A 72,089-nucleotide genomic window follows, 5' to 3' on the forward strand; every position below is an offset into this window, starting at 1 on the left:
AGGTCGGAAACAGAGGGTGGTGCTTGAGGAGATTTCACCCCTCCCATACCCAAGAATCTCCTGACCATCTCCTGATGGTTTCTGCTGACTCCACAGAGAAGAGGAGGCGTGTCCTGCCTATTAACTTATTCTGCCCAGCAACATATCTGTGAGTGTGTGAGAGAGTCAGTCAGTCAGTGTATCGGAGAGTGTGAGAGTGTCAGAGAACCTAGAGATTAGATTGCTGCTAAGAGCAGCTGCAGACTCTCAGTGTAGCATTGCTTTATGCTCAGAATACTTAGCTCTGTATATAGTTTTGTACCATAGTTGCAGTTATAGAATAAAAGGAAGATATTTTACAGAGCTGCTCTCCGAGTGGTTTATACTCTGCAAGACTCTGCAAAACTCTGCTGCGCAACGACTGAAGTATTGAGACAGTGAATCCGGTGCTCTCAGCTCTGAGCTGTGAGTCCACAGCACTGTGACCGTTTCCTGCGGGAAGGAGGTCTCTGGCGGTGCTACCCAGCTCGCCCAGCCCAGTCGGGGTTGAGGTACATGAGTCCAGTTGGCGCACTGGCTCTAGGGCGATGCTGACAGTGCTAGGGATGGAGTTGTCGCTGTGGCACTCCTTGGTGTGTGGAATTCCGCAGGGTGCAATCCTTTCCCCAATGCTTTTCAATATCTTTATGCACAGCCTTGCCCAATATGCTGATGACACCCAGCTTTATCTGTTGATGGACGGCTGCCCTGACTTGGCCCCAGACACACTGACCAGATGCTTGGAAGTTGTGGCTGGATGGCTGCGTGCGAGCCGGTTGAAGTTAAATCCTTCGAAGACAGAGGTCCTCTGGCTGGGTCAGGTTGAGATGGGGTTAGGAGGCCAAGTCCCATCTCTTTCAGGGGCTCAATTAGTGCCAGCATCTTCTGTCAAAAGCTTGGGTGTAACCTTCAACACCTCCCTTTCCATGGAGGCGCAGGCACAAGTTAAATCCTTCAAAGACAGAGGTCCTTTGGCTGGGTCGGGACGATATGGGATGGGGGGGCAACTCCCATCTCTTGCGGGGGCTCAGTTAGTGCCAGCACCGTCCGTTAAGAGTTTGGGTGTAATCTCTGACACTTCCTTTTCCATGGAGGCACAGATTGTAGCTATAACAAAGGCGGCAATTTTTCATCTGTGCCAAGCTAAGCTTTTGGCTCCTTACCTCTCTCGCCCTGACCTAGCCACTGTGATCCACGCAACGGTCACCTCCAGGTTTGATTATTGTAACTCGCTCTACCCGGGGCTGCCCTTGAAGCTGACCCATAAACTCCAGCGGGTGCAGAATGCCACGGTGAGGCTCCTTACGGGGTCCTTGCCGCAGGATCACATTAATCCAGTGCTTTACCAACTGCGCTGGCTCCCGGTGGAGTACAGGGTCAGGTTTAAGGTTTAAGGTGCTGGTTTTGACCTTTAAAGCCCTATGTGGCCTAGGACCCATGTACCTATGGGACCGCCTCGCTTGGTATGCCCCGCGGAGGACCTTAAGGTCCACAAATGGCAACACTTTGGAGGTCCCAGGTCGCAAGGTGGTTAGATTGGTCTCAGCTAGAGCCAGGGCCTTTTCAGTACTGGCCCCGACTTGGAGCACTCTGTCACAAGAGACTAGGGCCTTGCGGGACTTGACAACTTTCCGCAGGGCCTGCAAGACAGAGCTGTTCCGCCTGGCCTTTGGTTTGGACTCTGACCCTTATGTTTCCCTCCCCTTATGGTTTTGATCTATGGGCTACTTTTAAAATGAGGCTGCATTTTAAATTGTATTTTAACCCCATATTTTAAATTGGTCCCCCCCCCCCATTATGTTTTTATTGTAATTTTACTGGTGTTAGCCGCGCTGAGTCTGGCTCTGGCTGGGAAGGGTGGGGTACAAATAAAAATTATTATTATTATTATTATTATTATTATTATTATTATTATTCACACCAGATTCCTGTGAGTTTTCAGATCAAGATAAATTGTATTAAAATCAAAGAGAATTATCCTCAGATAAATGAGCTGACATTTGCAGTTTCAGCCAGTGTTCTGAAGCTGCTGCTCTAGGATTGATCATGTGAAGCTGAGTTCTTACACAAGCTCTTCAGGCAGTACTGGTGGAGATTCCACCGTAAATGTTACAGAAGTGGATAAGAAGCCATCATGGGAAACAATGCCACTGATGATGAAATCACCTGGCTGATAATACGCATGTAGTGGATGGTGTGGATCTTGGAGCTTGCATATCACTTTATGAGCCTGACGTATGTTGTAAGGAAACAGTGCCAGCAGCAAGACCACTAAAATCACCATCCTTAATACAAGAGCAAATCTTCATTCTACACAGAAGCTGCTATTTCCCCAGGAATATTATAATCAACATTTTCAAAACGAAAACTGTTTGAATGCTAGTTTAGTTTCCTCAGAGGCTGCAATCTGGGAGTACCCAAAATCAGAACCCAGGCCTCACCTCAATTACCCTGGTTAGATTTATTGCATCCTTTGCCCTTAGTTTTGCCAGTGGCCACGGAAAATCCACATGGATTTTTGAGAAGCAGCAGATTTAATTACAGTCCTCTTAATAATCTAACATGACCATAGTTATTCATTCAAAGCTGGGGACTCCCTGTGGAATTGCTGCAGAATATGAATTTGTCCTATATTCAGTACTGTCATTTTTTAATTCCCTTTGGTTAGGTAATAAGGAACCAGTGGTGTAGTGGTGAATTTTGAAGTTAGAAGCTCAGCATATGAAATCCTATAATGAAAGGAGATTCCAAAAAGTAGCAAGGTGTAGTTAGTATCTTGGAATTTGTTTAAGGAGACATGGTTTCACATACTTGTCCATCATGTGTCATGACTGCAGCCCTATGCATAGTAGCTACTTGAGAGTAAGCTCCCTTGAACTCCATGGAGCTCATCTCTGATTGCAAAGTTGTACAACACTTGCAAAACATATGAAGGAGAGAATACTGCTAAATGAAAGAAAAATCCAATCTCTGCTTTATTGTGTTCCCTGATCTTCGACTTCCACTATACTAATCACAAACAGCAGTAAAACTTGGAAGCTTAGTTATTGCAGCACAGGACCCCCACAAAGGACTATCGAGACAAAGCCCAGTGATGGTGGAAGCAGCAAACAGACCCAGCACTAGCACTTGTGCTAGAATACAAGCACTGGGTTGGTTAATGTTGGTTACAGCAACCTCCTGCTAGAAGTATACATAGTTGCTACTAGGCTGAGGTATGACTTAATGGTGTGGGTGGAAAGGAAATGCATGTTGGCCACCAGCGGCATGGGAGCCAGCGTGGTGTAGTGGTTAAGAGCGGTAGTCTCATAATCTGGTGAACCGGGTTCGTGTCTCCGCTCCTCCACATGCAGCTGCTGGGTGACCTTGGGCTAGTCACACTTCTCTGAAACCTCTCAGCCCCACTCACTTCACAGAGTGTTTGTTGTGGGGGAGGAAGGGAAAGGAGAATGTTAGCCGCTTTGAGACTCCTTAGGGTAATCATAAAGCGGGGCATCAAATCCAAACTCTTCTTCTTCTGTGAGAAAAGGACAGACTTTGCAGGCAGAAAACCAGGAAGAATGAGTTTCTGGTGGAGGAAGTCAAAGGTCAGGGAGAGGGGCAATGAAGGAAAGGAGCCCATAGAAAACATTGAGTCCTTGGCCTAGTGGTCAACCCATTTAAATGGATTCAGTCTGAATGCAGAGGGCGGGGAAAATCTGAGTCACTGAATCAGGCTGTAAATTGAATTGGAGATGGGGAGGGGGAAGCCTGTGCAGCCCTAAAATACATATTGGCTTTCAGTTCTATATCTGGTGAATCCCCCCCTCCCCCGATCAATCCAGTGACCTATATACATTATGAATATTGTGTTCTGATCCATGAGACAAGTTGGTGAACTAAAACATTTCAGTTGAGGCTCCCCCACTGTGGAATGCTCTGCCCACTGAGCTCCACCTGGTGCTTTGCTGAAACCTTTCTGATGCCAGGTAATTTTTAAAATAATTTATTAAATTTCTAATACGCCATTCAGCCAAAGATCACAGGACAGTTTACAATATAAAAACACAAAAATACTTACCAAAATAACAAACAAAAACAATACCCCACCACACACAGTTCAAAGTGTCATAGATTGTTTAATTAGCCAAAGGCTTGCAAAAAGAGGAATGATTTTGCCTGGCACCTAAAGGTATGTGAGGAAGGCGCCAGGAGTATTCCACAAATGGAGAGTTACTGCAGAAAAGGCCCATTCTCATGCTTGTCACCCTCCAGACCTACCCTTTCCCCTGGGTTTTTGATGGTCTGAGATTATGTCTTGCTGTTGTTATGCTGCCAAAGCTTCCTGTGGCTGGTACATGTGTGTTTCGCAAACCAAATGTTTTGCATGAATTCTGAATAATGCATTTATGTTTATGTTTTGTTTTTGTTTTAAAAATGCTTCAAGGTCACCTGGAGATCTTTGCATAACAGGGGACTAACAAGGAACAGCAGCAACAGTAGCAACTATTGTCACCTTAATGGAAGGGCATTGTGAGACATAATATTCTATAACAATAGTCTATAACAATATTCTATCAAAATGTCTGGGCTATCAGAATGAATAAGAAAGTGTGATGGACCAGAGCATGGTTTATTCATAATGCCTTTTCTAGACATCTCAAGGGGACCTGATTCAGACAATATATTTTTAAAAAACCATTGCTATGGGAACTGTATTATCTCACAGCATATAATTAAACTATGGAACTCGCTGCTGGGGGTAGCAATGATAGCCAGCAGCTTGGATGGTTTTAAAAGTGAATTAGAGAAATTCCTAGAGGATATGGCTAGGATTGTTTGATTTATGTTTTTAATGTATCATATACTTTGATGTTTTTCAAAAGCAGAGACATCACCTTGCCAACAAAGGTCCGTAAAGTAAAGCCATGGTTTTCCCAGTAGTGATGTATGGAAGTGAGAGCTGGACCATAAAGAAGGCTGATCGCCGAAGAATTGATGCTTTTGAATTATGGTGCTGGAGGAGACTCTTGAGAGTCCCATGGACTGCAAGAAGATCAAACCTCTCCATTTTTAAGGATGGGGTATAAATAAAATTTATTATTATTATTGTAGCTATGATGGCTATGCTCTGCCTCTGTGGTTGGAGGTGGTAATGCTTCTGCATACCAGTTGCTGTAAATCACTTGCAGATTTCCCACAGGCATCTGCTTGTTCACTTTGCATCCAGGTTGCTGCACCAGAAGGGTCACTAGCTTGATCCAACAGGCTTTATCTTTCATTCTGTTGTTCTGTAGTAGGGAATAGTTGACAGTCAAATCTGGCTCAAAGAACTAGAAAGGAAAACAGTCAACTAATATTTCACAAATGGCTTGAAAAGGATGAAGTTCATTCATTGTAGTCTTACAGATTCCATTATGCTGAAAGCTTTGAAGCAAGTTTTATAATTGCGAATTAAGACCAGATACAGATTTGCTTATAAGTAAATTTTGGTAAGAATTGCTCCGAGTCTCCAAACTAACATATACTACAAGAGAATAATGTGTGTGTACAATGTACTGTTATTATTGTATTCCTAAAAACAAATGCCAAAGCATTTTTCCAAATGAATTTTCAGCTAGGGATTTTTGGAAACTAGAAACATTTATAAGGGAGCTGCTGAACATGTGTGAAAATATTCTCCTCTACATGCAGAGAAAAACACAGATTATAGCAAAGGACAGGTTTATTATTTCTTTAGTTTTTCTTCCTTATTATTATTATTAGCTGTTCCATGTTGTTCAACTCAGGCCTCAGCAAAAGTATATAACATTTTGGGAGAAAGATGCAACCCAGCAACCCAAGGCTGGAGGCTAAGATAGAGAGGATCTCCACAGCTAGCATGTATTTTCCCTTGGTGCTCAGGCAACTGTTGAGTTGGTCTTTACCAATATTCTGTGGTACACAAACACATCTCCTGTATTGGGTACAAATTATAGCAAAGGACACTTATTAAATTCTTCAGGCTTTTCTTCTTATTAGTTGTTCCCTGTTGTTCAGTTCAGGCCTCAACACAATAATATAACATTTAGGAAAAAAGATGCAACCCATCAACCCAGCACTGGAGGCTAAGATAGAAAAGATCTCCACAGCAACCATGTATTTTCCCTTGGTGCTCAGATACGATGGAATAAAGGACAGCCAAACACTGCAAAAGACCAACATGCTAAAAGTGATAAACTTGGCTTCATTGAAACTGTCGGGTAATGTCCGGGCAAGGAAAGCAACAGTGAAACAGATAATTGCCAGAAAACCCATATAGCTAACAACACAGTAAAACATAGTCACAGACCCCTCATTACATTCTAGTATAATTTCTTCTGCCATTGAATGACTGTCAAAATCTGGAAATGGGGGAGAGGTTGCTAGCCATACAGTACAGATCCCTGCCTGAACAAAGCAGCAGGAAAAAACAATAGTGTTGGCCAGTCCCTTCCCCACAAAGGTTCTCACCCTAGATCCTGGTTTGGTGGCCATGAAAGCCAAAACCACTGTAATGGTTTTTGCCAATACACAAGAAACAGCCACTGAGAAGATGATGCCAAAAGTGGTTTGTCGGAGGAGACATGTTACCTTCTGAGGCTGGCCTATAAATAGCAATGCACAAAGGAAGCAGAGCAGGAGGGAGATGAGGAGAGTGTAGGTGATGTTCCTGTTGTTTGCAATGACAATAGGAGTGTCATGGTGCTTCATAAATGTACCCAGCCCCAGAGCTGTGATCAGAGAAAAGGAAAGAGAAAAACAGGCTAAACTGATGCCCAAAGGTTCTCCATAAGACAAGAAGCTTCTACTCTTGGGAATGCATGCATCTCGATTCTTGCTTGGATAGTCTTCATCTAAGCATTTATTACATTCAGCTGTATCTGGAAAAAGAAATATGAGGTCTTGATCCCAGTTACATGCCACAAATATCAACAACATGCTGAAATTGTTCCTCTCTCTCAAATCAAATGTCTCCTTTCAGTTCAGAGAATACATATTAGTGCTGGCACTATAGATTGTGGCACAGGTTGGTTTAACTTGTTTAGAACGGATGTAGACATAAAGCAGCATTTTTTCTAAAAAGATGTGGTAAACCTGCTGACAGGAAGCCATGTTAAATTTGGCTCACATCCCAGGTTTATGCAGGAACTGGGGTGGCTTGTAAGGTTATAGGCTATTCACCCTCACAGTTGTTGAATGTATAGTCTGGGTGCATGCTGCAGGTAGCAGAAGAGTTGACCAGTTCCCCTTCAATTACAAAAGAACCACAAGCCCTTTGTCATTCTTACTGGATAAATGTATCCAGAATACCCAAAGGCCAGTGTTCAGAAAAACACACACAAAACATGACATATTATGTCCAATTCTAAAGCTTCTTTCCAGCCCTTGCAAAAGATTTCATCCAAATTTAAATAGTAAAGAAAAGCAGTCATGAGGTATGCATAGCCTGACATGTTTGTTCCTGTGGATCACAGATCTTCTGTGCACCTTTAGCTCCCTATAGATATAGTTGTCAATACAAAGATCCCTTTTGAAATTAAGTGGAAAAGTTAGAAATTATTATTGTTATTATCACTATTCATTTATTCATCGCCTTCTACATACGTGTCTCAAGTAAAACAGTTTAAAACACCACAAAAACAAACAAGTTTAAAAAACCTGAAACAATTCAATACAGAACTGACACCCATGGCATTCAAAAACCTATAGAAACCCATTCATCCACCTGGGAAAACCTGACAGAACAACAAAATAAATGAATAAATAAAAAATCAATTGTTAACAGAAAATGCAGGTAGTACCTGTCAAATCTTGACCATAATGCTATTCCATGTAAGAGGGACAGCCACCATAAAAGCCCTACTTTGAGTTAGAGTGGTACAAGCATCTGATATCTTTGGAACTGCTACAAGGAGTTTTCCCACAGACCCCAGTGCCCTGTTAGGTATGTAAGGAATAAGGGGTTTTACAAGTAACCTTGGCCTGAGCTACATATGGCATCAGATGCTAGTACTGAAACCATGGTCAGGGCCACATTTAGGTTTGATGAGGCCCTAAGCTACTGGAGGTGATGGGGCCCTTTATATGTCCAAACCAATGATATTTTAGGGAGCAGGCTAGCAGGTGGGGCCCATTACTTACGTCATAGGAGCCTACACAACACAAAACACAGTTGCTGTATGTAGGTTTTATTTTATTTGTTTCTTATCTTATATTTTGGAAATGTATATCCAGTGTTTTTTTCTTTAATTTAAGAGAGTGGGGCCCTAAGCTATAGCTTGTTTAGCTTATACATAAATCCGGCACTGATCATGGTCCTGTAGTAGGTTGGCACCCAGCACAAACCATAGAATTGTACACTTGGAAGGAACCAAGATGGCCATCTAGTCCAAACCCCTGCAATGCAGGAATCTTTTGCGTAACATGAGGCTCGAACCCATGACTCTGAGATTAAGAGTCTCGTGCTCTAGCAACTGAGTGCTCTCTCTCTCTCTCTCTCTCTCTGTGTGTGTGTGTGTGTGTTTGTCTGTCTCATAAGTTGTGTGTCATTTACCTTCTCTAGCAACCTAGACATGGCTTAATACAAGCCTTATTTCTTTTATTTAGCAGTAACTATTGCATCTGGATCCAATCTCCTTGGTATATCTCTTACCCTTTTGATTTGAAATCTTCCCCTCTGGACATGGGATGCAGTAATAGCAGCAAGATGGCTCCCCCTCCTTCACTTTCTTCCTAAAACCGGGGTGGCAACTCTCAGTACAGACAGAAAGAGGCTGAGTCTAATCAGTAAAAAAAGAACAGAATAAGAATCTTAAAATTCATACACTTGGAATCCAGCATTTTATCCACTGAGAAAGGCAGGAACGTCTCAACCAAAGGCTAATTGTGCCAAGGGTAAAATTCTTTCTGGCACTGAAAACCAGCAGCCTCAGTTGAAGACTCTAAACCAAGGAAGAAACAGCTTGGAAATCTAGGCCATAAAGTGAGAGTGAGGCCAATAGTGATGCCAATCATACCTTTCAAAAGAACCCCTAGAACTGCAAAATAATTCTCAATATGCAGATTAAAATGTGGATTTAATTAAATATGTATTTTGAGAGAAAATAACAATTAAAACACCCATTTAAATATATAATTTGAAACTTTTTAAAATGGAACAAAAAATGAATCGGTGACATGAAGCACTAATAGAGAGATGCATTAATTCCTAGACCCAGTGTGCCCCATCTGTCCCAGCAGCTTGACTCCATTTCTCTCCCTCCCTTTTCCATTCTGTTCATCTTCACCACCTCTTCTACTGTTTCCATGTAAAGCTTTAGTTGTCTCTTCTACCTGTTTCTGTTTGCTATTGGCTTTTCCCTCTGGTCTTCTGTTGCCTCCACTATCCACACTTATTCTCACACCCTTTCCGGGTCAGCAATTAGGATGGAAATTTTTGGGTCCAGTTTGTTTCATAAGGCAAATACCAGTATTTCCACAGGTCTTTATATTTATTAAACGAACTTACGTAAATCTAGGCATCAGGACAGATGTTCAATGCTCATTCAAAACTGGATGACTTTCTAGATAAATGTCACCTGGAATCTACCTGGTTAAACCAGCCATGCCATGTTATCGCATCTTCATCAATGGTGAACACTCGGCCTGGCGGAGCCCGGGGATCTATTCTCCCAATTTCCACTTTGTGAAGGGATTGGTTGGGGAAAATAATGCAGTTGATGACATCCAAGCCAGATATTATCTCTCCGTTCTGGTTAAAGGAAACTGTGTCTCCTGCAGTGTTGTTAAATGACATACCTCTCAGAAAGTAGTGAAGCTAAATTGAAAACAAAAGGCAAAAATATAGAAAATAGTGCATAAGCATTTACAATCTACCCCCCCCCCAAGTTTTCAAATTTTATTTATACTTTTCAGTTATACATTTCACTGGTTTTATACATTTCACTAATTTTACAATCATTTTAACATTTCAAAACTTGACTTCTCCCCCCCTTTCTGCGGTTCCTTAAATTTATTTTTTAATACCCTCTGCATATCCAAATTAACTTACTTTGCTCATTTATTCATCTACTTTATATATATATGCTTATAAAACTGCAGGTTATTACAATAATCCTGCCAGTGTTCTTATCTGTTTACAATTTGTCTGTAAATATTCAATAAGCCATTTGCATTCTTTTATAAAAAGTTTGTTATCTTTATTTCTTATTCTTCTGGTAAGTTTCTCCATTTCTGTGTATTCCATAAGTTTTGCATCAATTCTTCCTTTGCTGGGACTTCTGCTTCTTTCCATTTTGGACCAAGTAACATTCTTGCTGCTGTTTCTTTTCTTTCTCTTTTTCTTTTCTTTATTAGATACAGTATTTACAGTACATATACATATACATATACATATACATATACATATACATATACATATACATATACATATACATATACATATACATATACATATATATATACATATAAAATATACAAAGAAAAAGAAAATAAAACATAAGAAAATGAAAAAAGTAAAAGTAAATCTCATAAACAAACATTTTTGAATATACTTCATCGTAGGGAGTACGAGCCACCCACACGAATAAGTTTCTATACATTTTAGGTAGTTCTGTTTCTATAATTCCCAAAAGAAAAGCTTCTGGGTTTTTTAAACAAAGGTTATTTTAAACGTTTTTTTCATTCCATTATATATCATTTCCCAGTAAGCTTTAACCTTACCACAAGACCACCACTTATGATAAAAAGAACTGTCTTTCTCTTTCCATTTCCAACACTTACTGGATTTAGATTTATATACTTTTGCCAATTTACATGGTGTTAGATACCATCAATAGAGTGACGCGGGTGGCGCTGTGGTCTAAACCACAGAGCCTAGGGCTTGCTGATCAGAAGGTCGCGGTTTGAGGCCCCGTGATGGGGTGAGTTCGAAAGCACGTCAAAGTGCAAGTAGATGTATAGGTACTACTCCAGCAGGAAGGTAAATGGTGTTTCCGTGCGCTGCTCTGGTTCACCAGAAGCCGCTTAGTCATGCTGGCCACATGACCCGGAATTGTCTGTGGACAAACGCCGGCTCCCTCGGCCAGTAAAGCGAGATTAGTGCTGCAACCCCACAGTTGTCTGAGTCTGGACTTAATGGTCAGGTGTCCCTTTACCTTTAGATACCATCAATATACACTGGTACCTAGGGTTACATATGCTTCAGGTTACATACGCTTCAGGTTACAGACTCTGCTAATCCAGAAATAGTACCTCAGGTTAAGAACTTTGCTTCAGGATGAGAACAGAAATTGTGCTCTGGGGGCACGGCGGCGGCAGGAGGCCCCATTAGCTAAAGTGGTGCTTCAGGTTAAGAATAGTTTCAGGTTAAGAACGGACCTCTGGAATGAATTAAGTACTTAACCCGAGGTACCACAGTATCATTTTCATATAATTTCCCCTTAAACCATAACATGCTGTAAATTTTATATTTACAAACTAAAGCCTAATGGGGAAGGGGAGACAATGAATGAGTTAATATATTAGTGGGTGTATGTTTTTGAGTGAGACAGGGAAAGAGAATCAATTGGTGTAGAAAAATGTGTGAATAAATGTCCGCATGCATATCTATATGGTCAGTGCATGTGTATATGTGAATGTGTGTTTGTGAGGTGGTGCAGTCCACTACTAGCTCCAACCATGCCCACCGTCATTTTTGCCCTAGCTACTGCTGGAATGAAATTCTAGGATATTTAGCCATGAGGAAACGAAGTCTTCAAACAGAAAAAAAGATTTGCCATCCCCATTCTAATGCTACCAGTAGAATAATGCTGTGGGCAATTTCAAATAATTTCAATTTCAAATAATAAAATGGAGGGGATATGTACTCATCCTTTGATGTACTCATCAAAATTATTTCATGAAATGTTACTACATAAATCAGCAATACTATCATTACATGCTGCAACAGAATGATATGATTATCCCTCTGTAAATAATTCATACATTGATTTCACAGACCTCAAAGAGGACATCAGAATGCCTGGCTGAATAGGGCTTAAATCTACTTTCTAGTTGCCTGGAAAAGAAGGAAGAGGAAAATGTCCGTAGAGGAAGAGTTGGAAAGAATGTAACGCCCACTTGAGGTGGTCTACTCCTTTACCTGCCAAAATTGTTGCTTCCAAAGCTTTTGCCTTCCTCTATTCATCCTTTGTGAATGTTTGAGTCTTGCTAAGGACATGGCATGTAAAGCATGGGCCAAGGCAAAGACAGCATTGTAGATGCTGTAGCTTTGACCTTGTACTGTCATTTCAAAGAGAGATGCAGGAAGGTTCTCTATCTTCTCAATTCCTGTGCAGATATCCCCCACCACCTCATCCAGAATGCGATGGGGAAATACACAGCCAAAGGCATGTTGCCAGAAATCCCAGATGAAATCATCATCTTCTACACTGAAAGGGTTTCTGCTCTCAACATATTGATGAAATCCTGGTAGATTATTGGAATGAATTCTGAAGGCTATAGCACCATTGAATATAGTTGCATCCCAATCCCGCTGAAAGGTCAATGAAATGAACTCCATTTGAGCTGTGGTTATCCATACTTTACTTTTTACATTATTTGACATTTGCTCTAATTTTGATAGATATGGAAACCATCTAAAAAATAGAAAGGAATAAGCTTCTCCATAGACTACCACTACATTGGCGTTGCTGCTCATCACTTTATCATGTATGTTTGCCCCCTGTTCCATCATGGCAAGACCATCAATGAGAAAACTATATTTGGGGACTCTTTCTATAAAGGCAAAACAGATGCCACTCTGGGAGAAGAGTGGGAGCACGTTTTGTACAAAACTTTCTCCACTTTCATTATCCATCACAGTGATCCCAATCCATGTCCACCTGAAATACAGAAGTAAAGAGAGAATTCCTGCAAACTGGTGGCCTTCCTGGGGTGCCATCTGATAGAAAGGAATCCGTGGGGTTTTATCATTCATCACTGGAGCGGGGCCATATATGAGCTAAAGAGAAATGGGTAGGAAAGATCATTATAACCGTAAGTGGTTCTGTGCAGCGGGATTTGTGGTGTGGGGTGTGGGACAGGTTGGGCACAAGCAGTTAGTGCCAGCCCCAACTTCAACCTAGGGAATTATGGTTGTCCTAACAGCCAGCCCTAGAGTCTAAGGCTGCTGTTGCTGAATGCCATGCTAGTTCTGAGTAAGGCCTCTCTCATCAGTGATTTGATTATTGAGGATCTGCCCTATATCTTCCTCTGTTGAAGACAGTTGCAAAGAATTCATTTAGTTTCTCTACAATTTCCTTATCCTACTTTAGCACACCTTTGACTCTCTAGTCATCCAAGCATCTGCCTGCTTCCCAAGATAATCTCCTGCTACTAATATATTAAAATAATTTATTATTGTTGGTCTTAAATGTAACAACAGGCTCTGGTGCATTGAATGGACAAGACCAATAGTGGGTCCAACAGTTGAGAAGGTGGTTTCCTCACATGGTGTAGAGGGAAGTGAGAGGCAGATGTAACCCATCAACCTGGGGAGGTAGCCCATCTAGGAGAAGGAAAACTCTGGTGCTCAACCTCCACTGCTTTGCTGGATATCTTCAGGATAAGGTTCTCTCATCAAACAGGTAGAACGTATCCATATTTAACTTTTGCCCCACACTTTCTAGGCAGAGGTCCACACTTTCCCAGTCTGTGTCCAAGCACGCCCCCCGCCCACTTGCTCAAGAAAAACTCAATATTTACAGCTGAATCAGAGCCAACAGCAAAGTGCTTTTTCCATGGATTCCATGGATTCCTAGTTTCTTTGAGTAAAGAGCAGGTTTTCATGGGGAAACAAGCTCTCAGACACAGACCTAGAAAGCTCAGACCTGTGCATAGAAATATGGAACAACGATAAGTGTAGATGAGCCCTTAATTATGTTTTGAACTATTTTGGTGTTACTTCGGTGAAAATTAACCTCCACTTTATGAATGGGTTTGCTTCCCAGTCTTCAAAATGGTCAGTCCATGGTTGGCACGAACAATTGGCTCACATGATACCCCATTCATTATTATTGGATGTCAGCAATATAGACAAAGAATTAACAACTTGGCACATTGGAAACAATGAATAAGATGTCCATTTGAACATGGCCTGCAATAATGAAAGACATGCTTTCTGTTTCCAGATCTTTGACTACCCATGTAAATGTAGTACTGATTTGCAGTTAAACTTTATGAATGTCATGTGGTTTTTCTCATTTGCAAATGAACTATGAATATATTTTTTTCTTAGTCTCAGTGTGCTTTGCAAAAGAAGCAAAGAAAGATAATGGTTGATCTGATTACTCCCAATGTATGTATTTCTGTCTCTAAACTATAAAATACAATCTGCAAGAAAGAATGAAAATAGTATGAATTTTTAATATTCCCCACAGAAAACCAGGCACAGATGTCCTACCTGTGGAATCTTATAAATATCCAAGATAGTTGCCACATGAAGGGAGATTTGTGCATCCAGACCACCGATGACAGCTGTCAGATTATTTTGGATGCTGCATATATAGTTGGGTAAAAATTTTTCCAGTGTGAATAAAAGTAGCATTGTGGCATAATATGTTTTCCTTGCATCAGCATAGCTGTCATAGATGTTGAAGCCCAAGGTGATATTTGGTAATAGCTGAGGGTTTTCATTGATTTCCTTTACTGCAAATGTCAAGGCCAGGATGAGCTGGTAACTCTTGGGCACCACTCTAGAATAAGAATAGTGTATTTTATCAGAAGAGTGTTCTACACCTGTTGCACAACCCAAAAGGTAATTCCAAAGCAATCCCTTTGAATCCATTGGTGCTCAATCCCATAAGCATTGGTATAACATTTTAAGATTGAGATTCTGTGCAGAATTACCTTTAAGCAAACCCAAAGAACACTATGGGATTTACTTTACTTTCTGCATCTGTATCTCATTATTATTAAAATATTTTGAAGGCAGTCTTTAGTTTAAGGTGGCCTATGCAAAGATAATGGAAACCAGAAGCACCAACCATGAAACACATCAAGCATTTTGTGAAGATGCTTTCACTGAAAATAAGCTGGAGAACAAAATGAAAATCAAAAAGAAATAATCTTTTTAATATCATGCGTTAGGAACACAAGAAAGTGATGGTGGTGGTGACGACATTTGTAAACTGAAGGATTATTGCTTTGTATATCAGGTGACATAAATAAAATAGGTTACATCTATTGTAATGGAAATAATGGAAATCATAAATCTCCTCTGAAATGATGAGAATGATGTTTCCAAAAAGTCAAAATTCAGGTTACATGACTTTTACAGAGAAAGGGCTGCCAGAATTATGAATTTGGATCCATGAAAATTCTTTGGCTGATGGTAGCACTGAGATGTAGTTCATTTCCCCAAATTGCCAATGAGCACTACCCTTAAAAAATCAGTTGTGGATTTTGGGGAAGGCTCAACTGGGCACACATACCCTCCAACCTTTTCCAGCAGAAAATCAGGATGCATGTTAGCTGGCTCGTTGGCTGGCTCACGCAGGAGAATGGCACCAAAAGATGTGTGAATCTGCTGGCTGCCTCTCCTGTCACAGCCCCTACCTGGAAGCTGCTTGCTCTCTTCCCTCCTCATTCTTTTCCTCCTCCTGCGCATCACACCGCCATGACAGCAGCAATGGCTTGGACAGTGGCAGAGAGGGGCAAGCAAGAGAATGCCATGTGTCTGCTGCCTCTGCTCCTGCAGGGAACTGCCTCTCCTACACACAAAAGTTCCATTTCATGAAGATCCCTCCCTCTGCTAAGTGCAAGTGCAAGTGGCAAGCGCCGGCTCATCTTTCTCCCATTATCGGTGGAGGGAAAACAGGATATTCTCTGATGAAATCAGAATTTGGGATTGCTTCTGTAATTCACTGAATGTCTCAGAAAATAGGGATACTTGACTGGCATGGGGTATATCCTTTGTTTCCAGATATTTGTGGATTCTACCCCAGCAGCTTCAGTTTAAAGAGACTCTTAGTGAGCAGGACAAGGAAAGGTCTCACTGAACTATTGCAGATATTAATATTGGATACATAAAAACTGAATCCTTTTCAAATAAAAATTGTCCAGAGCCATAAATACGATTTAAAGCTTTACTAACCAGGACTTCCTCAAAATGGGTACTAAACAGTCAATGATACATCCAGAAAGTTGAATAAAGCATATGGTTCATACAGGATACAAAAGATGCAACTAGAACAGTAAATCTCTTTGCTGGAACAAAGGTACATACAGATGAGATATATCTATAATATATATGTTGCAATACGGCATTACTCCTATAATTTTTGTGTTTTCAAAGCTAATTTACTGAGGAACTCGTTTTACTGGTTTACTGTAATCATCTCATTATTATGTACTATAAAATAATATGTTTAGTGATCCATTTTTTGTTAGTCTTGTCATGTTTTATTATTTAACAACAAAATAAATGAAATAAATCAAGTTCTTACGCAAACTCTTCAGGCAATGCTGGTGGGGGTTCTTCAGTGAATAGTGCTGAACTGGAAATGAAACCACCATAAGAAGCAATGTGTCCAATGATAAAATTTCCTGACTGATGATACACGTGAAGTGGACGGTGTAGGTACCAAACCCTGCATTTAACAATGTGAGCTATCAATGCCATGTGAGGAAACAGCACCAGCAGCAAGGCCACTAAAACAACCATCATAAGTAAAAGGGCAGATTTTCAATCTACACACAGATTCCCCCAGTTCCCCTCTCTTGCTCTAAACAGTGCTGGGTTTCTTTATAACATCCTTCACAGCCTCTCCTATTAGTTTTGCTTGTGGCTACTGAAATTCCACAAGAGGTTGGACAATCCAGTATAATTAACTGGTTTTGATAATTATAGATGAAGGTAATCACCTGTTCAAATCTGGGTATTTCTTGTGGAAATTGGTGAAGAAACATGTTTGCAACATCTGGAATGAAATGTTCTTTCCCACAGATATAGAGATCCATGGGGGGGGGCACACCAGGCATTGCTGTATTCTACAACTACAGACAAAATTAACATGTTTGATAATAAGGCTGGTCATCTCACCATTTGTTCTTGACAATGGTAATCTGTAGAATGAAAAGTTGCCCTAGGCTGCTCAAATCACAATCCATATACATGTACAGGTTTTCGCTTCCGTCATAGCAACCATCACAACTTTGGAAGATATGGCATTGGGCTGGATTCTTAGTCACAGGGCTACCCTGTCAGAGGGGTCCAGGAGCAGTGACTCTGGGAGTCCACTGGGGGACCGATGGGCCAGTACACCTCTCCCAGTGGTGGCCTGTGTGAGGTTGTGGCATCCAATCTGTGTTGGAGGTGACTCCCCAATGCAAGTTTGACCCCACCAGGTTCCTATCAAGTAACAAGGGAGCTACCTGATGCTGGATACATGCTCAATGCCTTAGTCAATATAAGAGAACCACAGCAAAAAAAAAAAAAGGGCCATAGGAATAATTACAGATGAAATTAGCATGTTTGATAATAAGGCTCAACAAAATGTCCTTGACAATCAGTAGAATGAAAAGTTGCCATAGACTGCTCAAATCACAATCCATACACCCTACAAGGAAACGGTTCTTTCAGTCCCACTTGTTATCAGTATAATAATAATAATAATAATAATAATAATAATAATAATAATTTATTATTTATACCCTGCCCATCTGGCTGGGCTGCCCATCTACTCTGGGCGGCTTCCATAGAAACCAAAAATACACTAAAATATCACACGTTAAAAACTTCCCTGAACAGGGCTGCCTTAAGATGTCTTCTGAATGTCAGGTAGTTGTTTATCGTTTTGACATCTGCTGGAAGGGCGTTTCACAGGGCGGGTGCCACTACCGAAAAGGCCCTCTTCCTGGTTCCCTGTAACCTCACTTCTCACAATGAGGGAACCGCCAGAAGGCCCTCAGCGTTGGACCTCAGCGTCCGGGCAGAATGATGGGGGTGGAGACGCTCCTTCAGGTATACTGGACCGAGGCCGTTTAGGGCTTTAAAGGTCATCACCAACACTTTGAATTGTGCTCGGAAACGTACTGGGAGCCAATGTAGGTCTTTCAAGACCGGTGTTATATGGTCTCGGCGGCCGCCCCCAGTCACCAGTCTAGCTGCCGCATTCTGGATTAGTTGTAGTTTCTGAGTCACCTTCAAAGGTAGCCCCAGATAGAGCGCATCACAGTAGTCCAAGCGGGAGATAACCAGAGCATGCACCACTCTGGTGAGACAGTCCACAGGCAAATAGGGTCTCAGCCTACGTACCAGATGGAGCTGGTAAACAGCTGCCCTGGACACAGATTTGACCTGTGCCTCCATGGACAGCTGTGAGTCCAAAATGACTCCCAGGCTGCGCACCTGGTCCTTCAGGGGCACAGTTACCCCATTCAGGACCAGGGAATCCTCCACACCTGCCCGCCTCCTGTCCCCCCAAAACAGTACTTCTGTCTTGTCAGGATTCAACCTCAATCTGTTAGCCGCCATCCATCCTCCAACAGCCTCCAGACACTCACACAGGACCTTCACCACCTTCACTGGTTCTGATTTAAAAGAGAGGTAGAGCTGGGTATCATCTGCATACTGATGAACACCCAGCCCAAACCTCCTGATGATCTCTCCCAGCGGCTGCATGTAAATGTTGAAAAGCATGGGGGAGAGGACAGAACCCTGAGGCACCCCACAAGTGAGATCCCAGGGGTCTGAACACTCATCCCCCACCACCACTTTCTGAACATGGCCCAGGAGGAAGGAGCGGAACCACTGTATGACAGTGCCCCCAGCTCCCAGCCCCTCAAGACTGTCCAGAAGGATGTTATGGTTGATGGTAATAAACGCCGCTGAGAGATCCAGCAGAACTAGGAAACAGCTCTCACCTTTGTCTCTAGCCCGCAGGAGATATCAACCAGTGCGACCAAGGCAGTTTCAGTCCCATGATGAGGCCTGAATCCTGACTGGAAGGGATGCAAATGGTCCGCTTCTTCCAGGCGTGCCTGGAGTTGTTCAGCAACCACTCGCTCAATCACCTTGCCCAAGAATGGAAGATTTGAGACTGGGCGATAGTTGGCCATCGTGGCCGCATCTAAAGATGTTTTTTTAAGAAGCGGTTTAATAACCGCCTCTTTCAGTGGGTCTGGGAAGGCTCCCTCATGGAGGGAAGCATTCACCACTCCACGAAGCCCATTGCCCAGCCCTTCCCAGCTAGCTTTTATAAGCCAGGATGGGCAAGGATCCAGGAGACAGGTGGTTGGTTTCACTCGTCCAAGCAGCCTGTCCACATACTCGGAGGTAACAGATTGGAACTGATCCCACTCAACTTGACTAGACAAAACTCTAGCACTCTCCCGCCCTGGCCCTGCTCCCACGGTGGAGTCTACTTCTTCCCGAATCTGAGCGATTTTATCTGCAAAAAACTTTGCAAAATCATTGCAGGAGAACATGTGGTCCGTACTGGGCCCCGATGTGGCAGGTGGTTCCGCTAAATTGTGAACCACCTGAAAAAGTCTCCTGCTGCTGTTTTCTGCAGATGCAATAGAGGCGGTGAAGAAATTCTTCTTCGCCTTCGCTATCTCCACTTGGTAGGCTCGGCGTTGAGCTCTAACCTGTGTCTGGTCAGATTCGGAATGAGTTATTCGTCACCGGCACTCTAGCCGTCTCAACGATTGTTTCATTGCCCTCAGATCCATGGAAAACCATGGGGCTGTCCGGGCTCCATGCAATCGGAGAGGGCGCTTCGGTTAACTCCACATTCCAGCGGGCCACCAGGGAATCAGCCGAAAGTCCATCAACATGGGATAAAGCATCCCCTACCACTCTCTGGAAGCCATTTGGATCCATTAAGTGGTGGGGGCAGACCATCGAAATTGGTCCCACCTCCCTGCAGAGGGGATGGGTCGCAGAGAAGTCCAGTTGCACCAGGAAGTGGTCTGACCATGGCACTTCTTTCGTTTCGCTTTTACTTAGTGTCAGATCACCAACATCCATAGAGGTAAACACCAGGTCCAAGGCATGTCCGCGGCTATGGGTTGGGCCAGACTTATTCAGGGACAGCCCCATGGAGGCCATGCTTTCCACGAAGTCCCGAGCGGCCCCTTGTAAGGTCGTGTCGGCATGGATGTTAAAATCCCCTAGGACGACCAAACTAGGTGTCTCCGGGAGAACATCCGCCACGACCTGAAGCAGCTCGGGCAGGGAATACTTAGTGCAGCGGGGAGGTCGGTACACCAAAAGGAATCCTGTCCTGCCCCTATTGCCCAACTTCCAGAACATGCACTCGGAAAACTGGGTCTTCCCAATAGGACGCCTGGTGCAAGCTAATGACTTCCTAAAAGTCACTGCAACCCCCCTCCCCGCCCACATGACCTGGGTTGCTGTGCGTAAGAGAAACCTGGTGGACAAGCAGCGGCAAGGACAGGCCCATCTGCTTCATCCAACCAAGTCTCTGTTACACATGCCAGGTCAAGTCCTCCAACCATGATCAAGTCATGGATGGCAGTGGTCTTATGAATCATTGACCTGGCATTGCACAGCAGCACCTTCAGGTCATGTGGGTATCCCTTCCTGATTCTAGTATCCATCCGGTCAGGAACAGACCTGGAGGCAGGAATAGTCCTCAGACAACGACTAAACCTGCCTTCTCTGTAATGACATCGTCTAGTCTTAGCGTAACTCCTCCTCCTACCCGTGATCACTGAGATCGGTTGTCCCAGTGCATCCCCCTCCCCGTGGAACATGCCCCAGCCATTTTGTGGGCTGGGGCCCACTCCCCGGCAGCCCTGACCGATCCCCTTAAAAACAAAATAACACCTTAAACAAACAAACAAACAAACAAACAAGCAAACAAAACCAATAAAACAATACAAACAAAAAACTGTAAAAACTACAAAAACATCAAAATCAAAAAAATTCCCCAAGCCCAACCAAACATCCATCCCACCCCACCCCCCACATACAAAAAATTCAAAAGAAATTTTTAAAAACATTTTAAAAACACTCTGTGCCCCTCCAGCAGTAACAGCAACTGTCCTAGTGAGGCCTGTCAGGCCCCGCCCTGGGCCAGGTGGTAAGTGGCAGGAGCAGGACCCTCAGGCACTCACACAGGGGAGTCTTCCTGGGCAGCAGGCAGCAAGCAGTCCTTGTGAGGCTTCAGGCCCCGCCCTGAGCCAGGTGGTAAGTGGCAGGAGCAGGACCCTCAGGCACTCACACAGGGGAGTCCTGGGCAGCAGGCAGCAAGCAATCCTTGTGAGGCTTCAGGCCCCGCCCTGGGCCAGGTGGTAAGTGGCAATAGCAGGGCCCTCAGGCACTCACACAGGGGAGTCCTCCTGGGCAGATAGCTGTGATTCTTTAATTTTTATACTCAGGGTATATTGTACTTCCTGCCACAATCAGAATTCCTCAACGCGGCCCATTTTTGCTCCTGCCCATTTCCTTAAAAGCTTATAAAACCTCTATTAATAATAATAATAATAATAATAATAATAATAATAATAATAATAATAAAAAATTTTATTTATATGCTGCCCTCCCCAGCCAAAGCCGGGCTCAGAGTGGCTAACAACAGTAAAATAATACAGCAATCTAAAATCAATTCATTATAAAATCAGTTCAAATCAAATTGATGGCAACCATTGGGCTAGAGTTCTGTGAAGAATTACCAAAGGAGGGGATCAGGCTGTGCCTTGGCCAAAGTCCTGGTGGAACAGCTCTGTCTTGCAGGCCCTGTGGAAAGATGTCAAGTCCCGCAGGGCCCTAGTCTCTTGTGACAGAGTGTTCCACAGATCGGAGCCACAGCCAAAAAAGCCCTGGCTCTGGTTGAGGCCAGCCTAACCTCTCTGTGGCCTGGGACCTCCAAGGTGTTTTTGTTTGAAGACCGTACGGTCCTCCGTGGGACATACCAGGAGAGGCGGTCCCGTACATACGAGGGTCCTAGGCCATATAGGGCTTTAAAGGTTAAAACCAGCACTTTAAACCTGATCCTGTACTCCACCGGGAGCCAGTGCAGCTGGTATAGCACTGGGTGAATGTGATCCCGCAGTGAGGACCCTGTAAGGAGTCTTGCCGCGGCATTCAGCACCCGCTGGAATTTCTGGGTCAGTTTCAACGGCAGCCCCAAGTAGAGTGAGTTACAATAATCCAGTCTGGATGTGACTGTTGCGTGGATCACAGTGGCTAGGTCAGGGCGAGAGAGGTAAGGAGTCAACTGCTTAGCTTAGCGGAGATGAAAAAATGCCGCCTTTGTTGTAGCTGCAATCTGTGCCTCCATGGAAAAGGAGGTGTCGAAGATTACACCCAAACTCTTAACGGACGGTGCTGGCACCAATTGTGCCCCCGCAAGATATGGGAGTTGCCCCCCCATCCCATATTGTCCCTTGTCTGGACACGCTCTAATCAGCCAGGACGGGCATGGGTCAAGAGGACAGGTGGTGGGCTTTCCAGCTCAGAGGAGTCTGTCCACATTGGCTGGGGATATCCGGTCAAAGTGGTCCAATACTGGACCCGAGGACAGTAGAGGGGCCTCCAGTTCCATTATTGTATCCAAATTGGCAGGGAAGTCACGGCGGAGCAACAGGACCTTCTCCGCAAAAAAGCTCGCAAATGCCTCACAGCTGTGTGTTAAATTGTTATTTAAATTTGGCTGTCCCTCCAGGGACGTTAAAAACCTAATTATACTAAATAATTGCGCCGGGTGAGAGCTAGCGGATGCAATGGAGGCCGATAAGTAAGACTTCTTAGTGGCCCTCACTGCCATCTCGTAGGTTTTCATAAAGACCCTATAAGATGTTCTTGAAGCTCTGTCACAGACACCCTGTCATACTCGCTCTAGCAGTCTGAGGTCTCGCTTCATTTTTTGGAGCTTTTTAGTAAACCAGGGTGCCCAGTTTCTGTGGGGTCGCAGAGGGCACTTAGGTGCAATCTCATCGATGGCTGCCAGGAGCCGGATATTCCAGCCCTCAACAAGCTCAGTCAATGAGTCGCTGGGGGGGGGGGGGGAGGTCCCGCAAGGCTTGACAGAATCTATCAGGGTCCATCAGCCTCTGTGGCCAAATCGGATTGCCACCTAAGCAGGGTGGGGGTGGAAAGTCTATCCTGGCTTTCAGAGCGTAGTGATCAGATCATGGCACCTTCATTGAAGGAGACATGATCACATCTATACCTGCGCCAAAGATCAAATCCAGCGTGTGGCCTGCTTGATGTTTGGGGCCCGAAACAAACTGGGAGAGCCCTATTAAATGGATATTTTGTACATAAGGGAATATTTACCTTGGGTTGGCCACTGTGAAAACAAAATGGTGCACTAAATGGACCTTTCCCCTGATTCAGCAAGGCCCTTAACTTTAAGTACTTAATTTTCTTATACTTACTTTCTGCATTGATAATGTCATCATGCAATGAAGTCACTAGGCAACACTGGACTTAATTTCTGCTGATGTTCTAGTCCAGGCTTCCTCAATCTCAGCCTTCCAGGTGTTTGGGGACTACAACTCCCATGATCCCTAGCTAGCAGGACCAGTGATCAGGGATGATGGGAATTGTAATCTCAAAACATCTGGAGGGCCAAGGTTGAGGAAGCCTGTTCTAGTCTTACCTACGAATGACGATAAAGTTGTTGTCTGTTTTACTGAATTGCTTGTCCTCTATGCCTTCCATGACATGCCCTTAACCCTAGAAGCTAAAAAGAGTTTGTCAAATTTTTTTTGTCTTTTAAAATAACATCTTTAATTTTTTAATTTACAAATTCCCTACTTAGTCTCCTAATTATGCAGAAACCACCCTGTTTTGCTCTGAAACCGAAAGCCACTTGAAATTTCAAGTTTGCAATCACATGGAATGATGGAAGTATAAATTATAGTAGAGGACATATATGCCTAAATTCTTCTATCTTTTTTTCCTTATCAGCTGTTCCCTGTTGTTTAATTCAGGCTTTAGCACAATTATATAATATTTAGGGAAAAAGATGAAACCCAGCAACCCAGCACTAGAGGCTAAAATAGAAAAGATCTCCACAGCTACCATGTATTTTCCCTTGGTGCTCAGGTAGGTTGGAACAAATGACAACCAAACACTACAAAACACTAACATGCTAAAAGTGATGAATTTGGCTTCATTGAAACTATCAGGCAACTTCCTGGCAAGGAATGCCACAGTGAAGCTCACAACAGCCAGAATACCCATGTAGCTCAGGACACAGCAAAACATTGGAGCTGAGCCCTCATTACATTCTAACACAATTTCATAAGTCATTGAACTCATATCAATATGTGGGAATGGTGGAGCAGTTGCCCACCACACAATACAAATGACTGCCTGAACAAAAGAGCAGAAGAGAACAATGGAGTTGGCTAGTCTCTTCCCCACCCACTTCCTCATCTTAGATCCTGGCTTGGTGGCCATGAAAGCCAGAACCACTATGATGGTTTTTGACAGCACACATGATACAGCCACTGAGAAGATGATGCCAAAAGCAGTTTGTCGGAGGAGACAGGTCACCTTCTGTGGCTTTCCAATAAACAACAAAGCAGAAAGGAAGCAGAGCAGGAGGGAGATGAGGAGAGTGTAGGTGAGACCCCTGTTGTTGGCAATGACAATGGGGGTGTCATGGTGCTTCACAAATGTTCCTACCACCAAAACTGTGGTCAAAGCAAAGGAAAGTGCAAGAGATATTAAACTGATGCCTAAAGGCTCTTCATGAGACAAAAAGGTTACAGTTTTCGGTATGCAGAAATCTTGATTCTTGCTTGGATAATCTTTCTCTGCACATTTATGGCAGTCCTGCATGTCTGAAGAAAAGAAAAGAAAATGGTTTTATCTCATGAACATGGTAGAAATCTCTACTAAATGACACAACTGTCCCCCTCTGCTATTATTTTAACATCCCAGCCTCCAGTCGATAAGCTGAGAGGAAGTGGTTTCATTTCTTGAAAAGAAGTGGGAACTGAACTTGTTCCCCCATAAAAATAAGCTATGATCTTCTTTTTAAAAAGTAGTTTCATAATAACAATGGTTTATCAAATGATGACTTAATGTTAAGTGTCAACCCTGCCCAGCCATTTAACTCTGACATGATTTGTCACTGGAGTATTCTCAGAGTCTCAACTGGTCCCACACATCCAGGCTGGCTACTGGTTCCATCTAAACAGAAAGCAATATAATAGGCTTCCTGTCTCCACAGCGATGTTCCTGATTTCTGGCATTTTGGGGGGTTCTGAGTCTTGGCGTTCTCCCTCAGTTCTGGATCCTCCCACTTTGACATCCTTGCATTACATTTGTCCCCCTAATGTCTGATACTTGGCTTCCTTTGGATTACTATACAACCCAAAAACTTCTACATTCAGCAGCTTCATACAAGGCCCTCCTCTATCAGCATTTCAATCACACTTCATACATGGATGAAAAGTAATCCTCTACACATTACATTGTTTTATTCCAATCTTCCACTTGAACAACAGCCATGCTGCATTATAAATCTATACAGTGGGTGTATATTTTCATACCTTCGTGCTCTGAAATCTTCCCCTCTGGACATGGGGTGCAATCGTAACAGCAAAATGGCTTCCCCTCCTTCACTTTCTGGCTAGAACCAGGTTGGCAACTCCCCGTACAAAGAGAGACAGGCTGTGTCTAATCCACAAATAAAAGAGATCAGTGATAATCTGGTGAATAATAAGCTTGGCATCATTAAATTTCTGGGGCATTTCTGAATATTCTTAAGGAACAAGGCATTTCTTTATTATGCATCAGTTCAGAGACCTGATACCAACAAGTCTCATGCATGTTTTTATGCATGTTTATTTGTTAGATATGGTTTTCCTGTAACCACTTAACTAGTGGTTTTGTGATTATGTTTCTTTAGTGAAAACACTAAATGCAGTTATATCAAATCATTTTATATTTCAAGTAGACCCTAAGTAAAGAGTGCTTGAGGACCACATTTACTTCTGAGCAGCCTATCAAGAGTCTCATGCCAGTGGTGGGTGGAGCCAGAGGTAAAAGTGGGTGGAGCAACACATTTAAATTTTAGCTTTGTACCATAGATTTGGTTTCCGAGCAGATATTGCCAGCAGATGCAGGAAATAGATAAATCTGAGCTGCGGTTAAACATTAACTGAATGAGATTTTATCTTTATCTTCAAGTTTAGTTGAATGGAAGAAGGTTAGCTGAATGTAGAAAATCAACTGTGGGTTTATATTCAATTAGCAGTGATGTAATCAAATTCTAATTTAAATATTTCTCAGTAAATAAAGCAACACAGCAACCAGGGCAAAAAATATGTGGGTCCTAATGTCTTCATGCCCTGTGAAAAGCAAGATTTTTATAGGGGACTTTTACTGTTATATGAAATTAATTTTTTGCATGAGTACCAAGGACATACCAAGGACATTAAAAACTGGAAGTCTTTCTAAAGTGCCTACAGTTGGATCCTACCTGGTTAAACCAGTTGTGCCATGTTATGGCATCCTCACTGATGGAAAATGCTTGTTCTGGAGGTCCCTGAGGACCCATCCTCCCAACTTTTACTCTGTGAAAGGACTGGTTTGAAGAAACAATCAAGTTGATAATATCAAACCCAGCTATTAATTCCCCATTGTGGTTGAAAGAAACCTTGTCTCCAGCACTACTGTTAAATGAGACATTTTTCAGAAAACGATGGAACTAAATTGGAAAGGGAAAGGCAATAGTTTAGGCAAGGCTGCAACACAATTTTCTCTCCAACTAACAGCAGAAACAGTATAGGGGTGAGAAAAGATTGATGGAAGAATTGCTCACACTTTGTGGCAAATGTACAGAAACCATGGATACTACATGCATCATCGAAATTTCAATGCTGCGTGCCATTACAATTAACGTGACAGACATATTTGACCAAGCTTTTTTCTACAACATTTAGGGGATGAGTGGAGGAGAAAACTGTTCCAAAATTGGTTGGGATGCACAAATGTTTGAGTAGAAGGGACTTTACATGCACTATTAGATAAGGTGGTCTGGGTATGGATTACCTTTCTTATTTATTTTTCTTTTAAAAAAATCAGGAATAGGTCTATTAAAACAGTAATCTCCTCTTCATCCCCTGCATCAACATTCCTGGGAATGATGTTATATCATCATGTAGAGTTATTAGAAACTAGATTCAAAGTAATCAATTGCCCCAAAAGGTGGCTTGGTATTTCTTTTTCTTTTCTTTTTTGCAGTGTAAAAGGGGTAGGAAATAAAAGAATACCCTTGGATGACCTTATCTAATATTTTGAGTAACATGTCCCTACCCAGTCCCTCAAATTCTCTCTCTCGCTCTGTGTGTGTGTGTGTTACACACTCACCCACACCTTCATAGGGAAATAAAGCTTCATCAAAGGGGAGCTGGATGATGAATGCAAAACAGAGAAGGCAAATTGAAATATAGACTTCCACTTTTCCTAATGGGAGGAACAATAAAGGTGCAACTTTGAGCAGATGATGAGTTAGGAGGTAAAGTTCTCACCACAGATGGAAGCTTCTTGAAACACCCATGAAATGCTCTCTTTCATGAAGAAGTTAAGTGCATTACCTTCCATAGCTCTTGTTTCTGAAGCTTCTGTCCTTTAGCATTTAACACTGCTCTGTATTTGACTCTGGATAAGGACATGGCATGTAAAGCATGGGCCACAGCATATACAGCATTGTAGATGCTATAGCTGTGGCCAGTCATGCTTTTTTCAAAAAAAGATCCAGGAAGGCTCTCCAGCTGCTCTTCCTCAGTGCAAACATCCTCCTCTGCATGACCCTCATCTGGATTTGGGAATACACAGGCAAAAGCCTGTTGCCAGAAGTCCCTGATAAAACCATCTTCTATTGTGCTGGAGGGCTTTCTGTTCTTAACAAATTGGTGAAATCTTGGTTCATCATTTGAGTGGATTGCAAAAGCCAAAGCACCATGGAATATTTTTGTATCCCAAGTCTTTTGGAACACCAGTGAACTGAACTCTAGCTGGGCTGTTGTTATCCACACTTTACCTCTGGGTTTAGTTTTCACATATTCAAGATCTGATAGATATGGAAGCCATAAGAAAAATGCCATGGAATAAGATTCTCCATAGGCCAGCACTACATTGGCTCTACTGCTCATCACTTTCTCGTGTATCTTTGTACCCTGTTCCAGCATGTCATAACTTTCGGTGGCAAAAGTAAATTTGGGCATTTTTTCCAAGAAGGCAAAGCAGACACCATGCTGAGAAAACAATGGAAGCACAGTTTGCACAAACCGTTCTGCATTGTCACTGTCCATAACAATGAGCCCAATCCATGTCCACTTGAAATGCATAAGCAAATAGAGAATCCCCACAGACTGACGAGATTCCTGAGGAGCTACCTGGTAGAAGGAAAGGCCTGGAGTTTTATCATTCATTACTGGAGCAGAGCCATATAGGAGCTAAAAAGAGATTAGGGTAAGGAGGGACGATAGCAAGATTAGTATGTAGGTATGCATTTATCTGTGGTGTTTGCATTCCTTCCCATAATAGAAATTTCTCTAGACATATTGCAATGAATAGGAGGTGCTGCTGGCCTCCTCCACCCTTGTGCTCAATGTACATATTCCCCTCTACTTCCTGACGAAGATTTTTACTCAAACCTTCTTCCCAGGTTGTGGGGGTGTCACTTTTTGGTTCTCCTCAGGTGGCAAAATATCTTAGGTCAGCTCTGAAGGCAACAATCCTTTCTCAGCTTCATTCTCTCGCAATATCATTTCTTAAAAGAGTTTAGGAACCTTTTTATTATAGGAAATAAAGAGAAGTTGCTGCCTGGGTTGGGTGGAGCTATCACACTACTAGTTTATCAGCAGGTGGACCACTGCTGCTTATCAGGAGGGGGGGGAGGCAGCAGTGCAAATGCCACTTGGTGAGCCACTTTGATGCCAATGTTAAATCATGCCCCCCCCCAGCCGATTTACAAGTGAAACATAAAGACTGCTTCTTTTTCTTAATATTCACAGAGAAGGTAAGGGAAAGAATCTGTCTTCTCCAATGCAGTCATTTCTTTCTCCAATCCACAAAATGTATACACCAAGGAAGTGTGAGTTCAATTCCTGTATTCCATGCTCACACGCTCACAAGTGTCCTACCTGTGGAATCATATAGATATCCAAGATAGTTGCCACATGATAGGAGGTTTCGGCATCCAGCCCACCAATGACTGCAATTAGATCATTCTGGGTGTCACATCTATAGTTGGGGACAAATTTCTCCGGTGTGGATAAAAGCAGCATTGTGGCATGATTTGTCTTCCTTGCATTGACATAGCTGTCATAGATGTGGAAACCCAACGTGAGATTGGGTAAGATCTGAGAGTTTTCATTGATCTCCTTCACTGCAAATGCAAAGGCCAGGATGTGCTGGTAATTCTTAGGCACTACACTAGAAAGAGAGTTGCATTCTGTATCAGATGGGAACAAACTCCTGCCTTGGCTCCCCATTTCTTTCTGGTGCATCAGGGAGGTTTCCCTGCTCTGGGATTTCTTGGGTCTATGCACTTCAAATTTTTTGGTTTTTTTTTTGTTAGAAGTCTTATACCCTCTTAGTTTTGCAGTGTCCTCGTTATTCAAAGGCATTTGTGCGATGCACAGTTTTTCAAAGTGATGTAATGCGATGCACTCCCCCAAATTCATCAATGAAATATGTAAAAAGTCGAAGGACTCATGTCTCGAATGCCAATGGGTTAAAAAACATTGTGTCACCAGTTAAAAGAGCAAGAATTGAAGCTTTACTGAAAAGGGAACATCTGGATATTGCTTCAATTCAGGAAACTTACCCCCCACCCCACCAAAGGAAAAGACTTGAGGGCAGAAATATTCAGAGGAAATTGGGTAGGCGATCAAATATGTGCACCAGCAACATCAAAGACACAGAGTGTGGCTTTTATTGCTAAAAAGGGTCCCTTGGTATTCACAGATGCTCTCCATGACCCTAATGGCAGATATTTGCTTTTGAGCGGTTTGCTTGGGTCAAAAAATCTTTACAATTGACAACAGTGATGGAACTCTGACCCCCAATGGTCCAATTAAGTTTGTGGAGAGGATCTATTTCAGAAGGTTAGGGTAAAGTCATTTCTTGATACCTTAGACTCTGACTATAAAATATGTATCATATGAATAAATGTAGGGTATTATATTCATTTTCCCTCCCCTCCCTATTACCCACCCTGGTTCTTCTTTCTCCATCTCTCTCTCTCTTCTAATGCTTGAGGCTGTTTTTATTTTATCTTTATTTTAAAAATTAATAAAGTTTCTTTTAAAAAAATATACAACTCAGTCCAGAGGATCAATAAGTTTTTAGGAACAACCTAATCTTTGTAGGTTCCAATTAATGCCCTCTATTGTAGATTAACAAATAAACAATAAAAATATTATTCTGTCAGTGTGCTTTAGACAACACTGAATATTTCCCTAATTGTATGTTCAATTATTCTCTGACACAAAGTTCTAGAAAAAAAGATCATGTTGGTCGGCTGAAAAATCATTGATCAGATTTTCAAAAAATGAATTTCTTGCTTCATTAAGATCCTGAGAAGGGTTGCTACATTCTTATTGAAAGGCAGGAGTCAGATTTTAGAGAACAATGTAAAATATACTACTGGAGAAGCTTGATCATTTATTCTATCTCTTAATATAAAACAAGAAGATGGAAATTCAAATCTACATAGATAATTGGCTGAGCTGGATGTAGTAATGACACCATCTGTAGTGTCAACTGCCAGCTGTTCTTTTTAATTTTATTTTATGATTCAGTATGCCCCCCCCCAGCATATTTGCTAAACATTGTCCATCTCTGCTGTTCTATTTTGTGATTTTAAGCAATAAGCTTGAACTGATCATTCTTCTCTGTAGAGAAATAGGAGCCTCCCCACAACATTATATTAATTGCATTATCTTTTTCTATGGCCTAAACCAATGAGGCAGTATTCTGAGGCTCCATCTTTGCAACTGATCATTCCAGTGACAAAATATATGGAGATAAAAACAGTCAAAGGAAGGGAAAGTAAGTCCTTACAGAAGTTCTTCAAGCAAGGCTGGTGGAGGTTTTGCAACAAAACGTATTGGACTGGCGGTGAAGCGAGCCTGAGAAGCAATGCCTCCAATAATGAGGTCTCCAGACTGATGATATTTGTGAAGTGGAGACTGTAGCTCATAGACATTGCATTTAACAATGTGTGTCTTGCATACCATGTGAGAAAGAAATAGCAGCAGCAAGATGATCAAGACTGACATCTTCAGTACAAGTACAAATCTTCTCTCTACACAAAAATTCCCCTGTTTTCTTCAATAACAGTGTGATCTAGAGTTTCTGTGATTAAAGCCACTTGGCTTGCATGCAAGCTTAATCTCCTGATAGTTCTGCACCTTAGACTATACAGGAAGATCCATGCTTGTTTTCAGCACTTCTCCATAGTTCAGAATGGCATTCAGTATATTTATGACTTCTTTTCCCGTCCTTGATATTAGCTCTGCTGAATGCCTTCAAGGATTTTCAGAAGCAGAATTAATTGCTAGGCTTTGATTATAATCACTAGTTCAGCCCTGGAATTTCCCAGTGGAATTGCTGGAGAAAGCTGGTTTTCATGTCTAAACAGATATTTTCTCTTCCACTTAGCTAGCAAGGGACATTTGGACTTGGAATGACATACAGCAAGAAAAGAACATTATAAATAATAAACAGTTATCTGGAGCTAGAGAATAAATGATTTGTTTTAAATTTTGCTAAGGAAGTTCTGTCCTCAGTTCTTGTTAACCAACATTTCCATCCAGCCAGCTAAATTTATATCCAATCCATGTGTTCATAGATTGAATATAAACTTATATTCAATCCATGTGTTCATGTAAATCAACCTTCACCTTTATTGATGATACTACCTGAACAGCAAGAAACTAGTAAATGAGATAAATAAACTGTAGAATGGAGAGGGCAATGATAACTAGTGAGGTCCCTCCATATGTTGTTCGACTACAACACGCATCATCTCTGACCAATGGTCATGCTGGGTGAAAATGAGAGAAACTGGTGGGCCCGATGTTGCCCATCCTTGCTGCAGAAGAAGAATTAATGGAAGGTTGACTCTGATTGACTTAAGAGATCATATGGATGGAGTGAAAAGGCAATGCAAGGCTGCAGCTCAGAGTGCAGTTTGGTCCAAAACTCAGCTTATCAGAGAGGCAGGCCAGAGGGAAGCTTTCCTTCTGATCAGGAAAAGTAAGCAGGGAAATGAATTCTACCCAAGGAGCTAACAACTAATCAATGGACAATAACAGACACAAATGTCAGCTGAAACTGGGGTCTCAAAAAACTGAGGGGGCAAACACCCATGAAATTATTTTTAATTATTTTTATCTGTGTAATTGTTTTAAATGTGTGGTTCTTAAACGGAATGAAATAAATAATGCAGTGAATTCATTTGTAAACGTTTTAACAAGATAGAAACACAAGTAAATAGTTTAAACAACAACAAAAAAATAGCACCCCGCCCCTCGCCAGCACACTTAAAAGGCTGTAGAATATTGCTCAGCCAAATGCTGAATGAAGGTGGCCAGACATAATTTCCTGAGCAGAGCATTCCACAAGCAGGGAGCCACTGCGAAAAACTCAGTTCTCATGTTGCCACCCTCTGGACCTCACGTGGAAGAGGCACATGAAAAAGGGCTCAGATGATGAACACAGAGTCCAGGTTGGATTATATGGGGAGAGGCAGTTCTTTAGGTATTGCAGTTCTGAACCGTTTAAGGCCTTATAGGTTCAAACCGGCACTCTGAATTGCAAGATCACCACATGCAAGATTTAAAATGGATGCAATTCAACCATTGCTAAATTATACACTGGGTCACTAAAACTGTGCCAACCATCTAGTCAAAATTAACTACATTCCCAGCTATATAGTTGGCCTAAATGTTAAGGATGAAAGGCTTATAGCTACTTATCCCAAGCAGAGGAGATAGGATCTTGTGAGCTCAGGCAGTAACCAATCTTGTACTTTCTTCACACTATGGTTCACTGTCATCAAGACCTAGGGCTCATCCTAGAGCAGTGTTCCACTTGTCCATCCTTTCTAGGCACGGATCCAAGGAGTTTTTCCTTTCCCCCACTGCTTCCCCTGGGAAAACCCACTCTTTACCACAGAATAGAAGCAAACGTCAATGTGTGGAAAACCTGGCTGAAACGTGCTCTGATTCAACAGTAAACAGTGGGTTTTCCTTTGAAGGTGGGGATGGAGGGTGCTTCAAAGGGTGCTTTTGCTAAGAACTTAAGACGGACTTACTGCATGTGGCCTTTCTTTCTCCATTAGTGGGAAGGAGAAGTAGGGTGCACAAGCAAAGGCAGTGGAACCAACTCTTCCAGCTCTTCCTGCACTCATAAGATGTTCATTTGGAAGGGAAGGAAGATCGGAACAAGGTGGGGTCTTTTTTAAAGACTTCTTATTTGTGAAGAAGATTCACAAAAACCTTTTCAAGCCTACTTCATGTATCCTGAGATTAATAACTTAAAGGGTAAGAGGGAGGAAGTCTTCCCCTTCAAGTCCCCATTTTCCACTTATATTGCCTCTCTACTCATCAGCATAGCAAAGATGAAACACTGTTCAAGCTGTGTAATTATATTCCCTGCAGGATGGGCAAGCCTATGCAATATTAATCCATTTCCATCAGTGACATCAATTGATGGGCCGCTGTGCACAGTTTTGTGCAAATGGCCTGACAGGGCAAATTAGACTTCCTGGTGGATGAAGACTGGTCTGCAAACCAGAGGTTTTCCACCTTGATGTGTATCAAATTACAGATTTAAATTCTTCATTTTTTCCTTCTTACAAGCTGTTCCTTATTGTTCATTTCAGGCCTTAACAAAATAATATAACATTTTGGGGCAAAGATGCACACCAGAAGCCCAGCACTGGAGGCTAAAATGGAGAAGATCTCCACAGCTACCATGTATTTTCCTTTAGTGCTCAGGTAGGACGGAATAAAGGACAGCCAAACACTGCAAAAAACCAACATGCTGAAAGTGATAAACTTGGCTTCATTGAAACTGTCAGGTAACTTCCTGGCAAGGAAAGCCACAGTGAAACTGATAAGTGCTAGGCAGCCCATGTAGATGAGGACACAGCAAAACATTATCACAGACCCCTCATTACATTCTAGTACAATTTCTTCAGTCATTGAGTGCATGTCTACATCTGGGTATGGGGGAGAAGTTACCAGCCACACAATACAAATGCCTACCTGGACAAAAGAACAGAAAATAACAATGGAGGTGGCCAGTCTTTTCCCTATCCACTTCCTCATTCTGGATCCTGGTTTGGTGGCCATGAAAGCCAGAACCACTGTGATGGTTTTTGCCAGCACACAAGAAACAGCAACAGAGAAGATGACACCAAAAGCAGTTTGTCGGAGGAGACATGCCACATTCTGAGGCTGGCCAATAAATAGCAATGCACAAAGGAAGCAGAACAGAAGTGAGATGAGGAGAGTGTAAGTGAGGTTCCTGTTGTTTGCTATGACTATGGGAGTGTCATGGTGCTTCATAAATGTTCCTAGCACCAGAGCTGTATTAAGAGCAAAGGAAACAGCAAAACACGTTAAACTGAGCCCCAAAGGTTCTTCATAGGACAAGAAGGTTACAATCTTAGGAATACAGAAATCCCGGTTTTTGTTTGGATAGTTTTCATCTTTGCATTTGTGACACTCATTCCTGTCTGAAGAGGAAAAGATGGTCTTGGTTTCACAAACATGCCAGGAATCCAATCCATGCAATTTATTCTAAATTACAAACTGCATTCCATTGTGGTACTGTGGAATTTTGCAACACTCGTTTAAATATTTTGGAATTATGGAGGTGTTAAAATAATATTGGGTTTTAAAAGCAATTTGGATAGTCCCCAACTCCCCCCCAACTTTGCAGATTTCATAAAATATATACAATTTCTGCACATATATGAAAAGAAAAACAGCAAGGACCACAAATATAGTAATGCTATAATAATGGGAAGTGATTTTCAATCACACAGCAGTTTCTTCACTCTTCAATGGCTTCTTCCTAGCCATTCAAAATAAAACCTTTCCATCATATTCCAAGCACAAAAGAAAAGCAATCCTCTTTTACGTGCCAATTCTCTGAAGCAAAGACTTTATGTTTTCTAAATCTTTACAGTTTAATTCTTACCTTTCTGGTCTGAAATCTTCCCTACTGGGCATGGAATACAATCATAGCAACAAAATGGCTCTCCGTCTTTCGCTTTCTTGCTAGAACCAGGACGGCAACTCTCAGTGCAGATAGAAAGAGGTTGTGTCTAAGCCATAAATAAAAAAAATGAACCATAGCCTTGAGAAGAAGGAATTTAGAGTCTTTAAGGTTTGGAGGGTCTTTCCTTATCTTACTAAAGAGATATAGTACTACATTCCATTCATATGTGAATGTGTTCAACAGACAGCATTAGATAGCCTACGACCTGTCTTACTTTTCTTTATCTTTTTTTTTAAAGTTACAAAATTAAGTTCCTATTTTTGTCAACCAGTTCTGTATAAATTTATTACCTCATTTTCTTCCTATGTGGAAGTTTCACCATTGACTCTAGGTTGAAACAATCTTTGAAGCATACAATTTGCACCTGATAATAAATGCAAATTGATGTTAAGAACAACACTTTTACTATTACCTAATAGTATAAATATTATATACTGGTATAATGTGGCTTGGATTTTCACATATATACATAGGTACTCCTTCATGTTCATTTTATCCTATAGTATAATATTTACTTGTTTTGTGCCTGCTTTGTTTCTACTTTCAATCTATTTTCAGTCTTCCTGGGCATACAATTTTGAGCAACTGTGTCACAGTTTCATTGATCTTTGATAACGGGTGATATATAACTGAATATACAAAAATAAAGTAGCCTATATATCAATTCCCTCCAAAACATTTCTCAGTTAATAAAGTGAAGATCATAAAATGGGGGCAGAAACATATAGAACCTAACTTGCCCAACACAGGCATCCCATAGAATCTGTTAGGTCAGCTGCTTTCTTGCAAGTGGCCATACTAGTATTCAGACATGAGGGGCTGTAGGTTGGCAAGGGTGGGTTTGGTGAGAGAATACCAGCCTTCAAGCTCATCCAGATGTCATATAACCTTCGGAGAGAGAAATTGACAGGGAAACGGAAGACAAAGAGAATCCAAATGAAGGCAGAGACTGACACTTGATGTAGGATAAATGAGCAGGAAAGGAATGCTAGTCTGGATTATCTACCTTCATGTGCCCTAAACTCTGAGGGGCTTTTTGATTCTGGTACTGTGACCTATGCACTGTGCTTCTTTCAATTAGCAACCAACATTTTATAGGTATTCATTATAATGCAATAATTTTCATTGACAAGTGTTTCCATGCAAAATTGAAAGACTTTCCAAACTGCCAGCTTTTGGATCCTACCTGGTTAAACCAGTTGGGCCATGTTATGGCACTCTCGTTGATGCTGAAAACTTGCTCTGGAGGAGCTTTGGGGTCGATCCTCCCGATGTGCACTCTGTGAAAGGATTTGTTTACAGAAGCGATCAAGTTGATAAGATCAAATCCAGCTACCAATTCTCCATTGTGATTGAAGGAAACCTCATCCCCAGCAGTGTTGTTAAATGAAATACCTCTCAGAAAGTGGTGGAGCTAGGTTGAAAAAGTGAAGTCAATAGATCAGAAAAGGGCACCAGGATGCTCTATACTATAGTCTATTGGTAGGGGGAGAACTATGACTCATTCTTTGTATCATTGTTCTATTATGTTATTTTTTATATATTGTTTGTAAGCAGAGATTCATTTGAATGAAAAGAAGCACAGAAATACAATAAATGAAATCAACTCTTTGTTTGGGTGATAATACTATTATCATGTGACGATTCAGGTACAAGAAAGTCTATCAGACAGATGCACCAATGTCTTAACAGCTGTGCTTGAAATACAGGTGTGAAGAAGTTGGGGTCAGGTCTTGCACACTTACTGGAAGATTAATGGAAGAGAGCTGTGATGTCCTCCCTATTCATGGACTTCCTTCCTCTGTCTCTGCACTGTATCTCTATGTCACTCTGCATCTGATTGAGGGGGGCATCTAGTCTCCAGTTCTATGTTCCTTTGTTCTCAGACAGTCCACCCAGAGAGATCCATGTTATGTCCCAGGTGGAATATGTCATCATTTAGTCATCATTTACTTGCCCATACCTCTTCTTGTATGGGCCTGATTTGGCAGATGATCCCTCTGCCAGTCAGAGTATCCCACCTTTACATTAAATTAAATTATTCCAGGAAGCTTTCAGGTAAGAGGAAAGGACATACTAGCTGCTTTCAAACTATTCTTCTATTTGGGAGAACTGTGAGAATCCAAATAATACCAGTTCCAAGATGAACACACTGGAAAAATGGACAGGGAGGGTCTTACGGGGGGGGGGGGAGAGTTCAACTGAAATGCATTTCAGGAAACACAAAGAGGAGACCTGAGTTTTTTTCATTGGTTTGTTGACCCTGGTAAGTCTTGGGAGGCCTCCTTCTGCAGAAGAAATGTTTTCTGTGGTTAGGCAGAGTAGTGGACAATTTTTAATAAGGTAATAAGGATTTTACATAGGGAAAAAAGTTCCTACTTCCTTGCTTTAACCATAACACTTTACTGCTCCAAAAGCAGCAAATAGACTTATTTCTTGCAAAGCCCATTGACCTAGAGAAACCTAAATAAATATAAGAACACATAAATATGTTTTTCTCAGAAAAGCAGAAATTACTGAAAGACTGGGGAAGCTTTTCTGACATTGTAGTTTGATTCAGAGTGAGATAAAATCATTATTGAGCCCTAGCGCAGAATTACTGCACATTTGTAACATACAGTATATCACATTTTAATGCCTCTAAGGTCACAGCAATATATGCACTGTTTGGGTGGTGGCACACATTTAGAACACAGTAGAACACAGGTTTTGTATGCAAAGACCCAACTGTTCACTCTCTTGCATCTCCAGGTCTTAGAAAGACAGCTGCCCAAAATTCTCTGGAACAACTATCAGCGTCGAGAAGACTGAGCTAGATAGTCCAAGGGTCTAAATATTTCAAAGGCAGCTTGGAGACAAGAAAAAAGAGGCTTACAAAAGTGTAGATTACTCTTTCATTGTTAACTGATGGGGAGGTGATGTGAACAGCCCAAGAAATTGGTTAGAGAGTTTGCTACAAAGTTAAGAAGCTGATGCAACAGCCAGGGCTGTCTTAAGAATATGCGGTACCGGGGTGCAAATATCCACCCAGTGCCCCCCCCCCAGTTGCCCAGTCCCAGGTATGCAGGAGGGTGGAGCCAGCCAGCCACCTTAGCATCTCGCTGGCTTGGTCGCCCCCAAACTCATGGTACAGAGCCGCCTGCAGCAGAAGAGCCCACCGCGGCACTCCGACCAATGGGCAGGCTCTTCTCCAGACTCAACTCTTGGGCCCCGGACTCTTGGCCTGGCATCCGTGAGAGCCCAGCGCCTGGGTTCCCCATACCCCTAGCACCTATGGGTAAGAAAGCCCTGGCAACAGCCACAGATATGGTGCTCTGCTATGTAAGGGTGTTGAGCCCATTACCTGCCATGAATCTTGATTATGGAAGTTCAGTACTCTTTTTTCTGTCAAGGCTCTTGAAGACGATATGGCATGCAAAGCATGTGCCACTGCGTACACAGCATTGTAGATGCTGTAGCTGTGACCAGTCATGCTCATCTCAAAGAAGATCTCTGGAAGACTCTCTAGCTTCTCTTTCCCAGTGCACATATTCCCATCCACTTCACTCACAGTAGTATTTGGGAGATCACAGTCAAAGACTTGGGGCCAGAAATCTCTGATAAACCCATCTTCTTTTGTGCTGGAAGGGTTTCTTCTCTGAGCAAATGTCTTGAATCCTGGTGGATCATTGGAGTGAATCATGAAAGACAGAGCACCATGGATTATTTCTGTATCCCAATACCTTTGATAGAGGAAAGAAATGAGTTCCATCTGAGCTGTCATTATCCACACTCTTCCTTTGGGTTGGTTTACAACATGCTCAATTGCTGGTAGATACAACAACCATCTCAGAACCACCATGGAATAAGAATCTCCATAGAAAAGCACTGTGTTAGCTTTGCTGCCCATGATACTGTCATATATTTTTGCACCCTGTTGTAGCATATTGTTAAACTGACTGACAGAAATGAATTTGGGGGCTCTTTCTATGAAGGCAAAACAGACACCTTTCTGGGAAAATTCTTCAAACACAGCTTGCACAAATCTTTCTCCATTCTCATCATCCATAATAAGGATCCCGATCCATGTCCACTTAAAATGTAGGAGCAAAGAAAGAATTCCTTCATATTGATGGGCTTCCTGAGGGACCATCTGGTAGAAGGGAAGGCCTGGGGTTTTATCATTCATTACTGGAGTGGAGCCATATATGACCTAAGAAGAGATGCATGGAGGGAAATAATAGCAGCATTTACAAAACCAGTTTACATTGTTCATAGCAATTTGCATACATTGTGCCAACAATCCTTGCAACAACCCTGTAAAGTAAATGTGTGTTATTGATCTCATGCAATGAATCTGTGTCTGGCCAACTCCAATTTCATGGGCTCATATCTGAGAGAGGAACTGTGCTGAGCTTTATTGGCTCAAAATGGCCATTCTTTTCACTAATATTCAGATACAAGGCTTTTCAAATTAAATTAAAAATGTGTGTATCCTTAAAAGCATTACAAAACACTCATTACAACGAGTGTCTAGTCCAAAAATTTACATTAGCTGCATAGGCTGAACAATCTCTCTCACCTGAATATCAGTAACTTATGTTTTGAGTCTTTTATTGTTGCTTCAGTCAAAATTATGGTCTACTTTGCAAAATACACCTCCTTCCTACAGATGTTCTGGGGTTGGCAGGTGGCCTGTCCATGCAGAAGTGGTTTGCAGAAAGCACTAGTCGTTAGTAGTAGTAGTAGTTATAATAAAAATAATATTTACTACTAAGATAAAATATACAAGCATAACACAAAAGTGGTTCTCTTCACATTATATGTAGTTATATAGCCAAAAATTGTTCCGTCTCTAACAATATTCATTCTACATGCAGGTTGCAAGAAAGAAAAAGGGAAGAACAATATTTTAATTTCTGAATATAATTAGAAAAAATCTCTACAGAGTATAGGATAAATATAAAACTTTACTGGAGACAAAAACACCACGTTGGCTTTCACCATTGGATGCCATAGAGGTGAAGAAGATGAAGAAGCAGGAGGAGGAGGAGGAGGGGGAGGAAAATTGGGTAACCTATAGAAATTTGCTAAGAGAGGAGGGTGAAGAATTTAAATTAAAAGAGTTTAAGGATCTTAAAGGAATGTTATATATATATACAGTGGATGCTCGGGATGCGAATGTGATCTGTGCGGGAGGCACATTCGCAACCCACAGTGTTCGCAACCCAAGACCTGCACGTCTGCGCACACGCAGGTCATGATTAATTGCTTGTGGGCATGCACAAAGTGTGATTTAGTGCTTCTGCACATGCGCAAGCGCCAAAACCCAGAAGTAACCTGTTCCGGTACTTCCGGGTTTGGCGCGGTGCGCAACCCGAAATCGTGCAACCCAAAGCATCTGTAACCCAAGGTATGACTGTACATGGATATAATATCATCATTTGAATGAAGTATTTAAAAAGGATATGAAATGGGTGTTTGGGGAACAATTATCTCAACCAGAGACTGTAATGTTAGACTGTAATTTTAAAGTGATGTCTAAAATGTATAAGATGTTATTGGAATGGGAGACAAAAGACGAAGAAGTGAAATCATCAATGACACACTGGACAATAGATATTGGTCATAACATAGAAATGGAAGCATGGGAACGATTGTGGAATATGGATATGAAATTTACAGCATGTTATGGTTTAAGAGAAAATGATATGAAAATGTTATATAGGTGGTACCTAACACCTAGTGGACAGGCAAAAATGTATAAATCAAAATCGAATAAGTGTTGGAAATGTAAAGAGAAAGAAGGTACCTTTTTCCATATGTGGTGGTCTTGTAATAAGGTTAAAGCTTTCTGGGAAATGTATATAATGAATAAAATGAATTGAAAAATATGTTTAAGATAACGTTTGTAAAAAACAACAACACACCAACAACACCAGAAGTTTTTTCTCTTGGGGATTATGGGATCAGAGCTACGTACCTAAACAGTATAGAAATTAATTCATGTATGTAACTACAGATGCAAAAATGTCATTTGCCCAAAAATGGAAAGAAGAAGATGTTCCGATGAGAGAAGAATGGCTACAGAAGTTAATAGAAAGTTAATAGAAATGGTGAAACTTACTGGAATAATAAGAAATCAAGACAGCAATTTTTTTTTTATACAGGAATGGAAATGGTTTATTGAATATTTACAAACAAATTGCACACAGATCAAGACATTGGCAGGATTATTGTAAAAACTTGCAGTTTCAAAAACATATATGAAAACAGTTGAACTAAAGAATAAGTTGAGGGAATGATGAAAATAAATTTAAGGAACTGAAGAAAGAGGGGGAGGGAAGTCAATGTTTGAAATGCTAGAATTATTGCTGAACGGTTGAAGTGTATATTTGTTCTAAATGAAAATTATAAATAAAATACAAATAGAATAGCAAAAAAATTAAAAAGTAAAATTCTGAAAGGGATAAAAGTCCAAGCTTACCCACTTGAACACTGGGAACACAAACTGTGTGTGTATGTGTTTGTCTTATGTGTACATGTGTACATGTAGTCTTATTTTTCTAAGATCCATATCATGAGGCCCAAAACACTTTTCTTCTGTCTTTTAATTATACACACATACACAAATCTGGAAGACCGAAGAAACTGTGAGTTGAATACTCAAACCACCACCACACATGATGTCTTACCTGTGGAATCTTATAGATATCCAGTATTGTTGCCACATAAAGAGAAATTTGGGGTTCCAGTCCTCCAATGATTGCTATTAGATTTTGCTGAATGTCACATACATAGTTAGGAAGCAATCTCTTTGGTGCTGATAGCAGTAGCAATGTGGCATGATAGGTCCTCCTTGCATTGTCATAGCTGTCATAGATGTGGAAACCCAAAGTAAGATTGGGTAAGATCTGAGGGTTTGCATTGATCTCCTTCACTGCAAATGCCAAGGCCAGGATATTCTGATAATACTTAGGTACTACACTAGAACAAGAGTTGTTAGAAGGATATTACATGCAAGGACATCCACACTTAGTTTAAGTATTGGCACTGTGTTCTGTGCTAATCTGTGCCCTTATTGCTGCATTTAGGTTTTTAAACTCATTAAATCTCAATCTCTCTCTCTCTCTCTCTCTCTCACACACACACACACACACACACACAGTGGCATACATGGTTTCCCCTAGTGCTATTTTTCTAGAAAAAGAGGTGCCGGAACAATGCATACCTCCCTTGTTCTCTTATAATAGCAATGGTGCCCACCAGAGAGGTGCCAGAACTGAGTTCCAATGAGTTCCAACTGAAAAAAAAAGCCCTGGTTTTCCCCCACTTTATTTAATCCCCACAACAACCATGTGAGGTAAGTTAAAATGAGAGGCAGTGACTGGCCCAAGTCACCCAGTGAGCTTCATGGTACGCTAACACTACACCACACTGACTGTATATTGTATCCAATTAAATTCTACTCAGAGTAGATCCACTGAAATTAAGGTGCCTTACTTAGTCATCTCCATTACTTTCAATGGGTCTATTTTGTGTAAGACTAGAATGGAATACCATTCTTTGAACAGAACTTAGCTGGATAAACTCTTATTTTAATTAAGGCAGTCTTTAGTTTAATGTGGTTTATATGAAGTCAATAAATGACAAGTCTATTGAAGGGCAGGATTAAAAATTCTGAGTTAAATCCAGTTTTGCAAACCAGTTTGACTCCAGAACAGTAAATTCAGCATGGTCCCTTGAAATCCTTAGGTCCCAAACCCTTGCTTTTGTTAGCATATTACACATTTCTGCCTCCTGGGTGAGATGTGGGAAACTTTTCTCAGGCTGACTGCATTATCCCAGTGAAAAGCTCTTTGGGAATGCATTAAATGCAGACACATGGGCAATCACACATCCTTAATGTATGAACATGTAGACATGCAGTCTGTCTCTCTCTCACACACACATATGGAAACACAAAAGGTTATTTCCTATAGAAACAGAATTATTATTATTATTATTCAAGTTTCAGTTTTCATTTTTTTATAGACTAGCTTTTTTAAACAAAGTTTTAAAAAGGAAAAGATTTCCAATGCCCTTTATAAATTCTGACTGTGCAATAAGAGTACCACAGTCCCAGTAGAATGCAAATAATGCAAAGGTACAGTTGAACTGCAAGCCATCCTCTACATGTATTCAAAGCCTCAACATTCAATATGCAATTGCATTTTGAGAACTGAATGTACGCAATTGCAAAATGCATGTCTGATTCCCCACCCCACCACTGTATTTGCAAGGAGCACAGCCCGCCTCTCTGCTGAGACCTCATCATTTCAACCTCCTCTGTTTTGATCTTCTTGCAGCAGAATGCCTTGCAGAGGAAAGAGCATCAGTTGCACACTTAAAAGGCCTTACATCTGCAGGACAGCTAAGGGGCAAGAGGAGACCCAGAAGACCAGCTGCAATCCAGCTGCAGAATATATCTGGCCTACACTGTGACAGTTCTAAATCCCTGACCTGTGCTGATAAACCCCAGCTCTGAATGGAGTGGTAGGACTGATAATTGCAATGACAAAATAATAATAATAATAAATGAGAATGAAACCTTACACAAGCTCCTCCAATAATGTTGGTGGGGGTTCTTCAGCGAAGGGAATTATTGAATTGGTTATAATGCCAAGATGAGAAACAACAGCACCAATGATCAAGTCTCCTGCCTGATGATATGTATGAAGGGGAGGGTGAGGAACACGAATACTGCATCTAACCCTGTGAGCATTGCACACCATGTGAGGAAACAGTACCAGCAGCAAAACAACTAAAACTGACATCCTGGGGATGAGTACAAATGTTGCCACTGGAACAGATCTCTTATTTCTTCTACAACAATACCATAAGAGACTGATTTGAATGGCACATTCTCCTGAATGGCCTGAACCCTGGGGTATCCAAGATCAGAATAATAGATTCTTGCCTCTTCTCATTCCCTGCTCATAGCTCTAAATGGCATTGTGCATATGAAAAATATCCGCCACAGTCTATTAGCTTTACTAGTGGCTACTGAAATGTCACAGGGGTTTTGAGAAGCAGCAGGTTTAATTACAGTTCTTGGGGGAAAGAGGACAGTAATTATTAAGTAAATTCCTCATGGAATTTCTGAAGAAAATTTGTTTGTCACATATTCTGCACAGTTTTCTCTTCCTCATTAGACTGGTCTAAGAAAAGTTGGGTTCTCTTTGTACTGAGTTAGACAGGGCTTAAGGACAACATTCTATAGCTGAATACTGAGAGAAGGGGAGCAGAAGGGAGAGTTCTTGGGATGAACAATCCCTGTATAGTGTAGGCGAGAATTTCCTACCTACCTCATGCCATACGTTCCCTGGAACACGAACACACACACACACACAACATGGTGATTAAAGTTTAGAGAACATATCTTTAATAAACAAGAAAAAGAAAAGTAGACAATATATTTATTAACTTTTTCAAGCAGAAGCAGAACAGCAATAGGAAACTCCTGACTTCAAAATGCAGTTTGGTTCTGTGTGACCTCATGGGCAGCTGGCATTAATGTTGCTTTGGAGGTTGGATCTACTGACACCTTAGTTTGCTCATATTCAGTTTCTAAACTGTTCAACCATAGAGACTCACACAATCTGTGTGACCTTTGGATACTACAGTGGTGCCCTGCAAGACGAATGCCTCGCAAGACGGAAAACCCGCTAGACGAAAGGGTTTTCCGTTTTGGAGGTGCTTCGCAAAACGAATTTCCTATGGGCTTGCTTCGCAAGACGAAAATGTCTTGCGAGTTCCTGCGGGGTTTTTCCCCTCCCCCCTTTTTCCCCAAGCCGCTAAGCCGCTTATCAGCTGATCCTAAGCCGCTAAGCCGCTTATCAGCTGATCCGCTAATCCGCTAAACTGCTTATCAGCTGATCCGCTAAGCCCGCTAAACCGCTAATAGCGCTAAAACGCTAAGCCGCTAATGGGCTTGCTTCACAAGACGAAAAAACCGCAAGACGAAGAGACTCACGGAACGGATTCTTTTCGTCTTGCGAGGCACCACTGTATTGGTCACTTTTCTCTATGAACAGGCTCAACTGCCCTCACTATGTTGTAAATGCACATGTTCTTATTTCACAGTTTATTCTTAAATTTATGTTGCAAACGTATACTTCTGCACAGCTAAGAAATTTACAAGTATGGGCAAACAACAACCTTCTTGGCCTTAGTATGATAATACCTGCATTATTTCTCAGATGACTCATTTTGAATACAGAGACATCATAACTCAACACCAGAGTTCATTGTTACTATGGCCTGATAACCAAGGCTCAGCATGAATGCATGAATGTATGTATGGGCTCCTGGCTACTTTGCTCCTCTCTTATTATTCTACTGCTGCACTGCAGTGAACAGAGTGATGATTTGACTTAGCATGTTGTCCAAGCCTGGGCTTGTGGTTTAGCTCCAACCTTGAGCTGTAACTAAAGATTCTCTTATGCTTTACAGCTTATTACAAGTATGGCCTTCTGAGTGATGACACCCTAGGTGTGAAACACTCTTCTCTTGTGCTTTAGACTGGCACTGACATTGGCCAGATAAATACACTCCCCCTTTCACCAGACTTTCTGATTAAAAAGCTGGAGTCTAGGTGACAGAGTATGGTACCTGAAGGACGGTGCATCTTGTTATAGAGATCCAAAAGTTTTATACAATCTGAAGAGAACCCAGAGTATAAAGATTATTTCCTCTACTTTTTAACTGATATGTTGATTTTTGTTGTTGTTGTTACCCACACTGTGATACATTAATGATGGATGGGATATAAAGTTTAGTAATAAATAGACAAACCACATCCTGTCATCGACTGATCTATGGTGCTAAGGATATATGGTGCTATATGCCCAATGCATGGGACATCAGACTCATTACCCCAGTGTTTCCCAACCTTTTTTGGGCAAAGGCACACTTGTTTCATGAAAAAAATCTCGAGGCACACCACCATTACAGCCCCGTGACGTCAGCGCGCAGCGTCACGCCGGGAGGGACGCACGAAAGTGTAAGTTTCAATTTTTCCCCCTCCCCCTTGCCCTCCTTCTGTGCCAACCGCCAAAAAAGCCAAGAATCGCGGGACCGCCGGCATACAGACTCATATCTTCAGAGTTGAAACTGTAGCAAATGATGTGTACATTCAAATTTTTCAGGCCTTATTTCTTATTAGATGCTCCCTATTGTTCAGCTCAGGTCGCAACAAAATAATGTAGCATTTGGGGGCAAAGATGCAACCTAGCAGACCAGCACCAGAGGCTAAGATAGAAAAAATCTCCACAGCAACCATGTATTTTCCCTTGGTACTGAGGTAGGTTGGAACAAAAGATACCCAAACACTGCAAAAGACCAGCATGCTGAAAGTGATGAACTTGGCTTCGTTGAAACTGTCAGGTAACTTCCGGGCAAGGAAAGCCACAGTGAAGCTGACAAGAGCCAGGAAGCCCATGTAGCCCAGGACACAGTAAAACATAGTAACAGATCCCTCGTTACATTCTAGAACAATTTCCTTAGCCATTGAGTGCATGTCAGCATCTGGGAATGGGGGTGAGAATCCAAGCCACATAGTACAGACAGCTGCTTGAATAAGGGAGCAGGAAGCCACAATGGAAGTGGTCATTCTCTTCCCTACCCACTTCCGCATCCTGGATCCAGGTTTGGTGGCTATAAAAGCCAGAACTACTGTGATGGTTTTTGCCAATATGCAAGAAACAGCTACTGAGAAGATGATGCCAAAAGCAATTTGTCGGAGGAGACACCTCACCCTCTCTGGCTGTCCAATGAATAGCAGTGCACAAAGGAAGCAGAACAGAAGGGCAATGAGCAGAGTGTAGGTGAGGTCCCGATTGTTTGCCTTGATAATAGGTGTGTCATGGTGCTTCATAAATGTCCACAGCACCAGAGCTGTCACCAAAGAAAGGGAAAGAGCGAAATAGACTAAACTGACTCCCAAAGGTTCTCCAAAGGACAAGAAGCTTATATCCTTGGGAATGCACTCATCCTGATTATTATTCGCATATTTTTCTTCTGAGCATATATCACAATCATTCATGTCTGGAAAAGAAAATAAGTGGTTGTAATCTGAATATCATGGTGTAATTGTTCCTTTCAGAAAGGAAATATTTCATATTTAAATTGCAGGGTAGATTCAGTGTGCATTTGATTGCTGGAGCAATCAAATAGTGGTGTGATTTTGACTAGTTTGTTTCCATTCACACATATGTTAACATGCTAACATTTCCCCACCACTTTCTCCTCCCAGGGCTGCAGACACCACAGATATATGCCAGCAGCATCCAAAACTGAATATTAGGGAATCAGGGAGAAATTAGTAATTTCTCAATCTCTGTAAAAGTATATAGGGAACAGTGTAAAATATTGAACACAGTGTAATTTTATCATGTCCGGCCCACCAGCTGAAACCCAAGTGCAGGTGTCCCTATGGGCTCCCTGCCCGCTCTGTGGAAAGCACAAGGTGCTGTAAGAGTTATTCAAGATCTTGCTGGAATCCCCTGTCACTGTGCAACCCAAGTAAGTGAGGAAGTGGTATGGCAGTACAGCAGAAGTACAGCAGGCATTGCAGAGGCCTTTCAAAAGCCTTTATCACCACCACAAACCCAATGACAGCAGGAAGGCCACTGGCTGAGGAGATTCAAGTGGCCAAGAAGGAGGAGGCAAAGGTGCTTGTGGTGTACTGAGATAGGCCTGGTCACCAATACTGTCAATCGCTTTCTCCCCTCAGCATGGATGAGACCCCTGAGGAGACCCCCCCCTTCAATGTGTGGTTATGTAAATAACCCAAGGCAAATGAATCACAACCATAAGATAATTTCTTCTACAACAGTTGCTCCCTTCAAGGTACACATTAATAAACATTACAATCACATTTCAAGCACTGAAGGAAAGTAGTCCTAAAACAGCCATAAGCTTAGAGGCACTTTCTAGTACTTACCCTCTTGGCCTGCGATCTTCCCTTCAGGACATGGGATACAATCATAGCAGCAAAATGGTTCCCCATCCTTCACTTTCTTCCTAAAGCCAGGATGGCACCTCTTATTACATAAAGAAACAGGCTGCAACTAATTAATAAATGAAAGTGCAAAATAAGCTTTGAAATCAATAATAACAATAACAATTTTATTATTATTACCCATCTTTCTGGGTTCCCCCAGCCACTCTAGGTGGCTTCCTGCACACATAAAAACATAATAAAATGTTTTTGTGGGCTTTTCTTTTGTTCCTAAGTAATATCAGCATAAATCATATATGGTCAAGGTTCCAAGCTTTTGCTACCTTTCTTTATTAACCCAATAAATATGGTATCATATCATGCCTATATATTATCAAAACACACAGGTGCCACTATCCAAATGCTCACTGTACCAAAATTCACTTATCCAAACACAAGGAATTAGTCCCCAAACGTTGCTAAATGCACCAAACTTTCTGACATCCAAACAGCTGAACCTTCGTGTACTACTGTGAACAAATAAGCAGCCTTTTACAAGACTTAGTTTTTTGTGTTCTTCTGGTCCATAGCAGGCATTTTGCCTGAAACAATGGTGGGAGGACAAGGGAAGAAGGAAAAAAGTTGGGCAAATAAGAGATCATTTCCCTCCACCTTTTCCTCTTTTGTTTTGTTTTGGGGTTATTTGGGGGTCGAAATTCTGTGATTGGGAATGTATTTGAAATTTCCCAATATGAATTGAAGGAAGTTGATGATTTGTTATGCAAACACTCAGCTAACAAACAATTTCCTCAGAACGCATTATGTTCAGATAGTGGGATCTGCATGTATTGACATTATGTAAGTTAGCTTTTTTTTTTAACGAATAACAGAATTCTATGGAGGTTCATGACCAGATGATGAAATTAATTTTAGACAATGATCACTGAAATTTGGATGTCATTTGCAATTACTGAGGGACCTACCTGATTAAACCCACTGTACCATGTTATGGCCTCCACATTGATGGTGAACATTTGGTTGGGATCCACCCTCCCAACTTTCACTCTATGAAATGATTGGTTTGAGAAAACAATCCAATTGATCATATCAAACCCAGCCATTAACTCTCCATGCTGGTTAAAGGAAATGGTGTCCCCACCACTGTTGTTAAAGGAGACACTTCTGAGAAAATGGTGGAGCTAGGTTAAATTGGAAAAGGCAAGAATTTAAAAAGGGCTGTGACGCGCGCGCACACGCACACACACGCGTGCGCGCGCGCACACACACACACTGTGTTTACATTTAAAAAATAACAACAACAAATTAGGCATGTAATTTATACTTTAATTTTAACACACAGAGCTCTACATGCACCAATGGAATTCTAAGTATTGGTTATGAAAGGATCAATTACAAAATTGTTAAATAAAATATATAAATACATCCTGATTATAGAATTAACAAGCAACACAACAGTTGGGAAAGAGGTCTAAAGACAAGGATTTCCATTAGATAAGGTGGTTATGGCAAAAAGACCTTCAACAAACATTTAGCGGTTTCCTGAAGGAAAGATGTTATTTTATTTATTTCACTTCTCTCTCTCTCTCTCTCTCTCTCTCTCTCTCACACACACACACACACACACACACACACTCAATTTCAGTTATATCTTCTTCTCCCTCTCCCAAAATGTGATTTTGGGGCAGGCCCACAGTATATGCAATATCATGTACATCTCCAGCATGCACTGCTTCTGGTGCTGTACCACTCGAAATTGAGCCCATTACCTGCCACATTTGTTTATTCTGATGCTTCACTCCCACTTTTCCTTCCATTGCTCTGTGTCTGAATATAGATGAGGACATACCATATAAAGCATAGGCAACAGCATAGACAGCATTGTATATGTTGTAGCTGTGGCCTGACATGCTCATTTCAAAAAATGGTGCTGAAAGGCTCTCCAATTTCTCCTTCCCAGTGCAAATATCCCCTTTCACATCTCCCATTTCTGGATTTGGGAATACACAGCCAAAGGCTTGTTGCCAGAAGCCCGTGATAAAACCATCTCCTTTTGCATGGGAAGGATTTCGTTTCTCAACAAATGATTTGAAATCTGGTACATCATTGGAGTGAACTGTGAAGGAGAGGACACCGTGAAATATTTCTGTTTCCCAGTCCCTTTGATAAAATTGTGAAGCGAGTTCCATTTGGGCCGTCGTTATCCACACTATACTTCTGGGTAGATTTGGTGGATTTTCTGCAAAATATGGAATCCATCTCAAAAACACCATGGATTTAGATTCTCCATAAAACAGGACAACATTCGCTTTGCTATTCATTACTTCAGTATATATTTTTGTTCCATCATTTAGTATTTCATCAATTTGGGAGTCAGTAGTTAATGTAGGCACTCTGCTTATGAAGGCAGAGCAGACACCTTTCTGGGAAAACATTGGCAACAATGTTTGCAGAAATCTTTCACCATTTTCATTATCCATTACAAGGATGCCAATCCATGTCCACCTGAAATGCAGAAGCAAAGAAAGAATCCCTGTGTACTGAAGGGATTCCTGGGGGACCATCTGGTAGAAAGAACGTCCACAGGATTTAGCATTCATCAATGGCACAGAGCCATATATGAGCTGAAGAGAGATTGCAGGATGGGGAAGTAAGACAACAATAACAGAATTTATATTGCATACCACATAACCTGTATTTCTATTTAAAACACTATGGCTACACAGAGGGATTGACACTGGCTTTAGTGGAGGCTAGTCTGCCTCTTGTGCTTTATTGATTAGTCAACTCATTTCTATAGCAACTTTCATCTCAAGAGCACAGGGCAGTTTGCAACTATATATATATATATAGAGAGAGAGAGAGAGAGAACACAAAATACATAACAAAAAACCCAAAAACAAACCAATAACCTCCTTTCGCAAACATATTTTATGAGGATATAGATTGTTTAATCAACCAAAGGCCTGGTTATAGAGAAATGTTTTTGCCTGACACTTGAAGATATGCAATGAAGGCGCCAGGCGAGCCTCCTTGAAAAGAACATTGCACAGAAAATACCTATTCTTGTGCTGCCACCCTCTGGACCTATCACAGATGAGGCACATGAAGAAGGGCCTCTGATGATCTCAGGGTTTGGATTGGTTTATATGAGGAGGGGTGGTCTTTGAGGTATTGTGGTCCTGAGCCTTTAAAGGCTTTATAGGTCAAAATCAGCACTTTGAATTGGGCCCATAAACTGATTGAACCCCACGGGTGAGTACCAGTCAATAGCCATTTATGGAGCACCCCCTGCTGGTAGTTTACCCTTTCAGGCTCCCTGCAGAGTGGGGCAGGAGCCAGTTACAGTCACTGATACCAACGCCTAAGCCAATACCAGTCACACTTGTGTATTCAATAAAGTCGTGGCCCAAATTTGCCCATTAACATTTAAACTAAATTCTGTCTTCATTGTGTCTTTAGGTTTTGGGGGCTTGACGCGCAACTAGTTCAGTAGGGCCAGGATCAGTGATATACTCAAATCATCTTGCATTGGCTACCAAATTCTTCACCAGACCATCTTTAGAGGCAGCCTCACATATAATACATTACAGTAATCTAATCTAGAGGTTACCAGAGCATGTGGATTCACATAAATAATGAAATGTTGTTTCTCTATAGCCACAGCAGGCAAACCTTCCAACAGTTTGACTTCACCTCCAAAGGCGCACTCCTCCATTGTCTCCCAAGACAGATAAATGCCAATTGACTTTTCCAAATAGGAACATGTAGTCGTTGGGTGCAGAAAGTATACTGCCTGTTTTGAACTTTCTCTGTTGCCTGAATAACAGCAATGCAAGTTTTGAGCACTTTTGTTTTGCTTCAAATTCAAATCAGAGTTAACATGGCAAAGTAGGATTCCTTCTTACATAGTTTATGACGATATAGTTGTGTATCACACCTATAATATTCCTCATCTACGAATGAAGCATAAATATCAACTTCTCTTATAATGTATTTCATCTCTTGAACTGCACTTTTATTGCACTTGTAATAAATTGAATTGCACTTTTATTGCACTTGTAATAAAATAAAGTTCAGGGCAATCTGCAAATAGAAATAGAAATCACTCTGAACTAAAAAAAAATCCTAAATAAAGGGGAAAGGGAAAGCAGGTATACTGACAGTACTGACAACCTCATAAATGACATCAGTTGTCCCTGTAAGAGAACACAAGCTTTCTGGGAGATGATTTATAATGAATTGAAGAAAATGTTCACAATAACTTTTAGAAAAAAGCTGGAAGCTTTTCTTTTATGGATAGTGAATACAGAAATTCTGAAGGACTTTAGAAATTTGTTTCTGTCTGCTACAACCACAGCCAGAATGGCATTTGCCCAGAGATGGAAAGAGGATTCTGTTCCAACTAATGAAGAGTGGCTGATTAAATTGAAGGATTATGCCAAAATGGCAAAATTAACAGGTGTGCTAAGAAACCAAGAGGATTTTTTTTTAAGGAGTGGGAAATATTTGTAGTATATCTGAAAAATAATGGTATGCAACTAAGTGCATTGGTAGAGTTAACTTAAACCAAGCAGTTTAAAGTGTTACCAAGATTAATTGTAGAGTAACTAAAAAATGGAGTACAGTGGAAAATGCAGTGTTAAAAATCTAAGAGAATAAACCACAAAAGTGGGGGGTGGGGCTTGATATGTATCTGTATTGGAAGTATGTGACTATAAGATGTGTACTTGTAAATTTTTGAAAACTGAAAATAAAATTCATTAATAAAATAAAATGACATCAGAAACATAAGACTACATCAACTGTGTCTCTTAAATTCCCATACCACACACACACACACACACACAGAGAGAGAGAGAGAGAGAGAGAGAGAGAGAGAGAGAGAGAGAGAGGAGAGAGAGAGGAGAGAGAGAGAGAGATGTCCTACCTGTGGAACCTTATAGTTATTCAAGAGGTTTGCCACATTAATGGAAATTTGGGCATCCAGCCCCCCAATGACAGCTATTAGATTTTTCTGGTTGTCACATAGGTAGTTAGGGATAAATCTTTCCAGAGCTGATAGAAGCAGCATTGTGGCATGATAGGTCTTCTTTGCATTGTTATGGCTGTCATAGATGTTGAATCCCAACGTGAGATTGGGTAAGATATGAGGGTTTTCATTGATCTCCTTTACTGCAAAAACCAAGGCTGCAATGTGTTGGTAATACTTAGACACGATGCTAGAATGAGAGTTTTATTCTGTATCAAAATGATATTCCACACATAACTTAATTATTTCCACTGTGTTAATGTCCCTTTAATTTATTCATGATTACAGCAGTTAATCTTAAATAACTCTTTGCCGTAAAAGATAAGCAAAACTAGTGTTCAAGTTCAGAACATGACACACCGTGTGCTGTCTGAGTAGGGTATCTAAAGATCACTGAAAAGTCGAATGAGCTGTGTATATTTATTCTGATAAAGGAATGCTTAAAAGGAGAAAAGATAGCTGTCTTCAAATATTTGATAAGCTATCAAGAAAAAGGTGGAGCAGGCTTATTTGCTGTTGCTACAAAGGGAAATGAGTAATGAGTGAGAATTGCAAAAAAGAGCAGACTTTTTCCTAAATATTAGGAGAAGCTGCTAGGTTTGGGGTAGTAAAACTGGTACCTTCCTCCAAATGTGGGTCTACAACTTCACTCATTATCTGAGTGTTGACAGAAAAGGAAATAATCTTTAATGCCTTACACAAATGATTCTGTCAACGTTGGCAGGGGTTCTTCTGTGAAAAGTATTTTACTGTTGACGATGCAGGCGTGATAAGCAATGCCACCAATGATGAAGTTTCCTGGCTGGTTATAAGTCTGAACTGGAGCTTGTGGATAATGGAAGCTGCATTGGACAGCATATGCTACACATGTCATGTGAGGAAGCAGGGACAGTAGCAGGATGACTGAAACCATTCTCAGTACAAGACCAAATCTTCACTCTACATACAAAATCCTCTGTTTTCTTCTTACTTGAACATTTCACATTTTCCTGATATTCCCAAAACCTGTAATATCCAAGATCAGAGCTGTGGATCTTTGCCTGTTCCTAGTCTGTCTTCCTCCCTTTGAATTATACTGGGTATATTAATAGCAGGCTTCACAGGCTTTGCTCTTTGTTTTGTGAGAGGACACTGAAATCCCACTGGGGTTTGAATGAATATCAGAACTAATTGCAGATCTGACGAGGTAATTGTGAAGATAGTTATTGGGTTAAAGGCAGCTGTTGAGTTAAGGTTGGGTAGTCCCTATGGAATTGAGAAAACTTGTTTGTCACATATTCTCAGCTGAATTATCTCTCTCAGATAGGAACAGATGGCAGAGCTTGTAATGACCCCCCAGTAAGAAAAGAAGACGGTATTCAAGGGTGACCAACATGGTGCCTGTGAGTGCTACTGTGCCCACCTGTACTTCCAATGAGAGGAGTGAAGTTTCTTTGTGAATATCCCATCAATATTCACAGATATTACCAATGTTTGCATTGGGTCACCTGCTCCGACATTAAAGTCATTGTGTTTTGTCCCCACAACACGCCACACATGTTTCTTTGACAATCCCTGTTATCAGGCAACTATGAGTTTGATTGCCCATGATGAAATGTGAACCACTTGTGATCCATTGAGCTATAGACATTGTCTGTATTCTGGCCTGCCACCTTCCTGTGTATATGTGAAAGAGTCCCTGGATTTTTCTCCTGAGTTTTTCTAAAAAAATCAATTGGTGACTCTAATGAAATAAGCCCTATTAATTCTCCTTACTCCTGTTTTATTTTATTTTATACCTTCATTTATTTAACAATTCAATGAGATGCAAACACTAATCCAACTAAATTCAAAACTAGTAAACATTATTCTGCAATATAACCCAGAGCATTATCTGTGGTGGCACCTATATTATGGAATATTCTTCATTTAGTGATTTGGTGGGCACCTTCTGTGATGTGCTCTGCCAGTGGTTGAAGACATTCTTGTTAGCCCAAGTATTTGTAGACTCTTGATTAATTAGCTCACTTTTTGGTGTGTATTTTTGGACTAAAGTATGATATATTTGTTTCTTTCTTAGTTTCACTGTTTAACATTGTTGCATATTGCTTTGATATAGTTTGTAAAAAAAGGTATACAAATATTTAAATAAAATAATTAAATAGAATGTGCAATTATATAATATAAGGTTTTGCCATTAAAGCACATTCCACTTTACCAACCTTTCTGACGGAACAGGTTGATTTTTGGTAGTGTCACCCACCCTGTGGAATACCCTCCCATCAGATGTCAATGAGATGAATAACTATATAACATTTAGAAGACACCTGAATGCAGCCCTGTATAGGGAAGCCTTTCAATGTGTAATGTAATGCAACCCAGTCCGATGGGCAGAGTATTGTTGTGGTTGTTGTTGTGGTTGTTGTTGTTAGAAGACAAATAATGGAGGAGCCCTGATGCAACTAGCTATTTATTCCAGTAATATAGAATGAATATTGTAGTTTAAAGATCCTTTGCTCTAGTTTTAAATTGATTTAATGTTGTTATTTTTGAATACTAGCCACATAGAGAGCCTTTTACAGTGAAGAACAGATTATAAATTTAAAAACACAGTGACATCTGTAGGGAAACATATTTATGGCACCTGCTGAAAGGTAAGCTCTTACAAATATTCTGATGTGCAAACAAAAGCAAAACTCCAGAGTTCTAAAACATGCAGGTGCACAAATTCTTCAGGCCTTATTTCTTATTAGATGTTCCTTGTTGTTCAGCTCAGGCCGTAACACAATAATGTAGCATTTGGGGGCAAAGATGCAGCACAGCAGACCAGCACTGGAGGCTAAGATAGAAAAGATCTCCACAGCTACCATGTATTTTCCCTTGGTGCTCAGGTAGGAGGGAATAAAGGACAGCCAAACACTGCAAAAGACCAGCATGCTGAAAGTAATGAATTTGGCTTCATTGAAACTGTCAGGTAACTTCCGGGCAAGGAAAGCCACAGTGAAGCTGACAATAGCCAGGAAGCCCATGTAGCCCAGGACACAGTAAAACATAGTCACAGATCCCTCATTGCATTCCAGTACGACTTCTTTAGTCAACGAGTGTGTGTCAACATCTGGGAATGGGGGTGAGAATCCCAGCCACACAGTACAGACAGCTGCTTGAATAAGGGAGCTGGAAGCCACAATGGAAGTGGTTGTTCTCTTCCCCACCCACTTCCTCATCTTGGATCCTGGTTTGGTGGCCATAAAAGCCAGAACTACTGTGATGGTTTTTGCTAACACGCAAGAAACAGCTACTGAGAAGATGATGCCAAATGTTGTTTGTCGGAGGAGGCATGTCACCTTCTCAGGCTTTCCGATGAATAGCAATGCACAAAGGAAGCAGAAGAGAAGGGCAATGAGGAGAGTGTAGGTGAGGTCCCGATTGTTGGCTTTGACAATGGGTGTGCTGTGGTGTTTTAGAAATGTCCACAGCACCAGAGCTGTAACCAAAGAAAAGGAAAGAACAAAGCAGACTAAAATGTTCCCCAAAGTTTCTTCAAAAGACAAGAAGCTTATTTCCTTGGGAATGCACATATCCCGATTTGTGTTTGGAAATTCTTCTTCTGAGCATTTACTACAATCATTCATGTCTGAAAAAGAAGGCATATGGTCTTAATTTGGGGGTGGGGAGAGTTATAATTGGGTTGTTGTTTTTGCAAACAGAGAACATATTTTAGTCTATACTTCCTTCAGCATGCGCAGTATGAAAAGTATCACTCATCCTCTAAGTGGCACAGAACGTGGGATTACTAAGTCACAGTTAATTTGCTTTGGTGGCCTTGTTTAAAAGGTATACATCCATAGCACAGCATCTAACGCAGGCTAGGAGAATAGTAGAGGAGCAAGAAATTGTTATATTTGTGCTATGCCAGCTCCCAGGATGGCACAGCAAAGAGGCCCAGAGCTGCAAGTTGCTGAGGGGGGTCAAAAATGTCATTTTTCAATTCACTTCTGTTCTTCAAACATCTCATGATGTTGGCATGTGTTTACCCTTTCTACCACTTGTAGGCATACCACCTAAGTGCTGTAATGATGGAGCCAGGTGAAGTCACACTCCCCCCTCATCAAAGGTACTCCACTATGACTTGAACTGCTCTGCCTTTCACTAGAGTAGGGGTGGTAAACCTGCTGCCTGCAGTCCAAACTTGACATGCCAGGCCTCCTCATTTGACTCTTGGGGCTCCTTTGAATATGCCATGTCCACCTGCCTTGCACCAGATATCAGGATGTGGTGCAGGTAAGTCTAGGGCTTCAATGTGGTAATAATCAGAAGCTAAAAATGAGCTCCCCTTCTTTCCTTTGCTGGAGCAGTCAGCTGATGAGTGGTGCTAGCACTACTTGCTCCAGCGTAAAATCTCTAGATCATCAGCAGTCTCAAAGGAAACTGCTTATCCCTCCCAGTGCTGCAGGTATAAGTGCAATATCCAAAATCAGATGTCTCTCTCTCTCTCTGTTATTATGTAGAAATTAGGACGTTAGCTATCTTACAAAAGTTTGGGAGTCTCAGTACAAAGTGTTGTTGAATAGATGTAATATCAGTGCGCAATTCTATCCTACCCCCCACCAGCCTGCCATTGCTTTACCAGTGTGGGCCTGTGTCAGAGTGTTCAGACCAAATCAGTCCCAATGGTGGCAGAGGTGCTGGCTCAGGATCCAAGTTCTCACAGGGTGGCATACTTCCTCTGCAAGTCCTGATGCCTTCCCCCCCTTCCTGCATCCTACATCACCCCCCAACCTGGTGCAAAGTGCATGTGAATATGTTTAAAGTATTGGATACATAATGCCTAGGTTGGGGCGTTTAATGGCTGCCATCCATGAACAATTCAACCCTCCCATTGAAAGTTACATTCTTTCCTAAACATCAGCAGTACCTCCCTTCAGATAACTACTCAGAAGGCATTATCATTTCTTGATAGAAACTGATGTGAGTAACCTGAAGCTAATGATAATAGGGACCCCTGACCATTAGCTCCAGTCGTGACAGACTCTGGGGTTGCAGCGCTCATCTCGCTTTATTGGCCGAGAGAGCCGGCATACAGCTTCCAGGTCATGTGGTCAGCAGGACTAAGCCGCTTCTGCACATTAATGGCTGCACATTCCAAACACTTCAAACATTAAAGAAAAGTAACTGTGATATAGGCACATTCCTCTGTCTTTAAGTCGGAACAATTGTGTCGAGTAATACAATATATACTTAATTCTTACCCTCCTGGTCTGAAATCTTCCCTTCAGGACATGGGATGCAATCATAACAGCAAAATGGTTTCCCGTCCTTCACTTTCTTCCTAAAGCCAGGATGGCACCTCTCATTACATAAAGAAAGGGGCTGGGTCTAATGCAAAAATGAGAAAGCAAAATAGGAGATGTAATTCTTATGTTTCTTTTGACTTCTTTTTTGTTCCAAAGTGATATCACCATAAGCAGCATATGGTTAAGACTGCTACCTTTCTTTATTAACACAAATAAAATGATATCCTATTGTGCCTAAATATTTACATTAATTACACTTGTCAAAGTGATGGGTTTTTTTGTAAATTGATTCTCTACTTTGATTCCTATACGGGCTTTTACACTTTAGGTTATTCAATCATTGCAGTGCATGTTTTTTCAGACATACATGCAAACATACATACATATCATTTTCTTTCAACTATTGATATGTTTCAACAACCCATTGTTAGTATATGCTGGCAGAGGGTGCCAGGTATCATCTGCTTCTAGTGGTGGAATTTGGTGACTGTTAAATAACATAGAGATATAATTAAATTCTATATTACATTTCCTCAAAATCATTCTAGGTTAATAGAGAGAAGAACATATTAGCCATAGTAACTTTTGGAACCCTATATACTATATTTTATCTACTGTTCATCTTTCTTTGAGAAAAAAAGCAACAACAGCAGCAGTATATTTTTATAGGTTTTCATTAATATCTTATTAATAAATCAGTTTTAGACATCAGGACAGATAGTTGTTGGCATCTGTTTGTCTCAGGAGACAATGGAGTGTGGCTCTGGATGTGAAGTCTCATTGACATGGTCCAATGGAGAAATACATTTGGCACCAGTCTGGCTGCGGGAGTTGCCAGAAGGAGGCATACAATGTGCTGTCCAACTGTTTTAGGGTAGTGTTGCCATATCTTGAAGAGCAAAAAAAAGGATAGCCAAAGCTGCTGCCAGCACAAGCTGCAGAAGGAGGTGGATTGGTATGGGTGCATGGGGCAGCGGCTGTGGCATGCAGAGCAGCCCACGACTGCGCCCAAGCTGCCCGTGCCCGGCCCCACATCGAAGCCACCTGTGCCTGCATCCAAGCTCATGCCCACCCGCCAAAAAACCCAGACATTTCCGTTAAAATGTTTCAGATGCCTCCCCCCCAAAGGACATATCTTGGATTTCCCAGATGTGTGGCACTCTGGATCTGTGTAGGCGTTACTTCTTAGCATTTTCTTTTCCTGAAAATCTCATGCAAGTAGCAGAGGTTTAGCACCAGAGTTTTCCTTCTCCCAGATGGGCTACCTTCCCAGGTTGATAGGTCCTATCTGCCCCTCACTCTCCTTTACACCATGTGCAAAAACTGCCTTCTTGACCGTTCAACCCCGTATTGCTCTTGTCTGCTCTATCCACCGGAGCATGTATTTGCCTGCAGGTGAAGTCCCTTACTAAACAAGGGTTTGAGACCCATTGACTACCCCCACCTCACTTATCAGGCCATTTGAAACCTTTCCCAGGGTTTGGCCATTGTCCTATGCTGCAAGCTTCTAGGAGTTATAGCTGAGGGCTGAGAGCAGGGTGGGGACCAAAGGTGTACAAACTACCCCAGAAAAAGCATGATATGCTGCCCACCAGAGGTACTACCCCATCCCTAACACCACATACACCCCAGACAGTTTATACTCATTCAAAATTGGATATAATGTTCACTAGGCAAGGGACTTACCTGGTTAAACCCACTGTACCATGTTATGGCATCCGCATTGATGGTGAACACTTGGTTAGGATCCACCCTTCCAACTTTCACCCTATGAAATGATTGGTTTGGGAAAACAATCCAGTTGATCACATCAAATCCAGCCACTATCTCCCCATTCTGGTCAAAGGAAACTGTGTCTCCAGCACTGTTGTTAAAGGAGACACTTCTGAGGAAATGATGGAGCTAGGTTGGTTAGAAGAAGGTAAGAGTTGAGAAAGGACTGCAATTGGATTTTTCATATCAAGAAGTAATGTTATGTATGGGTTTTGATTTGGCGGGAAAACATGAAAAATACTCTCACTGTTTATGATTTAGAGATGGGAGCAGATACAATTAATGATGAAAATCATAACTGTGACATTATTGTCAATGTTATAATGAATTTGACTTAAGAGTTGCCTTAAACAGAAGTCTCACATCAGTTTACAAAATGCAATACATTATACCACCACAAAGCAAACTTCCTGTCACGTTTGTTCATACTCTTTCCCAAGAGAGTGATGGAGAGGAGGAAGGCAGTGGAGAGATCTGTGTAGCTTGAGTGCACCAGCAGAACCAGTGCTCCCACAGGGCAGCTGGTCTATCTCAACTTCCCTGCCACTTTCCCCTGCTCATCTCCCTTCTGGCCAACAGCAGTGATGATGCCACCAGGAAGCTATTTGGTCATCCACCTATTTGACTCCCATCATGAAAATGTATCTTCCAATAAATGCTTCTACAATTCTTTTCTACGTTCTTTTTTAACCAGGCCTTTGGTTGACGTGATCAACATCCCATACCCTTTTAAAATGTGGCTCTTTTTGGTTATTGCTTTTATTTTTATTTTATATCCTTTTATGTGAACCACCCTGAGACCTCCAGGTATATGGTAGTATAATAAAAATAAAAATAATATGCATAACTGCTACTGTCCCAACAGATGATTCATTGCATTTATTTCCCCCCCAAAAAGTATAGTTTGCTGAATTTGTTTGTGTATAAGTAGAGTTTTTATGTTGCTAAGGACTGCAATTCTTTTAAAAAATGTTTTATTCTCTCTCACACAGAGATATGTACATTGGTTTTTTCTATTAAAAATGTTTAGGGGTGCTCTCATTTTCCTACTCATATTGAAATACTACCCCTTAATGAGGCCCAACTTAGATTCACAAAATGTTTAGGGGTATGCGTTTCTCTGCATCCCCCCATAAAAAAAGAGGTAATAACTGAAATTGAATTACCTGTGATTGAATTGATTTCTGTTCTATGTTCTGGATAATATTGGTTTTTAGCCCTTGTTTCACTGTTTTTGTCTCTGTAGGTTTATTATCATCATTATCATTATTATGCTTCCAAATTATAGATAAAACTCTTAAATGAACAAACAAAATTTCAAAATGTCAAAAAGACTCGAGCAAAATAAATCAATTGCAGCAGTACAGTAAGCAGTAGCAAGCATGAATGAATGTTGGAATGTATTGTGGCATGTTTCTATATGTCTATACTCAACCTAAAGCAGAACTATTTAACGTAGCGCCCTTCTCCAGATTTTGTTGGAGTCTAACCCCCATCAGTCCAAACCAGCATGGCTAATTGTTAGGGATGATGGGCATTGTAGTCCAATAAATATCTGGAGGAGAGCCTTGAACTGGAATGTGGGTTACTTAGTTAAGCAAAGTGTGTGAGAGAAAGGGATCACTTGGGAAGAATAATGAGGGGCAGAGAGAATGCTTCTTAAAGCTACACCTACACACCTTATAGATATAAAACCAAGTATGGTTCATATACTAAATTCAATGGAACCAAAGAGCCCATCTTAAAAGACCAATGGGCTACTATTTTCATACTAGTTGGTGAAAATGAATAAAGATGAACAGTGATAGAGTTGTGGGGAAACAATTTTCTTATATAGATTTGAGTCTATTGTACCACGGTTGTGGTAGTCTGTCAATTAACGTTGCTGAGCATATTACCTGCCACAACTGTTGATTCTGATGCTCCATTTTACTTTCCATTGCTCTGTGTTTGAGTCTAGATGAGGACATGTCATGTAAAGCATGGGCTACAGCATAGACAGCGTTGTAGATGCTATAGCTGTGGCCATTCATGTTCATCTCAAAGAATGGTGCTGGAAGGCTCTCCAATTTCTCCTCCCCAGTGCATATATTCTCCTCCACATCTGCCATATCTGCATCTGGGAATACACAGCCAAAGGCCTGTTTCCAGAAGTCCCTGATGAAACCGTCTCCTTTTGTGCTGAAAGGATTTCTTCTCTCAACAAATGATTTAAATTTTGGGAAGTCATTGGAGTGGATTGTGAAGGATAGGACACCATGAAATATTTCTGTTTCCCAGTCCCTTTGAAACACTTGTGAAGTGAGCTCCATTTGGGCTGTTGTTATCCATACCATAGCTTTTGGTAGACATGGTGGATTTTCTGCAAAATATGGAATCCATCTCAAGAACACCGTTGATTTTGATTCCCCATAAAACAGAACAACATTTGTTGTACTATGCATTACTTCATTATATATTTCCTCACCATGTTCTACTACTTTGTTAATTTGAGAGGGATCAGTGAATAGGGGGACTCTTTTTATGAATGCATAGCAGACACCTTTCTGGGAAAAGAGTGGTAATACGGTTTGCAAAAATCTTTCACCGTTTTCATCATCCATTATAAAGACTCCTATCCATGTCCATTTGAAATATAGAAGCAAAGAAAGAATCCCTGTATATTGAAGGGCTTCACGGGGGACCATCTGGTAGAAGGAATGCCCTGTTGTTTCATCATTCATCAATGGAATGGAGCCATATATGAGCTGAAGAGAGATTGGGGAAGGGGGAGAAAGAGAACAGTAATAGAATGTATCTGTCATGCTGAAGGTTTCAAAACCATAAATGTTAGAGTACCATGCCATCTCTCTCCTAATCAAAGCTACCTGTCTGCAAAATAAGGAGGGATTCAATATTTGCCAATTCCCCCTCCCCTCAGGAGTGTTTGCCCCTCTATAAATCTGCTCTAGAGGATTTGGGGACCCTCCAAAGTAGATCTTTGTAAAGTGTGGGGCCTAGCAAGAGTGGGAGAAATGGCCAAAAATTGCTTCCTACCACTGATGGATGATCATCTGAGGGGGAAAGCATTTGATTCATCCCACACCTTATATTATCAGTCTTCACAACAATAATATAAGTGAATTGTACTGCTTTATTTCCCAAAATAGCTGTGACTAAAAGAATATGGGATTATCTATGACCATTGAGTGGCTCCATGGGTGAGGTGGAAATACAGTGGGGATTCTTTTCATTCTTTTCATTTTTTAATTGCTACATGACTCCAACATTCTGATAAAAATATTGTCAAGATAAAGTAAGAGGTAACTCTTAGAGCAAGTTGCCTTATACAGCATAAGACCAATTGTCCATCTAGCTGAGTATTGTGATTCGCAATGACTTTGCAGGGGTGTTTCCCAGTCCTACATGGAACCTGGGATAGTTTGCATACAAAGAAGATGCTCCAACACTGTGTAACAGCCCTTCTCAAGCAATGTTATTTTGACCATACACAAGTTCTTTAGCTTTCTTCTTTATCAGGATACCCTCTCTCCGACATGGAATGAGGGGGGCAGGGAGGTGCTGAGTGCAAAATCACTTCACCTGCCGAAAACCCACCAACACTGCCACTAATAAGCAAAGGTTTTCCTGTTAATTAGAGCTTAATTGGACTAAAGTACAGGAACATGCTAGAAGAGATGAGATCACAAACTGCAGAACAAATCAACTGCAAGGACTTTAAGGTTTGAACTTGAGATAAGGCTTTCAGAGCAAAATACGGTGAGGGGGAGAGGAGCCTACAGTTTCTTTGTTTAAAGTTTTATTCTCTACATTTATGATTCAGCAACCCTCCTCTGAATGTTAGTTCAAATTATATTTATACAAACGAGATGGAAGAATTTGGATTATAAATATGAACCGTAACATCAAACGGAACAGTGCGTGTAAAAAAAGGAAAAAGGGAGCGAAGCTCTATTTTGCAAAAGATTTACGATGGAAACTTAGAGCTGACTCTTCCCCATCCTTTATTATTTACAAAGTGAACTGAATAACACTAAGAGGACTTGGAATTTAATTTAATTGGAAGTGTAATTGCTCATATATCTTCAGTAGGAAGGAAGGATGAAAGGAGTCTGTGAACTGCCAAGAACTGATAAGGTTCTTTATTGAGTCACCTGCAATTCGACAGACTGCTCTTCTTCCCAGGCTGAAAGGAAAAATGGTGGCAACAGGTAATATTTACTGGGACAGAGTGCCTTTTGCAGCTGTTATTAAAGTTGGAAAACAATGAAACACGGGCCAGAGCAATGGAGAAATGTCTGGAACAACAATGGTATATCAGCTCTGCCCAAGGCATGACAGAAAACAGCAACAACCAGGGGAAAGAAAAACATAACATCTTACAAGGACAGGAAGAAACAGCACTGACAGAATAATTGCCACACACAGGAAAAACAAGGATATATGTTGAGTTCCCCACTTGTAGTTTTATAAATCATTTAATGTGTCAACACGAATAGAAGTTATTAATATTGCAGTTGTTGTATGAGGAATTCTTATTATGACCAGAATGTAATTGAAATTAATTAGATTTTGGAACACAAAAATAAACAAAACCATCAAACCATCAAATCTAGCACACTGGGGTCCCACTGTATCTAAATAATATAATTTGGTATTTGAACGATTTGTAGTAATAATTATATTATAAATATTATATTATTGGACTGTAATTGAAAACTAATAAAAATATTATTTTTAAAAAGAAGGAACAAGTAATGGTGAGTGTCAGTTAAATTCCAATAACACACACAAAAACAGACAAATCTCCTACCTGTGGAATCTTATAGTTATTCAAGAGATTTGCCATGTTAAAAGAAATATGGGCATCTAGTCCCCCAATGACAGCAATTAGATTTTTCTGGTTGTTCTTTATGTAGTTAGGGATAAATCTTTCCAGAGCTGATAAAAGCAGCATTGTGGCATAATACGTCTTCCTTGCATTGTTATGGCTGTCATAGATGTTGAATCCCAACGTGAGATTGGGTAAGATATGAGGGTTTTCATTGATCTCCTTTACTGCAAAAACCAAGGCTGTGAAGTGTTGGTAATACTTGGGCACTATGCTGGAATGAGAATTGCATTCTGTATCAAAAGCATATTTTATACATAGTTTAATCATTGTCATTGAATTGTACATCTTATTGATTTATTCGTTATTACAGTATTCAAATCTTCTCTTTCTTGAACCATTCTTTGCCCTAAGAGATAAACAATACCAGTATTCACATTCAGAACATGACACACCATTTGCTTTCTGAGTATGGTGTCTTTTTTTATATTGTTTGTGAAAATGAACTGCCTGATCATATTTAGTTTGAAAAGAAATGTTTAAGGGGAAACTTGTTAGCTATCGTTAAATGTCTGAAAATTTGCCATGCATTAAGTGGAACAGCATTATTTGCTCTCGTTCTTGACAAAAAGGTTTGAGTTAATTGGTGGAGAAAATTTTTTCTGAACATTAGAAGAAATGTCTTATCTGTAAGGGCTTCTTTGAGTATGAAACAGACTGCCTTGGGTTGTTGTGAGCTATACTTGGCTGGAGCTATTAAGAAGAGGCTGAGTAGTATCTGACAGAGATGCTGAATTTGACATATTCATCCATCCCTTCTCCTAGGTAATTTAGTAAAGGATTGCAGCCAATATGGTCAAGCTGACTCAGCATAGAGTCATACTCATGATGAGCATCTGTTGAAGTTTAGGAGATATTAAAACAATGTTGGTGTAAGTCTCTAAGCTTTTCATGGACTGGGTGCCCCAGAAGAACTGACATGGAGTTCTGCCTTCAAATGCATATCCTGCAGTTTTATTCTGAGTTTCCCTGCAAAGCAGACGAGACGGTAAGTTAAATAATATCTATTTGAAATAGAGGCTCGGCTTAAGTCTTTCTTACCAAAAGATAAAAGAAATGCGAAACAACAAGCATAAGCTTGTGCACTATTTGGGGGAAAATACAAAAATCTCAGATCTGTACTTTTTGAATTGACTTTAATTAAACTGAATAAAGAGGTGGATCTACAGTATACAGATGGTCAAAACTAAAACTGATACACAAACTTCCTCCATCCATCCATGGTACCTTTTTTGACAAAACAAACCCTCCATTTTTTTCAGGATCCCCTAATTGATGGTTAGTCATTGTACAACTCCCATAACTCTGGCCATTGGCCATTTTGCCTAGGGCTGATGGGAGTTGCATTCTAACGGCACTCAGAGGACAGCACCTTGGTCACCCCTGCATTCACTCTTCTAAAGACAAGAATTCAGTGTTCTGAAGGTGCGGATCTAATGCTCATTATCCCAGGGTCAAATTGCATGAAAGAAAAGCAAACAACCATTAAGGCCTTACATAAATATATCTGTCAATGTTGGCAGGGGTTCTTCTGAGAAAAGTATTTCACTGGTGACCACGCAGCCGTGATAAGCTACAGAACCAATGATGAAGTTTCCTGGCTGATAATATGTGTGAACTGGCGGCTGTGGATAACGGACACTGCACTGAACCCTGTGAGCCATGCATGCCATATGAGGTAACAGGGCCAGTAGCAAAATGACTAAAACCATTCTCAGTACAAGCCCAGATTTTAATGCTACATACAAAAGCCCCTATTTTGTTCTACAGCATAATCATTACAGTCTCTCTGATTAAAAACTGCTTGAGCTGAACATTGTACATTTTCCCGATAGCCCCAAACCTGGAATATCCAAGAACAGAACCGTGGATCTCTGCCCTGCTCCCAGTTCTTCTCCCTGCCCCTGAATTTTACAGGGTATATTTATTACATTGTTCACAGACTTTGCTCTTTGTTTTGCTAGTGGACATTGATATTCCACTGGGATTTACCTGAACATCGAAAGTAATTGCAGTTCTTCTGACAAGGTAATTGTGGAAGTAATTGTTGAGTTAAAGTTGGGGAGCCCCTGAGGAATAGAGAAAATTTGTTTGTCACATATTCTGAACTGAAAGATTCGTTCTCAGCTATACAAAAACGGATGGCATGATTTGGAGTCACTGACAGCAAGATAGGGACATTGTATTCACTGCTTTATGATAAGCGTCACCAACATGGCACTTGTGTGTGCCAGTGTGCTGTTGCACAGCACAGCCCCAGAGCCAGAGCAGGGCTCATGGGAGTTTGTATGGTATAGGAGTTCAAAGGAAGAAGCCCCAAACACCAGAATGATCAGGTCAAATGCTTTATTGAAGGAAGACGTTGGCTTACAGCAAAGCAGCCTGCCAGTTCCCCTTGCCCTAGTTCAAAGCAAACAGGGGATGGCCTTCACAGCAAGGAGATGACTTGTCCACACCCAAGTGAAAGTTCATACATTCATTATATAGCGAGGGATCTACCTGACAAAGAGAGGTTATGTGGCAAATACTCAAACATTACAGATAGTTCCTCTTCTGGGCTCAGAGCCTAACATCCCAGTCCCACAGATAAGTGCACCATCAAAGCAAGCCAATTAGTGCATATCAAAGCAAGCATGTATAAAGCTTTATGAGCTTGTATCCATAGCATGAAGATGCAGGCTCCTGGAGACACAGGGATTTGCTCCTTTCTGGTTATTCAGCTGCTGCATATCACTTAGCTTAGCATAACTGAGCTTAACATATTATCCAGCACAGTCTTGTGGGTGGCTCTTTGCAGACTAACCAGAGATAAAACCAAGAATTACTCTATGATTTACAGTTGGTTGCAAACAGTGCCTTGTCAGACATAGCATCCGAGCTGTCTCCAGGCACTCACACAGGACCTTCACCGCCTTCACTGGTTCTGTTTTGACAGAGAGGCAGAGCTGGGTATCATCTGCATATTGATTGACACCCAGTCCAAACCCCCTGATGATCTCTCCCAGCGGCTTCATATAGATGTTAAAAAGCATGGGGGAGAGGACGGAACCCTGAGGCACCCCACAAGTGAGGGCCCAGGGGTCTGAACACTCATCCCCGCCCCACTTTCTGAACATGGCCCAGGAGGAAGGAGCGGAACCACTGTATAACAGTGCCCCCAGCTCCCAGCCCCTCTAGATGGTCCAGAAGGATGTTATGGTCGACACTTTTGAGTGAGAACTGAATCACTTTATATACCTTTGGGGACTGTTAACTTGGTAATGTATTAATTAATGTATCATAATTTTGTGGTGAATATGCAGCCATGTCATTTCAATTATTGCACTGTATCTAATGTAATGTATTTCATTTTTCATTCCTTTATACTACTGCCAGCTGCTGAAGAAATATCATTGAAATAGTTCATTGTCCCAGAAGAACTGTTCTGTTTGCTGGTTGTTGCTGTTTGTTGCTGCTGTGCTTACAACACCACCCAGCTCCAGTTCATTCTCAACCAAACTTTGATGTAGATATGAACTGTGGAAAGGCTCTCTGCCTCAACTTCAGTGTTTCTTTGTGTTTCCACACCATTCTAAGCATCCCTGTTGATGGAATATTTATTTGACTTCTATTAGTTTGTGACTTCTTACATGTATTATATGGCTTTTGTTTATGAATTAAGAAACAATTAATAGTATTTCATAAATATTGCTAATACATTATTAGCCCACGTGTTGCCTTTTGTTGATCAGAAGGAGTCTTGATTAAACAGCTTGCTTCTAAATATCATAGTATGAAGTTTGAAGGATGCTGCATGCAAGATTTTATATAAAGATACTTTGCTGTAGTGTTTAAATGGGTTATGTTGCCAACACTGAGAACATTCTATATGGAGGGTGGGAATATACATTTTAGAAAGAAATAAATAAATTGAAAGTTAGAAGAACATTGATGCCTCTGGGAAAACATATTTAGGGCACCTGTTGAAAGGAATATCTCATAAATACTCTGCTGTGCAAACAGAAACAAAACCCTCAACTTTGAAATTATGGTGAATAATGCAGAGATATAAATTCTTCAACCTTTCTTTTTTATTAAATGTTCTCTGTTGTTCAGCTCAGGCTGCAACACAAAAAAGTAGCATTTCTGGGCAAAAATGCAAGTCAGAAGACCAGCACTAGAGGCTAAGATTTCCACAGCTACCATTTATTTTCCCTTGGCGCTGAGGTAGGTTGGAAAGAAAGATATCCAAACACTACAAAAGACCAGCATACTGAAAGTGATGAACCCTCCCATCAGTATTGTAGTTTAAGGGTGGTATATAATGGATGTTGTTTAAAGATCGTTTGCTCTAGTTTTAAATAGATTTAATGTTGTTATTTTTAAATACTACCCACACAGAGCGCCTTTTACAGTGAAGAACAGATTATAAGTTTAAGAACACAGTGACATCTGTGGGGAAACATATTTATGGCACCTGCTGAAAGGGAAGATCTTACAAATATTCTAATGTGCAAACAAAAACAAAACTCCAGAGTTCTAAAACATGCAAGTACGCAAATTCTTCAGCCCTTATTTCTTATTAGTTGCTCCCTGTTGTTCAGCTCAGGCCGTAACACAATAATGTAGCATTTGGGGGCAAAGATGCAGCCCAGCAGACCAGCACTAGAGGCTAAGATAGAGAAGATCTCCACAGCAACCATGTATTTTCCCTTGGTACTGAGGTAACTTGGAAAGAAAGATATCCAAACACTACAAAAGACCAGCATACTGAAAGTGATGAACTTGGCTTCGTTGAAACTGTCAGGTAACTTCCGGGCAAGGAAAGCCACAGTGAAGCTGACAAGAGCCAGGAAGCCCATGTAGCCCAGGACACAGTAAAACATAGTCACAGATCCCACATTACATTCTAGTACAACTTCCTTAGCCATTGAGTGCATGTCAACATCAGGGAATGGGGGTGAGGATGCCAGCCAAGCAGTACAGATACCTATTTGAATAAGAGAACAGGAAACCACAATGGAATTGGTCATTCTCTTCCCCACCCACTTCCTCATCCTGGATCCTGGTTTGGTGGCCATGAAAGCCAGAACCACTGTGAAAGTTTTTGCCAGTATACAAGAAATAGCCACTGAGAAGATGATGCCAAAAGCAGTCTGTTGAAGGAGACAGAATACTCTTTCAGGTCGGCCGATGAACAGCAGTGCAGAAAGGAAGCAGAGCAGGAGGGAGATGAGAAGAGTGTAGGTGAGGTCCCGGTTGTTGGCTTTGACAATGGGTGTGTTGTGATGCTTCAAAAATGTTCCCAGGACCAGAGCTGTGATGAAAGAAAAAGAAAGGGCAAAACAAGCTAAAATGATCCCCAAAGGTTCTCCATAAGTCAAAAAGCTTATATCCTTGGGAATACACACATTCCGATCATTGTGTGGATATTCTTCTTCTGGACATTGATTGCAGTCATTCATATCTGAAAAAAGGAAATATGTGTTGTGATATTTGTTTGGAATATGCATGGTAAAGATTTTTTTTTTTGAAGTTTTATGGCTGGTCAGATAAATATTAATTCAAAGCTCTGGACCATAAATGTTATCTGTAAGGAATGGTTTGTGTTAGAATTCTCTTAATGAAAATGATGGATAGAAGGTATGCTTAATTCAACTGCTGCTTAGTATGGATTTAAGCCTTGTGTCTTCTAGGTCGAAAACTAACATTCTAACCACTACACTAAGATAGCTCTAATTTCCATCTCATGAAAATACCTATGTACCTAAATTGATAGAATACCATTTTCGGACATCCACCTCTAGTGGAATATCATCTTTCTTCAGTTTCTGGAACTAAAAGTAGCAAGATCATCTGCTTTTTTGTTTTTTGTTTAGTGATTTCAACCTAAATTTAGAAGAATAAAATGGAACTTGTTGAGGTCTTGTGGACTTCTTTTATAATTATCCTGCTATTTTCTCATGGGCTGTTCTGCTCCTGTTTCTTTTTCTGTTCTGCTTATTCTTCACTTCTGCTTTCAATCCTTGTTAAATTTATGAACATTTCTACTTTTTTTAATCAGTAAAATTGATTGCTATGCATGGTGTGCAATGTAAATATATATGAGAAATAGATAGATGATTAGATAGATGATGAAATAAGCCCTGTGATAATAAAGAACTGAACTCTTTGTTCCACAACCATTGTAGGATCCAAGCAGACTTTAAAAACTTGTTGTCATTAATATTATTGTGTTCTGGATTTGTCTGAGGTTCAAGTACTGAGCCAAACTGGGCACTTTCAGAGGGATTTGGGCCTTGGACAAGGAGGTCCTGGGCTAAGAAACTGGGCTAAGTTTGGGAGGCCCAAACTTAATAGCATTTGATCATGAGAAACAAAACTTCCTTTTTTATCTACTTATTGAAAGTAGAACATTGTTGAAATTTTAGCACTGATAAAAAGATTGCATAAAAATTTATAAGCTTACAGAAGTATGGAATTAATGAAGACATTCACAAAGAACATTCATGGTGAATCATACCTATGTTATAACATTAAGTTAAGGTAAAGGACCCCTGGACAGTTAAATCCAGTCAAAGACTATGGGGTTGTGGCACTCATCTTGCTTTCAGGCCGAAGGAGCCGGCGTTTGTCTACAGACAGCTTTCTGAGTCCTGTGGCTAGCAAGACTAAACTGCTACTGGCGAACAGAGGACCATGGGGGGTGCCAGAGCACACAGAAATGCCATTTACCTTCCCGCTGCAGCAGGACAAATTTATCTACTTGCACTGGTATGCTTTTGAACTGCTAGGCTGGCAGAAGCTGGGACAGAGCAAAGGGCGCTCACCCCATTGTGCAGATTCAAACTGCCAACCTTCTGATC

The 72,089-nt window shown here is 41.1% G+C and overlaps 1 protein-coding gene across 1 annotated transcript; it reads right to left on the reverse strand.

Moving 5' to 3' along the window:
* Positions 1 to 5,997: 5,997 nt before the first annotated feature.
* Positions 5,998 to 39,464, reverse strand: LOC310691582 (vomeronasal type-2 receptor 26-like; the record flags this gene model as incomplete). The annotated part of the gene is made up of 5 exons (XM_083471441.1): positions 5,998 to 6,899; positions 8,672 to 8,798; positions 9,608 to 9,835; positions 12,161 to 12,841; positions 39,309 to 39,464. The coding sequence occupies 5 exons, from the start codon at positions 39,462 to 39,464 to the stop codon at positions 5,998 to 6,000; spliced, it is 2,094 nt and encodes a 697-aa protein (XP_083327567.1).
* Positions 39,465 to 72,089: the final 32,625 nt, after the last annotated feature.

The sequence above is a fragment of the Podarcis liolepis genome (genome assembly GCF_965112155.1).
Source record: "Podarcis liolepis genome assembly, chromosome: 13".
Taxonomy (NCBI): domain Eukaryota; kingdom Metazoa; phylum Chordata; class Lepidosauria; order Squamata; family Lacertidae; genus Podarcis; species Podarcis liolepis.